Source organism: Atractosteus spatula, chromosome 18, assembly GCF_055471065.1.
Source record: "Atractosteus spatula isolate fAtrSpa1 chromosome 18, fAtrSpa1.hap1, whole genome shotgun sequence".
Classification (NCBI taxonomy): Eukaryota; Metazoa; Chordata; class Actinopteri; order Semionotiformes; family Lepisosteidae; genus Atractosteus; species Atractosteus spatula.
Genome location: NC_142723.1, coordinates 11,591,059 through 11,659,919, shown reverse-complemented (window position 1 = coordinate 11,659,919; position 68,861 = coordinate 11,591,059). Strand labels below are relative to the sequence as shown.

Below are 68,861 nucleotides of genomic sequence, written 5' to 3'. Positions count from 1 at the left end.
ACTTTCTGAGACACAGGCCACACACTCATAGCCCACTCAGTATTGATGGAACAGAAGTGGAAACAGTCACCAGCTTTAGGTTTTTGGGAATTCACATTTCTAATGACCTAACCTGGACTGTGAACACAAACATTATCTTGAAGGCTCAGCAGCGCCTCTGTTTCTTGAGGTGCCTTAAGCAATGGGGAATGCCAGTACCTGTGTTGGTGAACTTCTACCACTGCACCATCAAGAGCGTCCTCACCAACGGGATCACCGTGTGGTAAGGCAACACTGCAGAGAATGGTGAATTGGGCCCAGAAGATCATCGGCTGTGGTCTGACAGAGATTAAACAGCTCTATGAGGACTGCTGCCGTGGTAGAATTCTGGCCATCACAGAGGACAGTCACCACCCCAGGCATGAGCTCTTCACCCCACTGCCCTCAGGCAAGAGATACTGTACAAGAGCATATAGACACTTACCACCAAATTCTTCAATTGCTTCTACCCACGAGCAGTGCGATTGGCGAACACATTTGGCCATGCCCCTCGGACCACACCTACACCATCTACCTCATTGTAATTTTATTTATTACAGTCATCGTTTACATGTCTGCATTGTTTACATTCGAACTGTTTATTTGATTACTTGTACTTTGTGTGCTGTTTGTTTGCATATTGTCTTGATGCACTGTCTGCACTTTGTGTTTTACACTTTTTTTTAACAATCGAGAGACTTTCTGTAAGTAAGAATTCCATCGTACTTGTACATTTACCGGTTACATATGGCAATAAAGTTCAAGTTCAAGTTCAAATACAGTACGTTCCTATACATCAAAGCATAAATCACTGGCTGGGTGACTTTATAAAGTCTGTTTTGTAGATTTTTGGCAGCTTCTTTTTAGTTCTTCATATGGCCAGATCTGACAGCTTTCATCAAGTCACTGAAAAGTGTGAATCCATCTTGATCTGTTTCAAACTCTAGTTGGAAAAGTTGAGTTTTTCCATGACCTGAAGTATATGCCATGATGTGAGAGTGTTTAAGAAGATATCAGCTAATCAGTTTTCTAGCAAGTAATTCACAACTTTCCTAGGATTTTCATAAGATTTTGTGATGGAATGATGTCTTCGGGGCATGTACAGTAGTTCTCTTAGCACCCAAGCACTAATATTGTGGTCAATATGTGCATTCCTGTGCAAGAACCTGCATTCTCAGTGGCAGTGTTTGTGACCACTTTGTAATTGTAGTATGTTGTATGGTAGTATGCAGTATGCAATCCAAAAGGCACTTCTTAAAAAACCCTTGTCTTATTCAGACCAATGTTCTTGTGATTGTTACATTAGAGACTTCCCTTCATTTTGTGACTGGACGTGAGGAGACTTTGTGATTGTTTATAGGTCGTGCAGAAGTCCCTTGTTTGCCAGCTTATGTGTTTCAGCTCCACTCTGTGTTCAGTCTTAGGTGGTGTAGTGATTTTCACTAGCTTGTGATAAGTCCATTCTTTTTAGCATTGGTTTTCCCAGATGTGTACCATGACTCTTTTTTCCTTGAGAAAATAAAACTGCTCCTCATGTGAATGACATTAGGACAGCTCTTATATTTACTTCTGCTGTATTTCTCCAGGCTTTTGTGCAGTAAAGTTTCCCGTGGGTTGTTAGCAATATACTGTATATCAATGGACAAGTATAAAAATGATGCCAGATCCTTGTATCAAGATTCTACTGAAAATAAAGTGAGCAACCCTCTTTTGTTGGTAATATTTCTTGAGTTCTTGCAATTTTCACTTCAGCAAGGTTCTGTATTGAATTATTTAAAAGTATTTAAAAACCTATTCTCTAAAAAGTGTCGTGTTTACCTCAGTCCACACACGCACTCTGACTGCCTTTGCAATGCCTTAGTGAAAAATGCCTGGTTTGAGTTTAGAAATAGAACTAGAGGCCATCAGGCACCTCAATATGTAGATCTTGGATGTTGCATTGACTGAATTGACTGATTAATTAATTGATTAATATGTACTGTGAACAGTATGTGTAAGTGTAATATGTATTTTTGTTGTTTTTTGTAAGTGTAATATTTGTTTTATACTGTTTGCTGTTTTTTTTTAATCTGGGATACATAGGTGCATAACGTATGTCAAGAAAGTATTGAACTAAAATTCACTAGGAACAACAACACCCAAGAATAAAGTGTCCTGAAAGAAATATGGAGTGTTTGTTGAAAAGTTTGCTTAACCCGTTTGGTTGAGGGCTGACCTCATGGCCAGAGGACAAGGAGGCCAGGACCCCCATGCAAGGTGACCAAGGGGCAGCTGCAGAGGTGGAGATGGGGTGGAGGAGGAATGTAAAAGATTAATGTGAGGGAGAGAAGGGGGTCATGTACGGTTTTTATAGTGTTTTAGGAAAGGGAAACTCCCAAATGACATTGGGAATGATTGCTAAATACTGACTCCTGAGTCTGATTGAATGTGGTTGTTGTCTTCCCTCCCAAACTTTGGTTACAAACTCCATTAATGGCAATAAAGTATTGAGCTGAATTGATAGCATTCAGGATACTGCACAGCACACTGTGCAGAAAGAAATGGCCAAAATGTTATTTTGCACATTTCTGAAAGTCACTTTTTTGCTAGCAATTTCCATGCACTTAGATTCGCAGAAAAATGACTCATGAAAATTAAAAGAAAATAACATTTCATAGCTGTTATTTTCTGAGGATGGGGCAAAGTAATTTCTAAACCCACCAGAAATAGAGAGAAACATCTATGACTATCTTTGAACATACAGTTCAGAAATGGTGTTAGGAGCAGATAATATCTGGGGAAATTCCTGGCATGCTTATCTCTTGATATAAAAAGTCACACTTTGTGCACAGATGTCTGTTCAGTGACAGCGATGTCTGTAGCGGTGATATTTTAATGTGTGGGCCAAGGTAAATAAATGCACACACACAGCCTGAGAGTAAAAATAAGTGCCATTTATTCTGTAACGCAGGGAATAAACTCTAAACCACATGCCACAAACAAAATAAAAGTTTGAGCTCCTCTATGAGCTACTAAGTACACACACTTGGCAGGTAAGCTGCTTCCAAAACTCGCTCATCAAAAATACTACTTTTCCAGAGAATTCAGCCTCTTTCCGTGACTCCGTGAAAAACCCATGTCCAGAGGTCACAAAAGCTCCAGTATCCTTTAGTTGCTCATATTCTTTCTTCTCTCTCTCTTCCTCCTTCTGGTAAAATCACATATGATTTATTGGGCAATCATTTTGCTGGATCCTTTTTATATCCAAGCTCTAAAAAGTGGAACCTGAAAACACACACTGAGTAAAACTTTGCCCAGAAAAATATTGCCAAGAAAGCAAAAAATGTCAAATGTGTCAATAAAGAGGCACTCTCCCATATGTAACATTGATGCAATGCATCTTAATAATAATAATAATAATAATTGCTTACACTTATATAGCGACTTTCTGGACCCTCCACTCAAAGCGCTTTACAGGTAATGGGGTCTCCCCTCCACCACCACCAATGTGCAGCCCCACCTGGATGATGCAACGGCAGCCATAGTGCGCCAGAACGCTCACCACACATCAGCTATTAGTGGGGAGGAGAGCAAAGAGTAATGAAACCACTTCATAGATGGGGATTATTAGGAGGCCATGATTGGTAAGGGCCAATGGGAAATTTGGCCAGGACACCGGGGTTACACCCCTACTCTTTTCGAGAAACACCCTGGGATTTTTAATGACCACAGAGAGTCAGGACACAGTTTTACGTCTCATCCGAAGGACGGCGCCTGTTTTACAGTATAGTGTCCCCATCACTATACTGGGGCATTAGGACCCACGTGGACCACAGGGTGAGCGCCCCCTGCTGGCCCCACTAACACCTCTTCCAGCAGCAACCTTAGTTTTTCCCAGGAGGTCTCCCATACAGGTACTGACCAGGCTCACACCTGCTTAGCTTCAGTGGGTTGCCAGTTGTGAGTTGCAGGGTGATATAGCTGCTGGCCATATCTTGCTGGGATGGCCTGTTTACTCTGTATTCTTTCGGTGATATTGCTTCCCAAATTCAAAGCATTGAAATGATTCTGCTTTCTACTATTGTTAAAGGCACTGAGTAGATCTGAGTGCATCCTCATGTGTTGACAGTGGAGGAACTGTGTAAATCAACACCTCATACATTCTCAGCAAAAACTGAATGCTTTCTCATTTAATGCTGGTCAGTTCCAGAGTACTCATCGTCTTTGTAAAATGTACTTTGCCCATGTGCAAAAGACCAGTTAGCAAACTGACCACTTGGCACAGGATTTCCTGTTTCTAGCATTTGATTCCTTTGTAATGTCTCCTGATTAAAAAGCACTTTGCAGCAGCACATTGCGATGCGCTCTCCTTTAGCACTGTAAAAGAGGATCTTGGATGTGTGTTAGCTGAAACGTTTGCTTGTATTCTGTGGTGTTGATAACAGATAATTAATTGAGACCACAAAGATGTCAATTTTCTTATATTTTTCATTTCGGGAAAAACAATAACACAAATTTGCACTTTTCCATTGCACTTTGATTTGCAGATCACAGTAGAAATTTCGCACGCCCAAACACACCTGTGACAAGAAAGAAAAATAAATTAAAGCCAAGACAAATATTATGGTTTCATGTTGTCACAATAAATGGCTCTTAAACTTCTGCTGTTTTTAGCAAAAACAGAAACAATTGATTAATGTTCTTCCTAAATCCATCCTTCTTTAGCTTTTGATTCAGTTTTTAAATAAAAACTGAAATAAAATCCTGGAGATTAGATCCACAGAAGTCATGTAGGTTGTGCTGGTCATTATATAGTAAGTGCTTTTCTGCTGTGGACCAGAATTAGAGTCAGGTTGAAAGTGTCATCTCATTGCTAGTTTTGTGAGCTTGAATACTATTCTGGAGTGCAGTATATAGTCTTTATTTTTAAATTCTGCACACACCAGAGTAAACAAAACCATTGCTCACTGGAGCATTTGCCTGTAATCACCTTTAGCATTTCACTATTTAATTTTGTTGTCTTTGTTAGACAGAGCAGGTAGCAGATTCTCTTTCAAGTCTTTGCACGAATCAGGTTGCACCCTTTTTAAAAAACGTTGTTCATCTATTTTCACAGTTTAGATGATCTTGATAGGCTCCCTACACATAATTACAATCGTCCAGCGGTTGTTCTGATACTTCTGTTTTGAAAGCATTGTCATTTTCTAGTAGAAAAACAGTAAACACTAAACGTTCGACTTTAAATTCAGAATTTATAAGGTTGCTTTATCTTTCTCTTAAAATAGCCAAATGTGCTAGGTCTTAATCTAGTATTAAACTCAGAGGCCAATTTGAAATGTGCTTGTGTTGCACTGTAACTGCTAACACTCTTATCTTTTCTATATCATATCATGTTAAGGGGCTGTGATATGAAACGGCTCATCAACATAGTATTAAAACATTAACATTTTTACCTGTGTTTACATATTACGTATTGTACTTTACACTGAAAGTTTAAGTGTGGTGCGTCCTTCCTGGACACTCCCAAACCCTGTGGCACCAAAACAAGGTTGTTTACGAGCAGGAGAACTAATCTGAGTCAATCAGTTATCTGATGTGCTATATATTGCTCTGATCAGAGTCATAAAACTAGGACTCGCTGTACAAAAATGGCTCCTGTGTTCTGCTATTGATGTGCATGTGGCTGGTTAAGACTGGAAACTATTTTTCAGTTTGTAAGAAATAGGGTTTTCTAAGGGAATCATCTGGTGCAAAGATTGTGACTTTTTTCCTTCCATGAATAAGGTTGCAACTTATGTTTGCCTGTCCAATTTTGAATTCCCAGTCAGTAGCTCAACTATGTTCCTGATATACCTGGGCCAACTAGAGAAGTGCAAGTGCTTATGTGTCCAGGTGTCTATTTCCAGGATGGCCAGTAGAAAAACTGGCCTTGACAGTGAGTGAAGCAGAAGACAGATGCTGTATTCAATAAGAAGATGCATTTTTCTTTACTTGTAAATGCAATATTTATATGGGTGTAGTGTTTTACCACTTGACAATGAAGGGAAACTTTGTAAAGGAAGTGTGTGATCACAAGGCACACAGTACAGATGGCTGCTTAGCAGAAAAAGATGAAGCTCTGTTTGGCTCAGAGATCAGGCTCTCTGGTTCACTTCCCGGAGGTTAGCGGTGACCAAAGTTCCCCAGGTAGTGGTTTACAGTTGTAGAAAGCAGTATAGGAGAGCTAGGTGGGTCTGAGGCCTACCAAGTTATCCTTAACATCCTTTGCAATAGTGAGACCTTGGCTTGTGGGGCATCTGGAAGATTGCAGCAGTATCTGTCCTCAGTCCAGCATTATGTAGCAGGGACCTGAACTGCGCCGGGAACATGGAAGAAATGCCCTGTTGCATCGGTAAGTGTGACTGGTGAAGTGAAATACAACTACACTGCAGGCAATCCAATGCCTTCACACCACTCGTGAGTATAATATATCTCACTTACAGCTGCTGTGTAGGAGATCTGCATGGACAAACACTTGGGCAAAATTCATCCCATCACTTCATTAAAGAAACATTGGGCACAGTACAATTAACTCTGTAATAATGTTAGACTTATGATTAATATCAATCCCAACCAATCCAGTCTCATTCACATGCTTCATATCCATTTAATATGCAGTAAATCTGTGTGCAGGGTTCAACGATTAGTACCAGCTCAGTGAAACAGGACTCCTTGTGACATCACCAGACTTTAGACATTGTATTTCTTAGTAATTAAAAAACAAGCTTCAGAATGCCATAAAGCAAGCTAACAGCACAGGGTATTAATACTAATGATTATTAGAAAGTAAAGTGGAAAGCATTAATACTTTTTGTTTCACGATATAGAGCATGACACAATGATAAATTGTTTGAATCTAGCTAGCTATGGTTCGGCTTTTTACCCAGGAGGGCAGGGGTGGATTCATCACACGAGCATTGTTTCCTAAAAGGCTTGATCAACTGACACAGCAGCGTGTGAAGTGAATGCTCAGATGCTGATACAGATAATTGTAAAACTGATGCCTTTGCGTTTGAGATCTCAGAACCAACAGGCAACATTGGGCAGTATCTGTTTCACGTAAGCATAAATCCTGTTCTGCACAGCCAGATGTGTCCTAAATAAATATGGATTTATTCCAGCCCTTCCTCTGTTCTTGTCTGGAGATGGGATACCCATCCCTATCGTCTCAGTTAATTTTTCCCAATTCCGTAATGAAATCTACCATTATAGAATGTAATGTAATGAAAACCTACATTGCAAGCCAGGACATTTTCTCATGATAGAAATTGCTCAGACACAGTCTTGTTATTTAAATCATGTGCAATACACTTGGCTGTTTTAATATTGCTCATGTAACAAGGCTGTGGGTTCAAATCCCAAGAGAGATTCTGCTCAGATACTCTTGAGCAAGCCTCAGTCCTTTTTCCCCACATTGCTCCAGTACCCTGCTGTATAATTTGGTACACATGCTTTGGATAAACTATCAATTCAACATAATAAATACAATAAGTATGAGGTATATAATAATAATAATAATAATAATAAGACTGGTAGAACTGCCATCAAACGGGGAATATTCCAAGGCAACTCCTTGTCACCACTGCTATTTTGTGTGTCACTGATTCCACTGACTAATATTCTTAACAGCGATAACCTAGGATAAAGAGCACAGGGTCAGCCACCTGCTTTACATGGACGTTACATAGCTGTTCGCTAAAGATGATGGTCAGCTGGCTCAAGAGCCCAGCATAGTCAAGACATTTAGTGATGACATCCAGATAGAGTTTGAACTGGACAAGTGCTGCAAAGTGACCATCAAGAGAGGCAAACTTGACGCTGACCCGAACGCTAAATGACTAAATGATGAAGCCGAAATCCAGAATCTTGAACATGATAAGGTCTACAAGCACCTTGGTGTAGACCAAACCAATGGTATTCAACACGGCAAAATGAAAGAGAAAATCCAGAAAGAATAGAACCGCCGAGTCAGACTCATCCTTGGCACTGAGCTTAACTCGAAGAACAAGATGTAAGCGATTAACAGCTTAGCAGTACAGCTTTGGAACCATCGACAGGAGAGAGCAGGAAATCCAGGAGATGGATAGGAAGACCAGAAAATTGCTAACAAAGCATGGTCTCCTGCACCCAAAAGCCGATGTAGACCAAATATATATACCTAGGAACAGTGGTGGCCGAGGGCTCACTGGGCTGGAAACCGCATACAAGAGCGCAATTGTCGGCCTAAGCGAGTACATCAAGCAAGCTTTCGACAAATAGGCTCATAATAAGACATGAAGAAACGAAGAAGAAATACTCTCTGGTCAACATCGGCGAGGAAATCAAGAGCCGATACATCAAGCCTGAAATCAGCTCCCATACAACAACATCTAGTCGGGAGTTCATCAAGAGTAGAATGAAGGCTTCGCTCATCGAAGAGAAAATCAACAAACTCTTGTCAAAGCCACTCCACGGTCAGTTTTACATACAGACTTTTAACAATTATGTTGACAGAAAACTGACCTTTGGATAGGTACAAAGCTCTGGGCTACAAGGAGAGACAGAGAATCTTCTCACGGCAGCTCAAGATCAGGCACTGAACACTCGCTATCATCAGAGGAATATCCTCAAGATGGATGTGAATGGCAAATGCAGGTTGTGTCATCAACAAGAGGAGCATATCAGCCATATTGTTCCTGGATGCTCTAATCTAGCGCCAAAAGAATATACGCATCGACACAATAAAATAGCTAGCTACTTGCACTGGTCAATGCTTTAGGAGCTTGGCCTACCAGTGCCTAATCACTGGTACGATCACCAGCCTGAAAATGTTGTGGACACGGAGAACATCACCATCATGTTCATCATCATCATCATCACACCGATCATACCATTGGAGAAAACCGACCGGACATCATCCTGATCGGAGCAAGAAGCGATGTGTTCTCATCAATGTAGCTGTTTCAGATGACGCAAATGTCTGTCTTTTAAGGAGGTCGAAAAATGAAGCAAATACAAGGCCCTTGAGATTGAGATATCGCGCATGTGGAACACAAAGGCGCATGTGATCCCAGTCGTAGTCAGAGCTCTTGGAACTACGTAACTCGGATTTCAAAAGCACCTTGAGGAGCTGCCAGGCAAAGTGAGTGCGGCTCAGGTGCAGAAGATCGCTCTCCTCAGAATAGCCCACATACTCCGCAAAGTCCTGACCATTGGACAATAGCAGGATCTAAGGAATGCGGTGGATTCCTGGTCAATAGCAACCAGCAGAAAAGCTGAGATAAAAATTTTATAATAAAAATAATAATACAAAGATCACCCAAGTCCCATAAATTTCAGAATTCAAACAGCCTTCTTTTGTGCTCTTGTTTTATCAATCTTTATTTTACATTGTACACTCCAAAAGACATTGCATGTCTTTGCACTGGAAAACAATGTCAGAAAACCAGCTTGTAGAATTAAGACAGAATCCAGGCAAGTCCTTCAATCACAGTGTAGAGTGCCACGTTTGTAGGAGTCAGTTACAGTAGTATCAGTACCCAGTACAAGAAACAAATAAAATTAACACAAACACCAATGAACCTCAACATCACAAAGATAATGTCACTGAGGGTTTTCCCTTCTGTCTTTAAAAATACTCTTGCATCAGCTAAAGGTATATAAACATACAAGTCTTACTTGTACTTTAAGAATAAGGGCCAACTGTGTATTTCTAGGGTTGTGAACAGTACCACTGCCTACTGTTTATTTGTAAGGCTGCGAATAGTACCAGTGCCTACTGTATATTTACAGGGTTGTGGGTGTGACTACAGGATTTTCATCTTTATGTCTCACTCTTACAGGGCAAGAAGGGTCTGGATGGCACTGATCCTCAGCGCAGTCCAGTGTTTCATTCTCAGAGGTTCCCTGGGCTTTAGCCTGATGTTTCAGCTTGCTTCTCTGCCCTATTCATGGAAACCACAGCATTGCGTGTGCCGAGAGCTGACAGGCCCCTTTGTGTGACTGAATGCGAGAGAGATTAAAAGAGATGACATTTTGACCAGATTATGAGAAGAGGAAGGATGAGATACCAACATAACAGCATTGTGATATCATTGAAAAGTCTTAATGGCACTCTTATAACACAGATAAGAGACACAGGCTTGCAACAGATCAATGTGTAATATATAAAACAAGAAACGACAAAGGTCAATAACAATAGTTCTTAATCTAATAGGTTTGGTTTTATGTTGCAGTATAATACGGAGATGTATTAAATATCACAGAGATCATTCAAAAGCACCTGACTGGTTTGTCAGTTTGTTTCAATTGCTGATTGATCACCAGTGGTTAGTCCAGTCTACCTCTGGGTTAATCAGTGTAGAGTAAATAGATATTTATTGTACCATATTGGAGAAAAGACACAAATGAGTCCCTCCATTGTGTATAACACTGAAAATCAAACAAATCAATCAACCCAAGCAAGCTATACAGTTAAAAAAGTTACTTAATACTGTGTATAAAAAGCCTAAAAAGATACCAGTATGTGTTATTTAATACTGCGGTAATCTCTAAAAACATTGCATTCTGTCAGTAAGAATTTCTGATTAGCATGTGGGTTTTGTTAGTACAGTTCTTCTTGCCCATTAGGTTAAAAACAGCAGGTAGCTCAGCTCGGGGGAAATGGTTTCTACCTCTTTTCCACAGCAGAGGCATTGCAAAGTGTAGCAGTACATTACAAAGGTCTTGACAAATGGAAGCAGGCAGTAATGCAAATTAAAAGTGCAGTTTGAACCATAAGGGAAAAGATCTGACACCAACAACACTTGCACCTTATCTTCCTGCACGTAAATTATAACTGTAAAAAAAAGATTATGTCCATTATTGTCTCTTCTGGGCTCAGTCACATCCACAGATGTGTGTAAAGCAGAGGACAGGCTGCTGAGAGACAGCTCAATGCCTCCCTGTTCTGCAGAGATGTTCCAGGTCCATGGGCCCATGCTTCAGCTAGAGGAGCAGCCTTCCCCAGACGCTGTTGAAGTGTACGCAACCCACTGTTTCACATAGTTTGTGCAGTGCTCCTGGTCATTTAACACGGCAGAATTAATTTGGTCCTTGTCAGTAAAGTCCGACTGTACCGGGCTACTGCAGTCTGATTCTGCAAACCCGCTGTCAATGGTGTCCAAATCCAAGCCCACCCTTGGGTAGCCATCATCTTCGGATCTGTCGTTGGAAGCATACGAATCCAGGGAGAGGCTCTCCAGCTCATTGTCTCCTGCCTCCAGCGGCCACACTCTGGAGCCATAGAGGTTGTAGAGTCTGACCTGTGCTGGCAAGTTGGCCGAGCTCTCCTCGAGGCCCAGCCTCGGCTCCTGGCTCCTCCTGTAGCCCGCGGACACATGACCGCAAGAAATAACGTCGCACCTCCTGGTCGCCGAGCCCAGCAGCCCCTCCTGCTCAGGGCTGGAGGGCCCGTCCAGGCCGCAAGCGGGGTAGTCAAAGCAGTTGTGGCTTCCTTGGCAGCCCCTGTACGGGTCCTCACCCCCCAGGGTGTTGTCAGGGTAATCTTGCTCTTCCTCGCCCCACACTGTGACTGTGTCGATGGAGATGTGGCCTGTTGATTTGTCGGTCAGCTGGCCTGAGGCCCCGGGGAAGTACAGCTTGGAGCAGTCGCCGGTGGACACACTCACGAATGAGGTGTCGCCTTTGCCCCGGCCCCCTTTGCTGTCCTTGCTGCTGTCCTTGGCTTCCATTTTACACAGCTTCTCCAGGGAGCCCTGCTTGTCGCTCACGACAGCTACCACCGTGTCCTTCTCCAGGTCGAACACTGGGAGAGTGCTGATTGGGCCTACCCATTTCTGAGAGAAAACACACACAAGAGCACAGACATCAGGAATGAAACTGAATGCGGATGTTACTCTTCAACATTACGCACAGAAGCAGGTATTATAACAGGCAGTGTTATGTTAGCACTTGGGAACAAAACTGAGTTATTTTTTCAGCACACTGTTGTATTCACATTGCTTGGGGACTCATTGGCATTGTAGACAGGGCACAGGAAACAAACAGTGGAGTTCAAGAGTTAGATTTTTAAAACAATTATATGAGAATCATTAAACAGAATGATTAGGGTGATCAACGGCATTGCTGTAGGATGTGAAACTGTAGAAAATTGCTGATTTTGAAACCCTATCTTTGGGCATCTTGTGGGGATTCAGCAAATTTGTAACCACATGACTTACAAGTGTTCTTGATACCACTACTGCAAAACCTTCTCAGTTGCTGTCTTAACACACTTCTGTAAGTAACACTTGATCTGCCTGTTGAGCCTTGTTATCACAAGCAAATCTGCAACCTTTTAAGGCCATCTTAGAAAGTAGAGGAGGCCATTTGACCCATCTAGCGTGTTTGGTAGTTAGCAGTTCACTGGTCCAAGGATCTCATTCAGTTATTTCTCGAAAAAGGCCAGGGTATCAGCTTCAACAACATGGCTGGGATACTCCAACATCCCTTTTGGGTAAAGAAGTGCCTCTTGTTCTCAGCTTTAAAAACCTATTTATGTAGATATGATTATGCTAGATTATTCTAGAGCTCACTGGGTTGACTCTGTCAATGCCTCTGAATACTGTGAATCTGATAAAGTCCTTTCATCTCTTTGCAAGACTAAAAACTCTTTTAGTTTGTCAGGGTATGATATTCTTTTAAGCCTCTGAATGTATCTGGCTGCTCTTCTCTGAACTGAATCCAGAGCACAAATAAATCTTGTTATCATTACCATTAAATCTTAGAAATGATCATGAGGTTCAGCAGGCTCGTACTGATAACCTTTGAGTGGATGCATGAATGAGAGCTGCACAATAGTTTCACTACAAGGTGAAAGAGCTGCAACCGCATAAATGATTCCTGGTCACTTTCTTGTTCTACCTTTAATTTGTGAAGATTCGCACTTATACATTTTCTCAAAGGTGCTTTTATATCCCATAACGCATTTAGTAGCACTTTCTTCCATGTTGCTGAACTTGAGAACTACAGGCTTGTGTGTCTGCTCTGCCCAGCATTGTCATTGATGTCATTGTTGCTCAGGAGTTTCTTACTGGCAGTGCAGGCCACAGAGAGAATTATGTCTCCTGAGTCTTAATTAAATCCACTTAGTTGTAGATTTCCCAGTGTTACTCTTACCCATCTTGTCTTATATTCTCTTTAATGAGTATTTTCAGTCTTTCTATATACGTTTTTAAAAGCTACAGTACAGCATTTTCTGAATTAAAGTGCACCTAAAAATGACTTTACTCAGAACTTTGTAGCCTTGTGACTCAAAGGTGGGTGTGCTGGAAGAGCCTGCTTACACTTCCTTACTCTCCCCATGTGTGCTTACAGGGTTTGTAGCTGTGAACCAGAATGTGAAAAGCACAGACCTGGCAAGTCCACATTGGGTGAGTATATAAAAGATTTCTTTGTTTTTTTGGCTTCTCCAGGTGATTGTTCCACCAAAAAGCCTGCACCCCATGCTTCACCAAAGTTTGTTATGACATTAAATACCACAAGATAGCTGAGAGGTAAAAAGGAAATAATAGCACTGCAATTTCCCTCACGGGATCAATAAAGTATCTATCTAGATGATTACGAAACTTGGGAGCTTGTAAAAAGGGTAGTTTCATTACTTTACAGCAAGAGTGTATAATGACAAGCACTGCATTTTAATTTATAAAGAGCGACTGTTTAGTTTTCTTGCAGTAAATCCAAAATATGGAACAGATAAGAGGAGATATGTCAGAATTCAGTGTTGCTGTGTGGAAGCAACAGTGCAAATCTCCATGCAGCTGGTACCCAATGCAAGTCTGAATGTACCTCATTGGCATTGGTGAAGGATCTCAAGAACTGAGCACACATAAGATCATACCTCCAGTATCTTTTAGCCTCTATTTCATTATACTTTCAGTGTATTCAGCTTATTTTAATGCCTCTCACTCTTAAAGCACAGCTCTTTATTTATACTGTGCTTACTCTTATTCACTTTAGTGACGTGACGTGAAAGCCCTGAATGGACATGATTGTAAATACAATGTGAAAGCCTTGTGGTCATCGTAAGCTGTAATTACTAATCAGCCCCCGCCTAGTGTGCATGCACCTGAGCAGGCAGTGTGGCATGAAGAATGATGAGAGCTACTGACCGGATTTTGCATCAAAGCAAAAAAGCCTTTCATGATGGGCCAGAAAGAAATCAACATTGTATCACTGTGCTTCTGCCTTATTTTTAAACAGGGTGGTTCTTTCTCTGCCTCCAACATAAAAATACGCTCCAGTCATCCTGAGCAATACATGCATGTCTGTCTTCCCCTGTGTGTGCTTTGATAAGACCAAACAGTTCCCAAGGTCATCATAAGAATCCATATATTTAGATCTCTGTTTGTATTCGGGATTTGTTAAAGGGAACTCGGCCCTTCCCTGGAAAATTGTCAGGATGCATTTTTTCAAGGGAGTGGAGAAGGATTTCTCAAAAACCTCCCGAGTTCTTCAGTGAAGCCATTTTTTTTCTAAAGCTTGACATCCAGACATTTCCTTGTTATTAATTGCATCATGCTAACCTTTTTCAGTGTCTTCGGTACGAGCGGTGATGGCCACAGTTTTATTTTTTAGATCTGGATTAGCAATCCCATTTTATTTTCACAACACAGCTTGAAGAGGTGCTTTTCTGCACAGGTCTGAGCGAATCTTGCTTTTAATTATAATGTCCGCTTTTCTGTGAAGAGACTCCCATGCCATGTCATACGAAAAAACGAAAAACTCAGACCCTCCTCGCCAACTTTCTGCTGGGCCAGGCCAAACTCATCATCTAACAGACTCGGAAAAATAAGATCCCTGGTTCCGGGTCTGTGGACTTGGTGAAGATGTTTGAAGGGTTGGTGAAGAACAGGATATAGTTAGAATTTATGTTTTATAAATCTCATAACAACCTCTGAGCTTTTGAAAAACGTTGGTGTTTCGAAAACATCCTGTGCAAAATTGTGAACAATGAAAGACTGATATTCCAATTATATATTTTTTTTATTTTTAGGGTGGGGTTCTAGGAGGAAAATCTACACTTTGTATTTTGCTTTTCTGTCAATAAAGATTGATTGAACTCTCACATTAGAGAAAAAAAATCGTTTTTTTCTCACAGTTTTTGTAAACACAGTTTTGAGCCTTCCTGTTTTCTGCTTGATTTACAGAATTTTATAGTACTCACTCTATAAAGACTTTTACATTGTGACTCTTGTGCAATGACTACTCAAAAATAGACAAGGCTATCTGAATCTCTAAATGGAATTTAGAGGTGATATAATTCACATAACCTCAATTACAACAAGGTATGCATTTGTGAGCTCATTGTCAGCTTTACTACAGTCAGACTTTTGTCACTACAGTAGATGAAACTTCAGTGGGCTGTATCTGAGATATTTTAATACCGTTAAGCTCACATTTATGTTTTGCCACCAAAATAAAGTTGTTACTTTAAACCTCAGGTACTTGGTTAGCTTCCTTTGCACTACATTCGATAAAAAGAGCATTTCCGCCAAACACTAATCTTTAAATAAGATAAATGAAGACGAGATTGTGTTTTGACTAGTGTGAGATATGTGCAGTTGCTTTTACAAACAGCACTAAATAAAAAACACCGGAGCAGTCTCCAAATAGGTCACTGGGCAGGTACAGTTAGACAGGGACAACAAACAAGAAGCCACAATTAAATGAAAACATGGGAGGCCAGACTAGCCACCAGAAATAGAGGGTGTCTATCTGTGCATATTCCTTCCCAATGCTGCAGTTTAATCAAGGAATGAAACAATCAATAAAAAAATTAAATACTCTTCTCAACACTAATGTGTTATTGTGCGACTGACTACTTCTGAGTATTTTTCAATAGGTTTAGGCATTTTGCCTTTCAAAGGTGTATTCATTGCTTGTAGAGTAAAGGAAGAATACTGTACCAGCTATTTTGCCATCTGTGATTTAGTTTTAATGCTATTTTCATGAGCGATAAGAATCAGACACAATAAGTGGGTGTCTGCCTAGCAACGCCTACAGCTACCCATGAGCCCTGTGTCAAGATCTGGGGTAGATTAGATCAGCCATGCAGTCCAAAAAGATTTTAAAAAATACAAAACACAACAAAAACAAATCCTGTTTCATGCAGAACTCCTGCTTCCTGATCATTCACACCAATGAACTGCTGTGGGACCATTATAACCACCCTTAGGAAAAGTTTGTAGTTCATGTCTCCACCTGTAAGTTTTGAATGGAAATCACAGAGACCTCACATTCTGTTTGTTCTCTTTTGTCTTTTCATATAATAGACAAGGTGGAAGGTGGAGATGATAGGCTTGCGCTCAGCAGGGTTAAGAGATTCCTCTGACTAAGAATGCACTCAGTGTTGACCTGTTATGTGGACATCCTGAATACCATGCAGTCACCCAGAACAATATTTGTCACCTTAAAGATGACAGATTTCTAATTTCTGCCAACCCAGATTAAAGTCCAGATCTGCAACAGCTCACTGTGGCTGGACTTTTTTTAGATTAGAAAACAAAATCCAGCACTCTTTTAAACAAGGAGACGATAAAATAATTACAAGAGGTATACTAAAAGACCAGCAGCAGACGTCTGTGTGCATATAGTTCCAGATGTTACAGTTATGGCTTCTTGCACCTCACCTTGGTAAATTTGCCTAAATGTCTTAACTACTACTTGCTGGGATAGAGGTCTCAGTGCACCTGCTGCACTTAATAAGTTAATAAATAACATTCTTTCAAATATAGGATGGCCATAGGTACATCTGTGAGTGTAACACATATAATTAATCAAGTAAACTCAGGGACACCAGCACAAGTTGTGCCTTTTCTGTGTCGTTTATTTACACAGTGAAATGCTTCCCTCTTCTGGTTATTGTTGGTAAATATGCTTAATATGCTTTCCCTTTAAGCAGATGTGAGTGTGCAGCATAGTGCAATTGTGTGCGGTATAGTGCAATTGTCTGCGATTGACTTTTGTTGCACTGTGTGCTTTCAGAGCTGTTTAGTGAACATCTCGCTTCTACAGGAAGGACCGAATAACAAACCACAACGATCAACTCTGTATCTCTGCATGTAGATTTCTAACACACTGAGTACTTAAAACTAATTTTACGTGACCTTTGAAACAAAAACGCAGACTTAACAGTTCAACCCCAACAACACCGTGTTTGACCTTCCACCATTAATACAAAAGATTTTTTCTATTTATATGTAAAGGATTCTGTTATAAACAATTTTTATTTGTTCATTCCCTAAATTTGCAATGGGCAGTTCTTAGAATTATTAAACAGTTCTTAATAATTATAATAAAAAATATTATTAGTTATAATTTGTAATCATTTAGGCACATGAGCAAGTGCAGGAGAGACTCTTAGATTGTTACACTACAAAAAACAAATTGAAAAGAACGGCCTCCAGTTGCTTGTAACTTTTTCTATGTTCTAACAACAACAGATAGATCCACTTCTGTCGGTCTCTCATTTATAAGATACAAATTAAATGTGCAAGCTGAATGACCTCTTCTCATTTGAAACTCCTGCTATCATCTGACATCCTTATATCGTACCTAAATAATGATGCTATTTGGGCAAGCAACTTTGCTACATTCTTGGCTCAGGTTATGTTATTAATTCCTCAAAGTGATTCTCTTTTTAAAGAACAAGACAGTCCCAACCACTCCCCCCACCCCCCAGCAAGGTGAACAGCTACTCCATGTGATGTGTTCAAGGTTTGAAGATCAATTGTATCTATGGATCTGCTGGCCTATTTCCTGAACTGCAAAACAGTCCTTAGAAACACGTACAGTATTATTGATTCAGGCCATTCCAAGTCAATTCTACCTATGATTCAAAATAGCCTGAAAATATCACCTCTTGGTGACACTTTTAGTTTGTTAAAATGTCTGAATTCTGAAGTAGCATCTCCAGATTTTCTGTTTTTTAAAATGCACAGTTACTGCTGTCATATTACAACACAGCCATTTGTCTCATGCAATTTGAGGAAACTGGTAGCTTGTTTACTTCTGCTACTGCATTGTACAGCTGTAATAATAACTGTAATAATAATACCTTCCTGAATTTGTAATACTTGTAATGAAGAGAAAGAAGTCCTCCTTCTTTCTTAACTATGTAATTAAAAGTGACTTAACCTATTTAACTGATTCTATTTCGATCAGAAAAAGCTTTTTGAAAGAGGGTCCCCCTTGAACTTTTGGAATATTTCTCAAATTACCCTCCAGAACTGTAAACAGCTAAAAATAGTCCTCAAGAGCTAAACGTGTAACTGCTGGAGCTGTGGTACAGCTCATGGTATTTTCCGTGAAGTGTGAACTGCGCTTACAACAGGGCAAGTGTTTCATCAAGGCTCCTCCTATAATTTCCCCTCTTCCGTCCTCCGACTGTGTGAAACCCCCTCTGGGCTGACACTGACACAGGCAAGCTGCAGATGAGTGAGTCACACGCGCCAGAGATGGTGTGGTTCCTTTTCAACTCTTAATTTTTCTTACCTTAAAATCGCCGTCGTACTTAACGTAGAGGGGCTTGAAAAAGTCTTCAGGGCTGGGGATGTAAGAGTGCAGGTAGGGCTTCTTCTGCAGTCTGCGGAGAAACGAATGGGGAGAGACTGTTAGGACTGCATGCTCCTAAGGGTTTCTGGAGAAGACAGCCCTCAAGGTCTGTGGCCGACACTGTGTTGGAGACACTGGACAAGGGCCGCAGGGTAAACAAGCACTGGCCGTGGGCTGTAGGAAAACTTTGACTGTGGCCAGCTGAGTGGGTGACAGTCTCCCCACAGGAGAAACAAAAACACAGAGAAACAAGAAAACAACACTGACGTTCTTCTTAAAATGTTCCATTTCAGGAGGTTAGAGAGGGGAGGTGGTGGGGTTAAGATGTCTCCCCAGTCAGAGGTGTCTCAGAAGTAGGCGTGAGGAAACTGCTGAAAGGGATGGAAAAGCTACAGCACGTGGGCAGGCAGCAGGGACAGCACCCCTTCCCTGTCTCCCCTCTTTCCCTCACATTCTTCATCAGATAAGGGCAGAAGTGGGCAGAAAAGACTTCTGCTAGATTTTGAAAAAAAAAACTAAAAATAAACCAACCTTTCAACATCATTCTATCAGAAAAGACTGAGTGGCACTGCCAAACACTGTTTCCTTTTGTCTTCAACCTCGCATGCTTCTCTCATAGTGTTCCATCACATATTTCTGATAACAGTGATCACTCACAATCTAGTACCGTGAGATATTAAGTGAACTAGCTGGCTAAAGGTTTGGAACTGAGTCCAAAAACTTCCAGGAGTTAATAAACTCCTGCTTCCTTCCCTGGCTAAACTAAGGAATTTTGGTGTGGTGTACCTTGCAGTCTGTTATTAAACGGCATGTGACACAGAAGTTGTTTTGAAGTCTTTGTGCTTGTGATAAATAACCACAGGTCAGAAGAAATATTGAAAGAGCTATGGCCTGGGCATTCATCTCCGAAAGCCTGCTCTGCTTCAGCATAGAACATGCACCCACGTGTTATTGGGAATCTGAAACCTCTCACTATTGCACTCTGTCTTTTCATGTAACTGAGTGGTCTCTTTACCCCAGGGATGCCAGCCTTGATGCCTCTGTTTGCTCTGATTGCCTGTTTTTTCAAGCATGGAGCACAGAGGGCTAGCGTAAGGTCAGTGCAAATACGTCCACACCCACAGTGCAAGAAGCCATCAGATTCAGACTGCTGCCCATGCGCTCATCCTGACATCACCCAGCAATGAGCACACAAGCCTGTATCCTGCATCTCCTCCTCCGCATGATCAGCAGCTCTCAGGGCGAGCAGCTGGTGATAATGTTGGGTCACCTGCACTTTCATATAATCTCCCAGCTGTGGTACAGGACCAGTGTCTGATCTTGGAGTGTTTCAGTCAGTCTGTGGAGGGGGGTAGCTGTCACAGACAAATGTCATGCGGTAAACCAGTCACTTCAGGATCAGGGCCAGCAGCTTGGTCTGGCCCCATTTGCAAGAGGTTTCTCTTGTGATGCTTAAGGAGTGGTAAAGCACACTGACCTATGTACAAAATGCATGACTCATAGCCCCTGCGCTTACAATGTAAATGTGGAGAAGGGGCTTTGAACAGGATGCATGAAAGGTGCTGAGTAATAAAGGCTGCTGCACTGTGACAAATAAACCAGCCCAAGACAGTGCCAGCACTCTCCTGGGGTGCACTGTGCGAAGTGCATCGAAAATAAATGGCCACATCATACAAACTAAATATTGCACATCTAATTCAAGAAGAGAAATATCAATTTTCTCCTTGTTCAAAGAATTATTAGACATCAGCCTTGTTGCCACCAGCAGTAGAATCACATGGCAATCGTCGGGTTTGGTATTAATCTTCATATCACAAGATGTGTGGACAATTCTGGACATTTTGCTAAGATTTCTATCTTTACGGATTTTGCAACAATTGCAGAATGCATAAAAATGAAACAATGTCAAATGTCTCCTGACTCTTTTGAATGGGTAAATGATGTTGTTTCTAAAATAAGCCAGAACACTGTGCAGTGCACGTTTCCTGCGTTCACAGGCTTCTTGCTCTGCACCTAGCTTATTTTGTACATGTACAGAAATGACTTGCAAGGCTTGTGGTTTCTTGTCTGTAGGAGGTATTGCAAGGAAAAGGCGCTCATGATTAATCAAGCACAATTTCAGATATAATGGACCAGACAAACATGTTACTAATTTATAGGCATCCTAACCACATACCTTGTAGCTTTTGAATTGTGTATTAAACGTCTGTATAACCCCTCATAAATTAAGTTCTGTTCACAAAGAAAAACTGAAATTGCATCCAGCATGGATTAATACAACAGCTGTATTTGCTGCTATCATATTAAAAGGTGTCTTAATCTTCTCTAATTGTGTCAGTTTTTGAATATGTAAACCGACCGATGTACATATTCAAAATGCCAGTGTGTTTTCCACTGTAGGTCTGGCCTACGTCACTCGTTTCTTGGCTACTGTTGCCACACATCCTGAGACACAGTTCTGTCTCTGTTTCACACGGTGTTAAGACAATTTGTTTTAAATAGAAACCATGCTGGAAACAGACATGAAGATTTAACTCCACAAAAGTGGCCAAAGGCACCTGTGTCACTCCAAAGCAAAACCCACCAAAAGCTGAACGCTTGTGAAAACAGAACTGAAGACGCTGCTGGTGCCCCGATTATCTTCACCCCCACGACTCTCTGAGACTGCCTTGGTCGTTAAAGGTTGGAAAAGACAGACAAGCTTTTAAAGGCAAGCGTGTGGAGCTGCTCTTGCCGGTCAGCTTGACAGAAGTCGGGGGGCCTGAGAAGTTGAGGAGATATGAACAGGTACAGATGTAGGCCGAGAGACAAGAACATAGAGATCTTCCGAGAACCTCAATGAGCTGCAGCCTGCTCTTCAGGCAGATTGAATACTCATTGTAAGCATACAGGTCAAGCATTTTCAATTTCAGTTCAGGTTGCAATCCCAGCACCGTTTGACAAAAACTGAAATGCTTTTGATTTGCTTTTTCATTTAGCAGAAACAAGGATGACGGCAATAAGAATTACAGGACTTCGAAGTGAGTTCTGTTAATCCAAATGGATCAAAATGATATTTCAAGACTCTTAGTGTGCAGCGCTGCTTCTGTGCCATCTAATAATAACCATCAGACTCCTGCTCAAGCTCTCCAGACCCTTCTTTTTGAGCAGCAGCTCAGGGTGCACTCACTATTTTCCGATACTGATGCTATTTTCTCAGAGCCCATTTCCAAAAATATAAATCACTATTTCATTTTATAGATATCCTTCATTTCATCCTTCATTTCATACAGAATACGCTGATTTTTAAAGACAGATTTATTCAAGCAACTTATCAGAGTCAATCTTATTATACCAGAGTTGTTCTACTTGGGTTTTTTTTAAAGAATTTTGCTGACAGTGTATTTTCTCTTTTGCCCTTTTATGATACCCATGACATTCTGGCGTCATGCTTGATTAACACAGACAGATAACAATAGACAGATTAATGTGACACTTACATTTTCCCCACGTAGCACAGGAGCACAAAAGGTACCAGAATGAGTGACAGAAAACCATAAAACTTGTACTGGTCCACCTCTTCAGCTGTTTAGAAAAGAAAAATGGCAGCGATTAGTAACACTAAAGCATTTGCATTTAGAAAGACCAAATTCACTGCCCAGTATACACCTCCTTCTTGGTGAAAGTTAATAAGTCTCCTTTTCCAGATCTAAGAGTTACAATTAAATGTGAAACACTTATTTTAGCCTCTGTGAAACTCTGTTAATCATTGCACTCCTATGGCAGATAGGGAGAATGACTGAGTCAATGTGAAAAAAACCTTATGAAGGTCAAAATGTGATTCAGTATTAGGAGGAACAAACTTTCTTTGGATTGTTAGCCAGTGAGACACTTATCTTTTCTATAACAGAAGAGCTTTTTATAGTAAGAATAAGTGATGGATCAGTGCCAGTAATAGCCTTGCCTGAAGACTAACGAACTGTCGTCTCTGGCTTTAGATCAAAGAGCCTTACACTTTGTTTTCCATTCAACTGTGGGGCTCCATTCACTCCAGGAACCGGAGTATGTATGCGGTCGGACTTGGGCCCGAACCCTAGCAACATAATTCTTCCCCTTCTTCAAAACAGCATCCGGAATGGAGAGGTATCTCGTGTCGTCTGTGATGGGATAATTTCTCTGCTCCTGGGAAGAAATTATGGAATTTGAGACACAATACAGAAAACACATACACTTACAACACAAGCTCTAATTTTTGCCTCTCTTTTATCCTTTATATTTCTTCATAATATGTGAACATCGCTTGATATGAAGGTGTTTTGCACATTAGTACTCATCTCTTTAAACTTAGGGTTAGCACATTCACATTTTAGTGTGCCCATTCAGTGCAGCCAAGGTGTGACTGTGAAGCTACTGTCTGACATCCCTTAAGCTTTCTGGAGAAACTCCAGCTAGGGGCCCTTCCTTTGGATCAATGGAAGGGTGCATGCCTTGTAGTTCACAGTAACATCTGACAGCAGACTCCACAACACCTGATGCTGCACTGAATGCAAAGTCGCATCCTAAATGAGGTTGCAGTGGACTCATAATTTGTAAGTTTTAGAGCTTGACAACAAGGTCAGAGTTTGCAAAAATAATTGCAAGCATAAGGTCAGGTTTGTCTACAAATCCTCTGTTGCTTTGTCATCAGGAGTTGCTTTTTGTACAGAATAGAGGGACTTATGAAGAGACTCCTTAGAACCTAAGACAAAAGAACAGACAATTGCTTTCAAATGAGGGGATGCCTTTTATTCTTGCCCATGAGAAGATTAGCACCTTCATGATCCAAGGATCCCACTGTAGCAGGTTCACTGGTGTGGGAGTTTGTTCCAGACTCCCACAGCTCTTTGTTCATAGTGCCTGGGCTTCCAGTTTTCCACCCAAACTTGGTTAAACTACAATATCAATTTAACAGAGGTGCAATTCTTACTTGATGCAACTTCTTCTTTCACTTTAAGAGCAAATACAAAGTCCCGCTTTGTCTCACAGCATGACTTGTTTGCACTCCAAAGCTTCTGACTAACTTCCAATTCCCCAAAACAATTCCTACCTCTGGAGGTGCCTCTTTTTCCCCTATCTGCACTTCATATTGCAATTCGGAATTGAGGTAATAGTTTTCCTCTGGCGTGTACACCATTTCCCAGGAGAGGTTGTAGGCATTCTCGTTTCCCAGTAGCTGCACATTGAAGGGGGGCTGAGGTTTCACTGCAAAAACAAAAAGATCACAAAGATGTGAAACTGGCCTGGAAGTCCTCTGAAATCCTACCATAGTGTGGAGTGCAGAGAGTAACATGGGAAAAAGAAGCCCTGGTAAACTCTGTGCAGCCCAACCTCACACTTTGGGAAACTGCTAGTAATATTAACTAAGCACAAAAAAACAGAGTATAACTATGGGAAAGCTCTAAAAATACCTACCGTATGTAGATTTATAAGAAAAACGTTCATTAGGAATGATTTAAAAATCATCCTTCATTTATTTCAGATATCACCAGTTGTTTACTGGAACTGGTAAATAATCCTATCAACTGCAATAGATTCCCACTGGACTTATATGAATTGCTAACTGAAAACAAGAAGGTGACGTGACTTTCACAGAGTCACACGCCTCTGCAGTGGAGGGGGTACTGTTAACCACAGTGGCTGGTTTTTGTGACCAGTGATACCTTCTGTGTGAAACCAGAAAGGATTACATAGAAGACACCTGAGACAATGTGCAATGACATTTTTGAAGAGATGTTAAGTAACTCCACTCTTATAAAACATACTCTGGTACTGTGAAACATGGTAAAAACATGACAAAATGTTCATACAAATTGTGGGAAACCATGCTAAAGCTAAGTGAATTCATGGTATAAAATACACAAAATACCCCTCATAAGTTTAGAGTACTGCTCTCCACCTCCAGCAACAACTACCTTGTTGTTAACTGAGAGTAAGTTCCCTTAACTCAGCATAAAAACTACTTTGGGGCACAGACACAGAGTACAGAAGGAAAGACTAGGATTTGTAGAAAGATAACAGCATGGAAAAAAGGACTTATGACAAATTAGCTCATGAATGCAGGTCCCTTTTTTAAAAATATCTGGAATCTCCAACTATCTTCCACCAAACGTGGAGTCTCCAGTTGCTTACGACTGGACTTTATAGATACACCCTCAGTCCTGAACAGGAACATTAAGGACCTGAGGACTTGTCTCCTGAAGACTGAATCATGCAAAGCATTTGTTAAGTCTTATTAAGGCTTCAGAAGAACAAAGCGCAGGATTAACAGTTATTTTACACATTCCTCCTTAAAGAACAATTACATTAAAGCTTCAGGAAGGAATATTTAACACACCATAACTCCTGAGAGTCCACCAAGCCTTTCACTAACTTACCACTTGCTTTCAGGTACACTTGAGTGAAGTCAGTTGTGTCGTTATTGACCCAGACCTTGCAGCTGGAGAACATGCTCATGTCCAAAAAACCATCACCCACAGTCATGTCACACCAGTGCTGGGGTGCTTGCATCTCACACTGAGCACGAGAGATTTCCTCATCATCGGTCCTGCAGAGGCATGAAAGCAAGAGAAAAGACAATGTTATTATTAAATATTCGCTTAAAAACCACTTTAAACTTCCTCTCAAAAAGACACCTGCTGTAAGGAACTCTTTGAGCACAGTTCTCAGCGGTTACTGATGCACTTGAAAGGCCCAGCGTTCATAGCTGTATTCACTTCTGAGGGACGGTAATACAGATTCATGGATTTTGCTTCTATAAAGGACGTGAAGACAATATGTTAACACGACAGGGATAAAATAACCTTGGTCAAAGACGTTGGGCAGGCTTTTTGAGTGCTCCCCTACTTTGAGTTACCATTAAGCTGGATTTCTCTGAGAAATATCCTTTAAAGTTAAAATTAGTGAAATGTGTATTACAAAAAGTTAAGTATGAGAGAGAGTTGACCGTAGAAAGAAATATGAATAGGTCTTAATTATGATTATGGAACAACTCTTTTTCTATTTCCTATTTATTGAGTTACAATGAGCGATACTGCTACAAAAAATGATATAAACAGAGGGAATGTGAGGTAAAAATAAAAGCATGGCTTCACATTTTGCGGAAATTTTGTGGAAGCCAGCTCAAGTCTACATCTACGGTAATAACTGTCTGCTCTTATGTTCTCAGAGCGATATACGGTATTATATTAGGTCCTTCTGCCACTAGGGGGCAATATGCTCTGAATTCTGCCCACGACCACTACAGTAAAAGCTTCTCCACACTCAGGGGCAGGAAAACCACAGCTTGACTGGGTTCTCACTGTACACCAGGTGAATGAATTAACGTATTTTTGTTTTGACTGAGAACGTGATTAACATAACACTGATCCTGTTTCTGCAAAAACACACATGAAAATGCAACTAATAAACACAAGTACAGATAAAAGAGACCAGACTGTGTGGTCTGCTTCTTCCTGTAATTTAATATGCAGTTTGTTTCATATCCTTATATTGTAGTCTTCATACTGAAATGTTGTTCTTTGTTTAGTTACTTTTATAATTTGGCAGACAGCTTTACTCATAATGACTCACAATAGTAACACAATTGTATTATACAGTGCAGAACATAAAATAAAGTCATAGACAACTAAAAAAATACAGTGTAGTGAATTATCAGGAAGGCTGTCCTTACAAAATGCATGACTCTAGATGACTCTAATGCATCAAGTTAGTAAAGATAAAATACAGCACATGATCATTACAGACAAGGACAGTAAATTAGGTGCTGGATTCCAGTATATTCTTTTCAATATCAAGCAGGTAACCAAGCAAAGAAAACCTTCTTTGATCTAATCTAACCTTTTAGTGGGTGAGTTGTAGTGAAGTGCTGGTAATATCAGCTTTTACGTCATTCTGGCATTCTGATTGAGTGGGCACAAGATCATTTTATTCCAAATAAATTCCTCACCATGGAATATGTTATAATAAACTGAAGCTGAATGTCACTGTGGCACAGGCAGATCCAACACTGTTTCACTACACTCCTCTCTTTAATCTTTTGACATATTTTGTTTCTAAAGAAACGGGGAAAAAATGATCACACTTCACTTTTTAAAAATGTCATTCTAACCACTTGCCCTTTAAATTTCAGACGCATTACCTCTTTTATAAGATTGATGAGCTGCTGACATTTAATGGCAGGGAACAAGTCACGTACGGTGAAAAGGTTTCGACTGTTCTTTCGAGACGCATCAGAAACAGGCAAGTGTACTTACATACAAGCTGCCACCAAGACATAGGAGGAGGAAGTCAGAGCGTCTGAGCAGGAGCAGCTCAGAGAGTCAATGTAGTCGGTGAAGCAGGTCACATTGCAGGTGCATGTAGCTACAAGAGAAGAAAGAGACGTGTTTTGGATTTGACAAATTTGTCTTTTCCCATGTGGGAGTTACTGTATATAACACTCTTGTACAACAGTCAAAAAACGCTTTCTTAACCTGACAGTTGCTGCATGGTCAAGAAATCCAACACTATTATCAGGGATCCTGATTTCAACCTCTGAAAGGCTACTGTCAAACCTTTTACTCTAGTGGAAAATGTACTCTTGATTTTTTAAAAGGCAGTGCAAATGTCTGCCTCTGCAAATTTGATGAGTGGTAACGTACGAATTGGAAAGACAAGATGATGTTCTGTTATTTAAAAGTGCTGGACTTTTAGATGTGTGTTGTTGTTGTTTTAAACTGTGTTGTGGGTTTTCTCAAAATACTGTAGATAGCATATGCTTAAGAAAGTTTGTTTTTTTATGTATTACACCAGTCTTTTTTACCAACTGCGATTCTCATCAGAATATAGCCTACCCAAAAATCGAAAAGAAAAATGGTATATAATTATGTACAGAATTATAATCATACATATTCCCACCCCAATGAAAGCTGCAATAATTTCATACCAACCTGATAATTAATTAGAGGAGGCAACTTGGCTTATCTTGTTAATGTTTTGGTGTTTGTTTTACCTAACTGGAAAGTCCCAAAGTAAGTCTTGTCTCAGCTCAGTCATCAAGTGACCAAGAAAAAGTGTTGACAATGAGCATACTCTGCTGCTGGGCCACTTCCTCTTTTAGACAAAAAGGCCTCTCCTCTCGGAGTCACCTCATCCAGTGAGGTGAGAACCCCCAAGCTGGCACATAAGATGAACAGTGAATAGAGACTTGGCCCACGGGCCAGCAGACAGCCAGCACCCTGTCTGTGGGCTTGTGAGATGTGTGGGAAGGTTTTAAGTATAAGTATTGTTTGCATCCCCCCCTCTCCTAGTGCCAGTATGAGACTCAGGAACAGCTGCGTTCACAATGGCAGAGTCTTGCCACTATTAATATCTCCGAGTTAGTCATGAGCAGAAATACACAAGTCAGGAGGTCTTGACTAATAAATTTCCACATTTTGGAATCTTCCTTAGAAGACTTTATGCCTCCTCAGAATGTGAATGGCACATGTGGAAATCATGCTGTGCTGCAGTGAGCAGCTCAGATTCTGGGCTTTAAGAGCCACCAATGGTCTTTCCAGGTCTGTCTAGTTTTCTTCAAATGACCAAGTGTTCAAGCAGCTCAGACCAAGTTAACTAGACCAGTCCTGGCCATTTCCAGAGGACTCAAGCTGATCATGTTTTTAAGAGACAGAAATGAAGAATGAAGAATTGTGCTGCAAACATTATTTATTACATTATTTATTAACTTCTTTGGAAAAAAGACAACGTGGAAGACTAAATGGTTCAAATTGCTCTCCCCCAATCCACCCCTCTGCCTCTCCAGCTTCTGCTGAAGACTTCAGTGACTTTTCAGGCTTAGTTTAGTGTAGACCAACTGCAGACACCATTTGATCTAACACTTGTGGTTGCAACAGGAACCAGAATCTCTAAGCGCCTTTATAAGAAGATGCATTATGTATTGATTTCAGGTCATCACAAGCACAACCACATTTGTATTTAAACATGTAAACACCCAGCATCCTTATCTTTTAAAATTACTAGAATTTATGATGCCTCTCCCTTCAGTATGCTGTGAAAGGGTGGATTTTTTTAGAGATACTTTGTCTTATTTGCTCTGTGGGCTAATAAGTACCAATGACTGGTAATGTTTGCCAGGTGCACTGTTGCTTCAACAGCTGTATACAGAGTACAATAAATGCAAATGAAGGTAGGTGTGAGGAATGACTAATGTCAAGACTTGTCTTTTACAGGAAACCTGTGTTTAGTTCTCTTCTGGACAGGAGCATTTAAGGGTTTTAAGGTTATTTTGAAAGGCTCATAGCCATCCCAAGAAGACTCTCTAAATGACACTGGTGCAAAGGGATGAATGGACATTGTGAGAGCATCTACTGTAAATAACCTTCAAATGCACTGAAACAATAAATGACAGTGTGGCAGAAAGCTGCACAGAAAGTTTCCTTTGGATATAATTAATCAAAAATGGTTATAAAAGAGGGAGAAAACCTACTGTGTGGAACCAGACAAAAGAGAAACAAAATGGCGAGGACTTGTAAGGTGTCCATGACAGTGACGGGCCAGACCAAAGGTGCTTCTGGAAGCTATGAAGTCACTATAAATTCATTGAAGGTGCTGAGGGAACCTGCAGGATAGAGGAAACAAAAATACCTTTAATTGAAAGGGAACATTTTTTTTAATTATCGTATTCTTTAATGATGCATTGTCACACACAGGAGACTGCTGCTGCAGTTTCACTGAAAGCAGTTTTTTTCTTTGTCACTGTAGATCATTACTATAATTTACCCTGGCCATGTACAGACACTTGCGGAAAGAAGAGGTGTCTGATGATAATCCCACCTGTTGAGGGACCTTTGACCTTCAGTGAATGACCATACATCATACATGCCTGTGTCTTATTTTAATAAAATGTGAGGGGAACTGTTTATGGAAGATTAAAGTTGGGAAATACTGTTGAACATATCATCTGTCATCTTTTGTGTCAGAAAGGGATTTGCTGGGTTAATATTTTTTAATAGCACTTGCAAAAAGAGCAAAACCTTCTATGGCCTCTGAAAACATCAGTTGTCATCAGTGGCCCCAATACACCTGCACTGTTTTTACACATAAAGACACTCGCATGAACCTTGAAAAAGATTTTCAGGCAATTTATGACTGTGTAATAATAATTTACCCTGGACATGGCAAGGAATCCGATGCTTTTATGAGGTTTATTGCTTGCTGAAGTCCTCAGAACACAAGAGTATTCTTTCTAAAATCCGCCAAGAGCTCTTTCCTCTCACTTCCATTTCACTACCATTTTTTGCTGTCCTTAAAGCCCAGTTTGTGACAACAAAACTGTGGGAGGCCACAAGACCCATGGATTCACTTTTAATTCAGAGCCCGACAGCCAACTTTTGTGTTTTCATCTGCACCTTTGTTAAATCAGTTGAGGTCAGGATTTTATGCTTTACTAAAACCACTTGTTGTTTTTTTTCTTACAGATACTTTCACTTCAATACCCAACCCTGCTGCTTCTCTTTCTCTGTTTTTTACTAGATAAACAAGTGAAGGGATGACCTTAACTACAGCCACATTGATGGAAAAGAGGAAGTGCTCTTGTACAGTAGATTCCAGTGAAGGAAGCCATGCTTTCCACTTGCTCTTTTAATTAGCAATGAACTTTGCATTATACAGTACAGCAACATAATTTAGTTGATCATTAACTAATTGGACTGATTAAACTATTTCTTCCAGTTCTTCAGGCGTTGCTGCTTAAAATATACTTAGAATACCTGCAGACACACTGGTCCTCCAAGACCAGGACCGGACAGCACTGATCCACAGCGGTGGCTTAGATATGTGATTAATGAATCTCTCAGTGGTAGTTCTCGTTAATGTTTTTCTGCAGGGCACCGGTATGAAAGTTCCATCATGTAACTCTTTGATAATTTCTACGGCAGCAGACAAATACTTCTAAAGGTTTTCTAAATCAACAGGAAGGATAATGTTTTTGAAATAACAATAAGCAACTGTACCAACAAAGGTGCAATTTTGACATTTTAAAACTCTGAAAGCTCAATAAACCTCAAACATGTTTGCAAGCAAAAGCCATGTGCCAAAAACAAGGGAATTTTCCACTTTCCACTGGCATGTGTGATGAATATGAGCTTTGTGGGCTAATCTTCTTTCAGCTTTCTTTTCTCTAGCTGCTCAACATGAATAGATTAATTCAAGTCATTTCAGCATATTTAAGCATATATGACTAAATACTGTACCATATTGACACCATTTTGCATTTTGCTTTACATCTGTGATAACAGTTGACTCAGAAACTGTAGCTTTTTAACATTCATCCAGCAGCACAGTGTACAGTAGCTTTCTTTTCACCTGACCAATTAATGACATATCTAAACTTGTAATTAAATCTCCTATACTCCTTTTAAGATGATCACGAAGAAGGAGAGACCTAAAGAATCAATGAGATTGTATACCAGTGGGAGCCGAGCTGAGTACCACTGAGGATTGAAATAAATTAATAAACAAATAAATCACTCAGTTAATCAATCAGTCTATCAATCACCCAGTCCACCAAACAATCAATATTAACAGTATATTAACAAAATTAACAATATTACTAGGTTTAAACCAAAGTTCTTTGAAATGCCCTGCATTAGTTAACAGCTATCTATACCTATCTTAGAAAATTAAAAAATTTCCCAGTGAGTCAAAGCTCTACTGATTTTAGACAGTGTGTGTTTGAGAGCTGCTCCTGGAATTACTGTATTCTATACATCTGTTGATTAAGTCTAGTTGGAGTCCCTAATTTCCCTTTTATATCATTGTTAACTTAAAAGGGAACACATATACTCTCACACAACTATATATCTGATATACATACATATGCACATAACAACTTTGTACATGTAAACGAGGAAGAATTTAGTGTGGAGGATTCTCAGAAACATTTGAATCACTGTGTATTTTAAAGCATTTTTCTGACATCTTGTTGAATGGAGCTTTCAATGCTTTTATTCAGATGATTCAAAGGTTCGTTAAAAATTCTAGGGAACTGAAAAAGAAAGTATACATCTTCGGATCGTCTGATCCCTGGAGAGAACTCTTGCGTATAATGTACTGTTCACTCAGCATTAAAACGTCTGATACATTCCACATCACAACATAGAAAAGTGAATTTAATTGGTTATAAATAATATGTTCATGATGATATTGCAATATTCCCCGTTCTACTGGAATGATTTTATGTAATACAAATTTAAAATTTTAATGTCGGAAAATACCACATCCGTTTTGTATTTTCATTGAAACTATTGAACAACGTTAAGATGTCGCATACAATTTACTATGCAGTTAACTCTTTCTGCCTAGGAAATACAAATCAGATATTTCTTCATAGCTGATTTTAAAGAACAGATTCCCAGGTACTAACCCAGTAAAGAACCACTTTAAAAAAGCAATATTTTTGAATACCTCAAAATACATGCAGCACATTTTCTCCTTTTGTGCTTATGTTTGAGTTTTATTTCTGTAATTCTAAAATTGCTAAATATTAATTTTAAATAGCGGTAGAGACGAATATTTAAGATTAAGTTAGATTAAGGGAAACCCATTCTCCTTTAAAAAATGTTTGAAGACATACAGTACTTTTACAACAACCGTATATTAGCTACATAGCCCCCAAACGAGTGTTTACATAGATAAAACTATCAATAAGGGAATAAACTGCAAGTCACATGCGTGAGGTCGCAGTAGACAGAGGGAACAACAGCCGTACCGGTGTCGCTAATCGAATGAATAATCGAAACATTACTGTATTTTTAACTCTTTGCTGAGAGTTTTGTCAGTATCCCCACTTTTGAAAACCTACCAATGGATTTCAGAGCGCCTTGGTGGAGCTGAATAGTGAGGATGCCGCTCTTTTCTTTTTTTATCAAGTGTAAAGCAACATTGTTTCTTCAGAACCACACATTTTCTAAATTTAACAACAACATGCAAAGCATATTGTAAGTGGAAAACACCAGCTGAAGTGAAGAAAAAAAATACATACGTTATAGATTGGCGAAAATTTGTCAGCATTTACCTTCTCCTTTTCTTTGTTTGCGATAGAACAAAAATAATCCACACAAATTGTAGCTTTCAGTTCCTGACTTCAATTAAATTTTAAAAAAATCAGTTTCTTCAGCTGTCTTATCATCTCACACGCGCCCATTGACTTCTGCCGCGGATCGATCATTCCTTAGTTGATAAAGCCCCAACGCATGTAACTGCAACGTCATTTTGCTTTGACTGTATTAGGAGTGAGGATGTGGTTAAGAACCATACATACTGCTGTTCAGAATGATGCTCCCTCACCCACACACAGCTTCTGCTGAGCAAAATAAAGTCCCTCTTTCGTGTGTGTGTGTGAAATAAAGTGGGTGACTGGCTCTGAAAAGGTCAATTGTTAAAGGCTTGTGTTGCAGAAGGTAAGACTTTCAGGTCTGATCACCGTGCACAAAGTTTCAACCTTAGTGGGATCGCACAAACATGTTCTTGCTGCGTACAATACATGAAACCGAAGTTAACACATCGGAGATATGGATGTACATGAAGCAGTCTTCATAATGACGACTTCATAAAGTAGTTTACAAACCCCAGTGGAAATGCTGCGGGGGGTATCTACAACAAAAAAATCTTTTATTGATGTTACTGTTTTCAGTAAGCGTTTTTGTGAAAAAAAAAAAAGAAATGGCAGAATACATTTCAACTATTACTTTTTTCGTGTTTTTAATTAACTTAAAAAAACGGCATCAGAAATGTTAAAAAATTAAATGGTTTGCAGGGTAGTTTGGGGATCCTCAATGTAGAACAGTATTTCACCAGGGCTTCAATCTTCTTAGGCTGGAGAGGGGGTTTGTAAAATCACTTACAATTAAAAACCCCCGTTTAAACACACAATTTGCATTTGCATTGTTAGAGTAGTTAAACTAACGGTATCAAGTTAGTTAGCACTAGCTGACAGACAAGCGGTGGTCTGGTTCAATCAATAAATAATATTTGACTACACTGAGCTTTCATCAGTGACATCTCGCTGAAGACTGGATAATAGTGGCCAGAACGTTTAACACAAATAAGCACGGAAACTGCCCTGGTCAAAGTCACTAACGATCTTCTAATAGCTTCTGATTCTGGTTCTCTTTCTATACTCATCCTTCTTGATCTCAGTGCTGCTTTTGACACTGTTGACCATGAAATCCTACTTTATTGTCTTGAGACTGTGTTTGGAGTTTCTGACACTGTTCTCAAATGGTTCAAGTCTTACCTCACTGATCGCTGTCACTTTGTCTCTCTTAATGGGTATACACGTAGGTCTGAAATTGGTCTTGTTAAGTCTGGTGTTTCTCAGGGCTCAATACTGGGCCCCTTGCTCTTCAGCATTTACATGTTTCCACTTGGTCAGCTTTTAAGTTCACATGGCCTCAGCTATCATTTCTACGCTGATGATACTCAAATATACATCCATACCAAACCTGACACTGATGTGGCTGTCTCTGTTCTATCTAATTGCATCTCTGACATCAAAACTTGGATGACCCAAAATTTCCTTCTTCTTAACTGTGACAAGACTGAAGTCATGCTTTTTGGCACCCCCCATCAATTTCGTAAAGCCAATCCTGTAACCCTGTCTGTAGATGGTTCTGTACTTGAGCTTCAGTCTAAATTGAAAAACCTTGGAGTGATATTTGATTCTGGATTAACATTCGACCCACATGTGCAGCATATTGTCAAAACATATTTTTTTTACCTCAGTAATATCGCTTGACTACGCCCTATGCTATGACTAACTGTGGCTGAAAAGCTGATCAACACATTTGTGTTCTCTCGAATTGACTACTGTAATGCTCTACTTTCTGGGGTATCTAAATCTACTTTGAACAAACTGCAGTATGTCCAAAATTCAGCAGCCAGAATCCTGACCAGGTCTAGTGCAAGTGATCACATTACTCCTATCCTGGAGTCCTTGCATTGGCTTCCTGTCAAATTCCGTGTTGACTTTAAAATCCTCATGCTCACCTACAGTATAAGGCTCTGCATGGCTTGGCACCTCAATACCTGTCTGAACTATTATCGCCCTACTCCCCATCTCGCAACTTTCGCTCTTCAAATTCTGGTCTCCTTACTGTCCATCTACATTGTATGGGTGACAGGGCCTTCTCCTGTTATGCCCCCAAGCTCTGGAACTCTCTGCCCAAGGATTTAAGAGAGTCACCTTCTCTAAACTCATTCAAATAAATCCAGACTCAAAACCTTCTTCTTTAGAAAAGCCTTTACTTAACTGTTCCATTCTTCACCTCTCTGCTTTCCTTAGTACCACTATCCTCGGTCTCCTCTGTATATTGTAATTGTATTTTATCTTGTGTAGTCTTTTTATTTATTGTTGTTGACATTCTGTAAAGCGCTTTGAGAAGCCACCTTTAAAGGCACTATAAAAAACAAAGTTTATTATTTATTATAAATTCAGATTTTGCTTTCTTTTTATTTTGTCTGGAGGCCATAAACGCACAAATAAACTATAGAATTGAAGAAGATTGATTAATAAACCAAGTATGACCCTATTGCTTTTTAATGGTCAGTTAAGTTATGATTTACTCTTTTCAGAACATTGCTCTGACTCAGCAGTTTCACTGCAGCACGAGTGAACTTAACATTTTTCTGTAAGGACAGAGATTTCTTAGTTTTAGTTAAAAATATTATCCCTTCCTGTCTGTTCTGGTATAAAGTTGTTCAAATGGAATACTTCCTTCTGCTTCTAAGATAAATCACTGCTTGATAAATACATTATTGAGCGATTTGAATAATTAAATAACATTTATTAAACAAAATGAAGCAGACATTAACAATATTTACGTCACCTATTTCTGTGACCACTGTTCAAAGAAATTTTGCATGATTTTGATCATTTTACCTAAGAAATCTCATCCTGTTTTTGGGCACAAAAGAGGTCAGAGATAAACTAATCTTTCACGATTACTGAAAACTGTGCTGTCCCAAACACAAGACCTGCATTGGGATATACCAGTTTTATGACATTACTGTGGCTGATGTACATGAAAGGGAAATAAGTCATAATGCTAGTGTGTGGGATTGTACCAAGCTCTTCAAAAGCATCTTTCTGTTTGTCCTCAGAGCTAGTGGCGCAGCACTGGTAGATGTGCAACATTCATACTGATGCTTTGGTCTGTACCACTCGTCTGAATGGTAATATCACAGTATAGGCTTTTGTGTCAGTGATTCATAGGGCCTCATTGATGGCCATTCTGAACTGATGGCAGAGGTGTGTGGAAAACACACACCAATTTCCTGCGATGCAATGAACACAGGCAGCAGTATGGAGGTTGTAGATTCGAGTCTCCAGGAGTGGCCCTGCTGTTGTATGGTTGAGTAAATTCAAATTGCTCCACCAATAGCCAGCTGCAAATGGATATAAATATGCTTGAGATAAGATCATCAGCCAAAATGCACTAAGAAATTCGTGATGGACTGAATGATCTCCTCTTGTTTGTAACTGTCCCTATATTCTAACAATTTTGTCCATCTATTTTCTATACAATTCAGGGTTATGGGAGAGCCAGAGCTTATCCCTGCAAGCAATGGGCACAAGGCAAGGTACACCCTGGATGAGACACCAGTCCATCCTTGGGCAACACAGACATAAAAACAGAATTTTCCCAGAAGCCAGTTGACCTACCAGTATGTCTTTAGACTACGGGAGAAAACCAGAGCACCCAGAGGAAGCTCATGCAAACATGGGGAGAACATACAAATTCCATGCAGACAGTACCTCAGGTTAGAGTTCATCATTGCCCTATTCTCTAACCATAATCTTTAGCCAAATATTGCAAGCTAATGTCCAATTCCAATCTCTGTCTGAATTAAAATTTTAAGACAATTTAAAATGGTGCTCTGATACTGAATTTGAAACAAAGCTTTGAACGAAACATAAGCCTATTATTTGTACCACACGATGATCAATTGTTTTCCATAATAAGATAGTAGCTGAATAAATAAGTTCCAGTCCCACTTAAATGGTTGAAAGCACCATCAAAATCTCTTGATCGGAGAACAACATTGTTCATTCTTCCTGACTGTGTGCAATGCCTTGATCACTGCTATAACATATTTATGAAAACCATTTCTTTCATTATATTCTGCCACTCTTAGTATGAGGACAGTCCATTATGTTCTCCATTTACTTAGAAAACTGTAGAACTTTAGATGGGTGTCACATGTCGACATTGCAGAACTTGCAGATTAAGTGTGTTAGTTTCTTTAAACATGCAACAACCTTTCCCTAAATACTAAAAAATACACTTGCTTTAATCAGGATGTGCTAACCGCATCATGAAAACAAAATGTTTACGTACAGTAAATGTACATACTCATACCCCTAATTCATGTGATTGACATGAATATAGATACTGTAGATACTCTGGTTCTTATCACGAAGTAATGGAAAAAGATGAAGAAATCAAAGAGATACTGCTGTGACAGATACACTTAGTATAAACCAGACATGCTTTTGCAATTTGAAATGTGAAACAACCACATCAATAGTCAGATCAGTTTCTTATGTCCTAGCTTTGGCTGCAAAAAGGGATCGTTTTTTTTTTCTACTGCATTTTAAAAATTATTAAGTTTTCATGTGAGCATTTCTTTCACTTTATTTTGAGATACTTCCTGGAAAACAAATGGTAAACACAATAGCTATTTTTTTTTCCACTTGTCACAGAACCTTACATCAACCCTCAGGCACAGGAAAGAAATGTTTGCATCTACATTAAAACATACGCCACTTCAAATAAAAGACAAGCCACAAAAACCGCTCACATTTGCAAATGTACAGTAAAGACAAAGTCAAGTTCAGAGTTACTCAGCAATCCATGGCTGCACTCAATTTAGGTGATGTGACAGAACAGTCCATTATCTGGACCCCTGCCTTGTCAAATAACCTGCTGTCCCTAAAGAGCCAAACAAGTTCACCCACTGTCCTAGTCCTTCTGGAGTACCAAGACCTGTTCACCAACTGAACATCGATTGAGCCCACCTGAGAAATATGAATAAAGCTGCTTGTTAACCTCTGGTGAATAATTTACTCAAGTAATATGTTGCACTCCTCGAAATAAGCGTGACCTCTTACCTGAGTACTGAAATCACCCGTTAGGTTTGCCCATGGTAAACCACAGCTATGATTTTCTACTGTACAATATGATAAAGGATGGTGTAAAAGGGCTATCATTTCTGTGCTTTTTATATGTTCATATTCCAGTATAATTTGAGCTCAATTTATTGATATAAAGCAAATACATTAGATTTAACTGAAAAGTTTTGTTTTAATCAAGTATTCCAAAATATATTGGAACATAGCTGCATAGGTAGGCATGACTACCTCCAATGGTTTCCTCTTTCTCTGCAGTATAAAAGGAGGTAAAAAACAGATATCAGTTGTAGTGTGCGTCACCATAGTGTCTGAGAGCTCCTCAAAGGCTTTAGACAAGTGGTCATTGACCTCCATAAAATGGGGACTGGCTATGGAAGAATCTACAAAAAGCTAAATCTACTGTAGTGTACCTTTTACGAAATTTAAGAGTATTTGTATAGTGGCCACCCTGACAGGAAGACAACACATATGTATCTTGCAAAGGAACAAGTAATAGGTTTATTCCATGCTGAAAAAAAGAAGAAAGAGAACACAACATTTCGGCCATGGAGCCTTCTTCAGGTGTGAGAGAGACAGGGCAGTAGGCAAAGGTAAAGTAGCGGGAGAACAAAGGTTGGGAGGGAGGAGGAGTGAGAGGCGGGAGCAGGGGACAGAAAGAGAGGCCAATCAAGAGGTGTGAAGTCAGAATGGGTGCAGAGAGGTGTGAAATGAAACTTCCAATGAATGGAGAAAATTTAAAAGAACAGTAGTCTGTCGTTAAGGGAAGGGAGAAGGTGTGATCCTAGCTGCAGAATAATTTTAGTTTCGGTGGTCTTTCTGATGTATGAGTTCGGAAAACCGTCTGTGTACTCAAAGACAAAGACAAAGAGACAAAACCCAAAAAGAGGCAACTCAAACATGCCAAACATGATTTGAATGACAAGTGAAACAATGTCTTATGGTCAGATGAAATGCAAATTCAACATTTCAGACATGCTCATCTGGTCTATGTTTAGAACAATAAGATTATTATTTTCATGGTGAGAAAACACTCATGCCCACAGTGAAATATTGTGGTAGGTCTATTATGTTTTAGGGTTGTTTCACACAGATCAAAATGATGAACTCCAGCACTTACAGTACCAAGGCATTTTGGCCAGATGCCTGATTCTTTCTGCCAAGAAGTTCATGCTTAGCTGAAAATGGACATTCCAGCATAAAAATGATCTAAAGCATACAGTACATCTAAATTGACAAAAAAAAAATGGTAAACTGCAGTTTATGTAAATGTTCATAGATGGGTTATCTCAGTATACAGCAACTCCAGATAGCAGTTCACTAATGGAAATTAAAGGGTCTGCAAGAGAAAATGTTCATACATTTCATGTCTGAAGTGCCAGAGCCTTACAGCACACTACAGGAGGTGTCTAATCAAAGTAATCCCTGCCAGAGGAGTATTTACAAAATTCTAACTGCAGAGATGTAAATAAATACACTCAGATTTTCTAGACTTAAAATATTTATGACAAATATGACTTAGGCTGTGTCCCAATATCCAGGCTTGTGGTCTCTTTAACTTCATATATACGTTCCCATGAGGGTCTGCTAGAGTTAAGGGTGTTCTGTTTCTAAATTGTGTTTCACAGGGGTGCTCATAGGCAGCTCCAATGAGCACTTTAAGCATCCTTCTCAAGTTCTCGACCAGACCAGACCTGACTTTTGGCCTATTTTGCCACCAATGCCTTGCAAAATTGTGACTTTTCATATCAAAAAGGAATGAAGTTGCCATGGAGAAAATATTATGTAGTTTTACAGTTTTGAAACTCATAATATTTTATGTCAAGACAAGATCAAAACAAACAATTTCATTAGGCTGCTTTAGATTGTGTTGACATAAAGATATTATTTTGTTAACTACCCAATTTGGACTGATGAATATTTGTTTAGCTACAGTGTATTTTGTACATGGAAAGACGGAGTATTTAATAGTACTAAGCTTTCAATAATTAGAGAGAGATATTGCCAAGTTTACTTTATTTAGGCTGTGAGTCGTAACCACTGAGCCATGTCATGAAGAATATCCCAAGACCCTTTTTATAACAGTGCACCCTCAAATGGTCACGCAGCTTAAGTCAACACCTGTCTACAGTATGTCACAAAAGTGAGGTCCTGCAGGAAGAGCTTAGTGCCACTTTTGGGACATGGCATTACTCTGTGCAATACTACTAAGTTCACTGTTATGTACTGTTACTGTTATGTAATGCTATCACAGTTTTAGACTTATTTTAGCAGGAAACATAATCTAGTCCGTACATCTTTCTGGTTTTTGATGTTTATTGTTCCTAGCTCAAGGGTATGGGGAATAAATTTGGAGGGGAGTGTAAACACAAAAGTCCAAAGCTGTGAAGGACTTTGAGGACAGTGAAAAATGTTATTATTAGGAGAAATCTGAAATAGTTCATCGTTGAGTAGCCATAATATTTTAATTTGAATCTGTTAATGAATGTGGTTACTTGACGTTGAATGAAAGAATCTAATTAAAGCAAACAAATAAAGTACTATGATAAATAGGAATGTTGAATGACTTGGTTTCAAAAAGAATCATTTTGTCTCTGACTCTATGTACCACAAAAAACAAGTAACCAAGGTTAAGTAAAATTAGATGATCTCATTCTAACACTAACACATTATCATGGTCTTGGTGTTGACAATCAAAACCAAAACACAAAGGCATCTCTCCCTTAAGGTTCTCTGTTATTTGTTTCATATTTTGAAACCGCACTAGGATGTTTCTCACTGTTAGATACACTTGTGTTTTAACACCTTCGATGACACGGGTTAGTGAATTTCCCTTGTGTATTATAAGAAATGGGGTAATATTTAAGAACTGAGGAGCATAAAAAAGTAAGTTACAGAAAACAGGAGGCAATTTCTCCTCTCTTTCTAATTTTGTTGTTAAAAGGTCACTTGATGAAAGAATCTGATCCAGTCATTTTCAAAAAGAATCCAGGGAAATCAGTTTAACAACATTACAGGGCACCATGTTCGAGACATCACTGATTCTCACTGTCAAGAAATGCATCCTGATCTCACAATCTCACTGATAGTTTATTTGTTTATTAGTTTATAGATTGTTTGTTAATTTCAACTACTTTCCTTTTAGGTCTTAAATAATTGAATTTCCCTTCTTATAATTCATTCTATTTGGATATTCAGTCCCTTTAACTTTTTAGCAGAAATTCATTCTTGGTACCATTATAAAAATTGTATTTAAAACAAACTTATCTCCAACATCTCAGCATGATGAAGCACAACAAGTTTCTTTTTAGTGAACATCTTTGCTCTTTATCATTCAATGGAGAGCAGTCCTTATTATTTAGTAATGGTATTACCTAGTCACAACTTGTTGCCTTAAAGTGGATGAAAAAGATTAAATGGAAATGCTAAGAAAACAATAATCCTTTAATAATCCTGACAGTTATTAAGCACTTTTCTGGACACTCCTCTCTGCTTTACAGGTAATGGGGATTCCCTTCCTCCACCACCAATGGCAGCCAAATCGCGCCAGTATGTTCACCACACACCAGCATTAAGTGGGGAGGAGAACAGAGTGATTAAGCCAATTCATATATGGGGATAATTAGGAGGCCATGACTAATAAAAGTCAGGGGTAATTTGGCCAGGACACCAGGATTAACACCCTTACTCTTTTTGAGAAACACCCTGGGATTTTTGATGTCCACAGAGAGTCAGGACCTCGGTTTACATTTCATCCAATGAATGGCGTCTTTTTTACAGTCACGTGCACGTCACTATACAGGGTCATTAGGGCCCACACAGAGCACAAAGTGAGCACACCCTATTGGCCCACTAACACCAATTCCAGCAATAACCTAAGCTTTTCCAGGAGGTCTCCCATGTTGAGTTGAAGACTGATATATCCATAAAAAGGTGCAGACCAAAACCTTTAAACATATAAAATGTAATTTCAGGAACGCAATAAATATACAATTTAAAGGAAACGTTTTAATTTTTTTACTTATCTGCCAGATCAATTAAAAAATGGATTTACTGTCAACGGTTTAGGACCGATGAAGTAATAAACGTGCGCTAGTCGGACCAAAATACCTGCAACACACAGCCACGTCAACCATGTTGTAGGTTTTGTATATTTGCCGCAAAATCGAAATAATAAGAAATATAATTGTATGTAACATATATACAATGTTATACTTTCGGAGATTTTAAAAATTAAATAAACTGGAGGTTAGCTTATTTATACCGGATCCTGTATTCAGTAACTGGAACCAAAGAGACCGAGACATTGTTTCTCAGTACTCTTGCTTTAACGTGTTCAGGAAGTAGCTGTCAAAGACGTGGAAGCTGACAGATTTTTTAAAAATTAACATTTATTAAGGACTTCTCAAGAAAGTCAGGCTTATCTGTCACTTAATTCTGGCTGAAGCTGTTGCATTGATCGAACTTTACATAGTTGTTATGCTAATTTCGTTGTCTTGGATAATTTATTCCATTTTCGTCTCTAGACCTCTGATGGTACTACAGAATTCGCTGAAGCACTGAAACACTGACAAGGTAGTTCGAAATAAAATACCTACAGCCCATACAGTTTACAAACCGAAGAAAGCGGAAAGGCTTTTGTTCTGGTCTTGTGGAAATGTTTGAAATTGGGAGATCACATAATCTTTAAATTCTTATTTGCAGCCGTGTTGCTGAAAGCTGTTTTGGAAACATTCAATTTTCAGACTTAATTCCATTTTGAACTTGTGCTTAAAGTATCTACCTCTCCATTGTTTTTTGTCCGTGTGTTAATGGATGTACCTGCAGTTTCTATTTTTTAAGTGTTATCGTAGTAACGAAAAGTTAAATTTTGTGAGGCACTTACAGTTACTGAACCGGACTGGTATGGATATACTATGAGTGACGCACCTCGAATACAGAAGTATTTCCAGATGCGTCGTGTATAATTCCTTCTCTTTAGCCTATAGACAAGTGACCACAGTTTATTAACTGTTATTATTCAACACGATCAACAGTGTATTTTACTTTTTTATTGTTGAGCACTATGTAGAGCAGTGATCCTGTTTCTTGCAGAACCTACAGTAGTTATTGAGCTTTATTGAATTTCAAACTGAACTAATTTCTGAATTTGTCCTACAGAATTCTGCTGTATTCAACTTACAAACTTGATTTCCTGTACTTGTTTAAATGTAAACAGCTCTTAATGGGTTGCCAGTTAAAGATAAACAGACAGAGGTTGAATTCTTTCATAATACCAATCATTAATTCTGCATATTGTCAGTTGCTTAGTTTCCAGACACCTGCTCATTGAGAACAGTGTACGTGGTGTGTTATTAAGAGTTAATTCTGATGACATACCCAAATTACATTGTTCCAGGAAGCAGTATAATTAGGCCTATATACAATATTTATGTATAAATAGAAAATAAATTTTTCAAAAAGGTTTTGATGAGCTTCAGTAATTTAGAGTTAAATACCAGAAGAGAGGATAGCAAAGACGTTTTCTGCTCAGACATTGCTCTCAGTATGCTTTGCACCTTTGAGCTGTTTCATATCATGTCCCTTTTTTAATGATTTTGAAAATTACAGAAAACCCAAGCACTTCAGCAGCAGAGAGCATTGGGTAACGGAATGTGTTGTGAGCGGCATCCTTCTAAGGTGTAGCGTTTGAGAGCCAGCAGCAATGGACTTTTCGAAGTTTCTGGACGATGACTTTGACGTGAAGGAGTGGGTGAACGGGGCATTCCGGATGGTGCAGAAGGAGGCTCCCGGGAAGGCAGATGGGCATGCTGCCACGCTGGTGATGAAGCTTCAGCTCTTCATTCAGGAGGTCAACAACGCCATTGAAGGTAGTAGGCATTTAACAACAGCATTGACTTTGGTGCCACTCCAGCATGCACCCACTTGGTTTTTCTAGATCGGAGTTCTTCACTCCTCATGCTGGCCCTGAAGGTTTTGTAGTCAACAATGACAAAGCACAAAAAATGTTCACAAAACTGCAGTGGCAGTTCATGAAGAGTTAGCCTACTGTGGACGTGCTTTGCAAAATCTGCTAAACAAACTGAAAAATAGGAAGATTAAAATAACATTAAGTACAAATAGAAATTAGGTTCAGTTAAATTAGCTCACATTCAAATATGCCCATTATACTGTGTATTGTGAAAAAGGTTGTAAGAACTTCAAACTGGTGCTGGAAAGCTACAGAACCTCTTCTCTCTTATTACTCATTACACGGAGGTTCTTTCTCAATAAATTGATTCAATAATTGGCTTAAATTAGTCATGCTTAGTGTGATCCTTGGCAGGAAGCATTCAATTTGTAGGTTTGATACGACAGACCTGTCTGCAGTGGGCATCTGCAGCTTGTGAGGCACACCAGAGCTTGGAGGTGGGCTTTGGCCTTGTTCTAAGCATTGCTGTGAAAGGTTGTTTCCCCTGGGTCTGCACAGAGAGCAGCAACCAGGCCCTGCAGAACATGCCCAGGGTGCTGAGGGATGTCGAGGCTCTGAAGCAGGAGGCCTCCTTCCTGAAGGAGCAGATGGTCCTGGTGAAGGAAGACATAAGAAAATTTGAACAGGACACAGTCCAGTCCATGCAGGTACTGTACTACCGAGGAGTGAATCCCAATACTGATGATGTGTTCCTGTAGGTCCTAAAAGTTTTGTCAAAGAGGATTTTTAAATGACCTGGGGTCACTAAGTAAAATGAAATCACTAAATAAATGTTGGACCAATCGTTGTGTCATCTTTTGTCCATCAGAAATAGGCAAAAGGCCTAGAATCTTGTAAGACTTGTACTATGGGTAATTTTAAAATGGCACCTGATTTAAATCCGAAATAGCTGTTCTGTGCAAAAAACTAATTCACTTAAATAAGATCAGAGAGGGCATGAGGACCAGGACCCCCAATGTAAGATTGTTTAACCCCATGTAGGAAATTTTCCATTTACATTCATCAGTATACACAACACAATCATAGCCTTTTTAAAAGTGCCACTAGAAGTCTGCTGTTTGTATGATCTGTCTTTAACCACCTGTACTCCGACATTGATCTTGATTCATAGAAGTGTCTTAGACTCTAGAGTTGTTCCAGTGATTTGGTTGAGCTACAAGTGTGTATTTAATGTCAAGACACAATTACTTTATACTTGCTATACAGGTATGATTAACTTTGTAGATCCATCTTTACCACAAGGTTGCTAGTGAGTCCTTTTCTGTTCATAGGTTCTGTGGTTTCCTTCTAATTATGTAGCTAATTGGTCGGTTTTTTACCTCTCATTGCTAGTGGGTACATGTTAGTTATATTTTAAAACAATGTTTTAATTGGATCTTGTACTATTTGTGTAATAATACAGTGAATCCCTTTTTGTGGGTTAGTCCTGATACAGAAAAAAGAAAATCTTGCAATCTAAGGTCAACTGAAGTCACAGGGTGAACTCGGCTGTGACTGCTATTTTTGCAGGCACTCATGTTATCTTTTGACAAGTTACCGAAAATCTAGAACAGAGGAAATTTGAAAATGTGCATCAAAGCACAGCTGTGGTCAGGCCATATATAGAAACAGTGAGATCTTTGGTGTCATTGTGATCTGTATCCTGTTTAGCATGTGGATCAGTAAAGCTGATCCATTCAAATAATACTGCTAAAAGAGGTCTGAATGATCTCCCTTTTTCATTGATCATTATACTTAATTACATTGTTTTATTTAGATGTTGAAAGCCATTTGTGATCAATTCTACTGCCAGATTTTCACATTAGAATGAAACTACGAATGTTGCCTGAACCGCTGGATATGTCATTACCAATAGTCTTCTCAGGAACAGGCTATCTTTCAGAAATCTTGACTGAAATTGCTACTCTTCATTTTTTCCCAGAGCTTTTCATAGTAATATAGCCTGAACTTGCGGCTTTGTGGGTTTAGGTGCCTAAACCACTAGTATAGTTTTTCAAAGAATAGTATTTTCATAATATTGAAGAAAACAGTGCCAGTAAATTTCATTGAAAAGGTAAAAATAGAAAAGGCTCTAAATTCTGTGTAAAAATGCTAAATAACATTTTTCAGCTTGGAGGACTGAGAGGTTCGGCATCTGAGAGTTGGCATTCACCCTTTAGATAGTGTTAGAGGTAGTTGAGGATACTTCCACACCAAAAAGTAAAAATAATAAAATACACAACATATCGGCTGCAGAACATTTTCTCAGGTGTACATTAAAAATAAGAAAGAAGGAAAGAAATATTTACATGCATGCATCTTAGAGGGCAATCTAGAAAGCTTCGGTGGTTTGAGCAAGGTGCTGAGAGGGTTTGATCTCTGTCTGGTCCTAGAGAAGAAGGATGCTGGGCATGTAATAATGTAGTGACGTTGTTGGACATGCTTTCCAAAAATATAAAAAAAAACATTTTGTCTGTGTGAGTGCAGAATCTTTCTCTTTTCAGTAGGAGAAACTGAAAGTGGTATATCTCTGTGTCCAAGGTGCTGGTGGAGATCGATCAGGTGAAATCCCGGATGCAGCTGGCTGCAGAGGCTTTGCAGGAGGCTGACAAGTGGAGCACTCTGAGTGCGGACATTGAAGAGACCTTCAAGACACAGGTGAATGTCATCCAAGGGAGGTTGGGCGTGGGCATCTTGCAGCAGTCCTGAAAGCAAATGAAACATAACCAGTTTTCCCTGAAATTGAATTAAACCTAACAAACTTTCCACTTTACAGAAGTTTCCCAGAATAGGAAACTCACTTGTTTCACTTTATAATTGAGTATTCTGAGGCTGTCATGTGTAGATTGTCTGTTCAGATATATAAACTGTAATATATATAGAACTTTTAAATTTAAATAATATCATTTTGTGGTTGTCTGTGAGGTTAGAAAATTATTACTTTTTTGTCACGTCCTGTTTCAGGCTTTTTTATAGTCTAGCAGATGATTATAATTATATTTACCGTAAGAAAATGAAAAATTAATGAATGGGAAAAAGGTGTCAAAGGTGTTTTTGACCATTTCTTTATCACTTGATCCTGCCACGTTGCAGATTTTCAAAAAGTCCAAACATGAATCTCTGCCCTCGTTAAAGCACTCTGTTGGAAAGTGAGAGACCGTGTTTCTGCTTCCCCTGCAGGACTTGAGTGTTATTTCCTCCAAGCTGACCAGCATGACGAGCAGTCTGGCAATGCTTGCAGACACCCCTGATTACTCAGAGAAGTGTGTTCACTTAGAAGCGCTGAAAAACAGACTGGAGGCTTTAGCCAGCCCACAGATTGTTGCTACATTTAATTCACAGTCAACTGGTGAGTGGTTATGGAGCATCATGCTTTCTTGTCTTGGGGTCTGGAACCCCTTTCCTGTAGAGCTACAGTATAGGGGCTGCGAGTTTCATTGGCAGATACAGTGGTGTGAAAAAGTGTTTGCCCCCTTCCTGATTTCTTATTTTTTTGCATGTTTGTCACACTGAAATGTTTCAGATCATCAAACAAATTGAAATATTAGACAAAGATAACACAAGTAAACACAAAATGCAGTTTTTAAATGAAGGTTTTTATTATTAAGGGAAAAACAAAATCCAAACCTACATGGCCCTGTGTGAAAAAGTGATTGCCCCCCCTGTTAAAACATAAATCAACTGTGGTTTATCACATCTTTGGAAAGCTGAGTTCAATTTCTCTAGCCACACCCAGGCCTGATTACTGCCACACCTGTTGTCAATCAAGAAATCACTTAAATAGGACCTGCCTGACAAAGTGAAGTAGACCAAAAGATCCTCAAAAGTTAGACATCATGCTGCGATCCAAAGAAATTCAGGAACAAATGAGAAAAAGAGTAATTGAGATTTATCAGTCTGGAAAAGGTTATAAAGCCATTTCTAAAGCTTTGGGACTCCAGTGAACCACAGTGAGAGCCATTATCCACAAATGGCAAAAACATGGAACAGTGGTGAACCTTCCCAGGAGTGGCCGGCCGACCAAAATTACCCCAAGAGCTCAGCGACGACTCATCCAAGAGGTCAGAAAAAACCCCACAACAACATCCAAAGAACTGCAGGCTTCACTTGCCTCAGTTAAGGTCAGTGTTCATGACTCCACCATAAGAAAGAGACTGGGCAAAAATGGCCTGCATGGCAGAGTTCCAAGACGAAAACCACTGCTGAGCAAAAAGAACATAAAGGCTCGTCTCAGTTTTGCCAGAAAACATCTTGATGATCCCCAAGACTTTTGGGAAAATATTCTGTGGACTGACGAGACAAAAGTTGAACTTTTTGGAAGGTGTGTGTCCCATTACATCTGGCGTAAAAGTAACACGGCATTTCAGAAAAGGAACATCATACAGGTACCAGCAGTAAAATATGGTGGTGGTAGTGTGATGGTCTGGGGCTGTTTTGCTGCTTCAGGACCTGGAAGACTTGCTGTGGTAAATGGAACCATGAATTCTGCTGTCTACCAAAAAATCCTGAAGGAGAATGTCCGGCCATCTGTTCGTGACCTCAAGCTGAAGCGCACTTGGGTTCTGCAGTAGGACAATGATCCAAAACACACCAGCAAGTCCACCTCTGAATGGCTTAAGAAAAACAAAATGAAGACTTTGGAGTGGCCTAGTCAAAGTCCTGACCTGAATCCGATTGAGATGTTGTGGCATGACCTTAAAAAAGCGGTTAAGGCTTGAAAACCCTCCGATGTGGCTGAATTACAACAATTCTGCAAAGATGAGTGGGCCAAAATTCCTCCACAGTGCTGTAAAAGACTCATTGCCAGTTAATCGCAAACGCTTGATTGCAGTTGTTGCTGCTAAGGGTGGCCCAACCAGTTATTAGGTTTAGGGGGCAATCAGTTTTTCACACAGGGCCATGTAGGTTTGGATATTTTTTTTCCTTTAATAATAAAAACCTTCATTTAAAAACTGCATTTTGTGTTTACTTGTGTTATCTTTGTCTAATATTTCAATTTGTTTGATGATCTGAAACATTTCAGTGTGACAAACATGCAAAAAAATAAGAAATCAGGAAGGGGGCAAACACTTTTTCACACCACTGTAAATGCTGATTTAGCTCAGTCACACAGAGAACATTCTGACTTGTTCTGGACTCTGACTTGTTTTCTAATTTGGCACATTTAGGGTTTATCGTAATCCAGATGAGATCTCCTGCAGCATTTGAGAAGGGAGTATAAATATGAATGCATGTAAATGATAAAGGCCTAGTGATATAAATGACTTGCATAAATTATCCAATATGTTAATGGTGTGTATGGTTGTCGGACACCAGATTTCAAATCATTCCTGATCCATACAGCCCAATTGAGATTAAACACAACACTGCAAAACATGCCCCCTGGCACAAGGGCTCTTGAGAGTACTAGGAGAATGGTATTGCTGTAAGAGTCTCATTTAATAAGTCTCACAGAGACCTATTATGATCATTCACATGAGGAGTGCAGCAACTGGAAAAAAAACTGGTAGCAAAACAGATACATCACTGCGGCGCAATAATACTGAGCTGAAACTAGCAAACTTGAACATGCAAGAAGGTAGCTCAGGAGGGAAAAGGCTGAACTTGGTGATTCCAGGATATGACAAGGTCCAGCCACGGGTCATGTCACTAGCCCGCTGTGACCAGGAGTCCCCAAAGATCAGCAGGCAACTGACTCTGAGCCACCAATGGCAGGGTAGGGATTAGTGTGAAGGGGCTCTCTCAATTCAGGTGGGAATAGCAGAAAAAATGACAAACCTAAATTTCAAACTCAAGTTGTGTTGCCAATAAAATATAGTGACATTTTAAAATAAATAATATTTTCTTTTAAGTTGCTCTCTTTATATCTGATTAAGGCTACTGTAGAAAAAAATGAACATCTAGTAGTTAAAATGTTTTATGCATGAAATGTTTGGGATGGCACAAAACTAGTCCTTGGTCTCAAGTCATGAAAATGACAGATTGTTAAGATGGTGTAGCTAACAACATTTTGTATCTTAACTCACAAGAAGCTGGTGTAAAGATCACAGCACTGGGGAACAACCAGGAATTAACCCAGCAGGAGCATTCCGCCAAGCTGAAGCCTTTTGGGTTTGTTGATAGAGAAATCAGGAACAATATAGACATAGACAATATAGTCTATGGGTGGACTTTAAATGATTAGGGTAGAAACAGCATGAAGACATCAGTACATAGTGTTCTAGGGTTAAACTTCATTATGTGATGTTACTAGGTCTTACTGATCTGTATTTCTTGCTAGATCAAGCCAAACTGTTTGTGAAAGTCTTCACAGAGATTGACAGGATGCCCCAACTCCTCGCCTACTACTACAAGTGTCATAAGGTTAGCCAGCTTTACTTTTTATCGTTATGAAACTTATTTAATTTAGGTTCAGGTTAAAAGCAATGCTGTTGAGTTTTTCTTCTCTTCCAATCAATTCCATGCATTCTCTCTTCTTTAACTTCTCTTTAACTGCTTTTTGGACCTAATTTTATTGCTCAAAGAATTTCTATCAACTGTGTCACGTTTATTTGGTGCTAAAGGCTGTGGTAGTAGTGTAACGCCATATCATGTTCAGTCTCTGAATGGTCAGAATGAATGCTCAGAAAGTCAGAATGGTTTTTTGTAGGTCACAATATTTTGTAGTTTTTTGTTGGGTGTTTAGATCAATGTCTGGGACAAGTCTGCACCTGACAGGTTGATGTTACATTTCACTAAATATTTCAGTGAAGGTTCTTAATGCAATTTTATGAAAATACTGTAACAAGGTAACAAACAAGAGGATGCAGTTGGACCAATTGAGCTTGGTTGCCAGTAGTTAATCAATTAGGTAATGGGTAGCTTATCCTACTGTATGTACCCACCACCCTTTGTTAAACAAAAGTGCTGCCTATATTGCCAAGCAAATACACATTTGAGAAACACCCAGATCAATATCACGCTCTTAAATTATGTTTCAAAATGAAACTTCACACTTGGAACACCTATTAGGCTCTATACTTCAGACTTTGCAATACAAAATGTAACTTGTGTTTTTAACTATTACTGGGGATTCCCCAAGTGGAAGCATTCAATCAACAGAGCACCACTAGCGCTAGGTGGCCTGAGCTATCACAGTATCTTTTGCTTTTCACCTAGCAGCCATCCTAGTGACTTGCTGGTAATATGCAGTTATTGGTGAGAGTCTCACCTGCCCTCTGTGCGATGCCCAGATGCCGCTGGAGAGAAAAGTGCCGATGGACTGGCCGTCATCTCTCCTGTGCTAGTGCGAGGGTTGTCACAATGAGTTGAGCTCATTGGCGATTTTTAAATTGAACAAAGGTGAATTACATTAAGTCCACTTTAAATAAGAGGGAAAGGGTTTGGTTTGTCTTAGCGCGTTTTCTTCCCCGTGCTCCCCAGGGTCTGTTGGTGAGCTCCTGGCAGGACCTGTGTCAGAGCGAGATGACCCTCAGCAGGCAGCTGGCAGAGTTCTATGACACCCTCCTGTCTACCTGGCACTCCCAGCTGCAGTGGTGCAGCCAGGTATGGTGCCCATGCCAGCCGCTGGAAAATGAAATCTGAATGGAAGGCTTAATCCATTTAAATTCAGGTTTAAAGCCACATGAAATGTGACTGAAATGTTTGGTCATATTTTAGAAGATCTTCATAGTTTTCCTAGCATTCTTCCTTAGTTTTGTTTTTAGTTAGCAGAATCCTTTCTGTTTATGTCCATTATGTCATATAATGTTTCCAGTGCATTAAGCTACTTTAAAAAAGAAGACATGAATGCAAATTTGAGTCAGTTCTTTCATGACAGATAATTTTTTAGTTCATTATGAATGGTGTGTATGACTATCCTCAGAGTATCAATTACTTTGCTCCAAACAGATTTTTAGGAATCCCAGCGAGGTGGTGACAGTTCTGCTGATACAAACCCTGGGTGCCATGGTACCCTCAATCCCAGTGTGCCTCAGCACAACGATAGAGCGCACAGGGCAAGAGGAGAAGCTGGAGGTGCTGCTGGAACTGTACGAGACGGCTGCGCATTTTGGAAAGGGGCTGGAAGCTGCCATGTTGCCTCACCTTGGTAAATGTGATACCGTAATCCAAGTGCCAGAATACAGTTTAATATTTCAGATTTGCATCAAGGTCAGCATTGCAATTCTAGCCTAGCAGTGACACAGAGTTGGGGCTGCCAGTTTGCTTGGGAGACCTCCTCAAACAATCACAAGAAACCTCAGCACATGTGACACAAATCTTCTGAATCCACTCTTAAGTAGATACTAAACCTCAGCTGTTGAAGTTCCAGGATTGCAGGTTTCAGAAGCAGCTTGGTTAGAGAGATATAATTTGCATATGCAATGTCTTCATCTCTCCTGGTGGTTGCATTGGTTTTGCAGTTAGACAGGATAATGTTTAGTCTGTTTCCGACTTGGAGATTGAAAAAGAGGAAGAAATAACTGCGGATTCCAAATTAAAAAGGAAATACAAAAATACTTTTGTGTATCCCAATATTTCTGTTGCTCTTTTGCTTGGGAAAGTCATTTTCTGGGAGTATTCCTACAAGATCCTAAACTTTCTTGTGCCAGTCAAGTACAAGTTTTCAGATGACCATTGGCTACAGTCTTCTAACTAGACAAAACAAAAGCTCTGGAATACAATATAATAAAAGCAAGTGATCTGAATTCTAATTGCAAGATATTCTGTTTACACTTTATAAAGTTCTGGGATTTAAGTGAAATCCCAGAACTTTTTCTTCTGTGTTCACATATACTGTATACCCCGGGTAGAGAGCAATGAATTCTGTGCATTTGGGGCAATTCAGGCTGATGTTTATTCAGGTAAAGGATACTTTATGATGTGAACAGGTGTAAGTGGTACTTACCTTCTCACATAATGTGTGAGGTCCAGCAATCACATGATTAAGAAGTGCTTGTCACACAGAAAACACTCCCATTCGTTCTCCATTTTGTGTTTTTATAAGAATATTTATCTTTGTTGTCTAAGCCTGTGCTTTACAAGGTAAGATGATGTCTCTTGAAATAAGCAAAGGTTTTCAGTCCAAATTGTGAACTGCTGTTTTTGCCACCACAGGTGACCTGAACTTGGTGAAAGTGAGTGAGCTGGTCACAGCAGTGTATGGGCCATACAAGCAATACCAGCTGCAGTACGGTGAGCTGGAAGAGTCCAACCTGCTCATTCAGATTAGTGCTGTGCCCCTGGTAAGTCCTTTCTGATGATGATTTGAATTTAACATGTTAGAATGTAACATACAAGCAGGAATCTAGTCTGTTTCAGTTCACTGCAAGTATTTTTCTTGGAAGGTCGATGTTTCTGATTTATAGACAGGATTATAGATGTTGATTTTGTTGATGTTGTCAGCATAGATAAAAACAGATAAAGTGCAGAAAGTCTTTATTCTTGCGACTATAAAAGAGTTAAGTTGTTTTGGATGCAGAATACAAATACATATCATGACCCTGAACACATTTGCATGGTCAGGCCTCTGGTGTAAACACTACAGCTCTGTGTACATCTTGTCTGCAATAGGACTGGGAAATGAAAATGGAAAACTGTACCTTTTTGGCCTTTGCATTATACTTGCCCTTCAATGCCTATATTTGCCCATGTGAAGCTGTATTTTACTTTGTTATACTGAAGTTTGGCAACAGTTACTCCTTTATGTGGTTCTAGGTGAACTGACTGATTTCCATCTTCTTCCTCTGCTCAGGAGCGTGGGGAGGTGATAGATTGTGTGCAGGAACTGAGTCACTCTGTAAACAAGCTGTTTGGCTTGGCCAATGCGTCTGTGGACCGCTGCATCAAGTTAACTGATGGCTTAGGCGTATGCGGGCTGCTTCGGGCCTTGAGGGCTCTTTTTACCAAGTAAGAGACTGGCGGGTATGGTGGGACTCCACCATACAGAGCCCTTCCACAGAATTATCCTTGTGACGTTTGTATTACCGCAGAAGTGGTCGGCATTTAGTATAGTTTTAGTATATTTAGTACCACGAAGTACAGAAAGCAGCTCTAGTGGTGAAAGTGGCAGCTGTAATGGTTGCTGTGCACTGGTACCAGACAGCTAGATTCTAGGAAGAGCTTTACCTGGAAATTCTTTTATGCATGCAGCTTTGGCAAGCTCGATTTCCTATGACCCTTTTGTTGTAAATATCCATGAACAGGGCTGGCCATGGCTGCTCTTGCAGTGAGTGCAGTATGGTATTGGAGCTACGTTTGCCATCTTCCAAAGTATAAGGTGACAATTAAATGGAAATTCAGAAAATAGAAGGAATTTATAATCCGTTTAATCCTCTCACTGCCACTTTAATTTCCAGGCATGAAAATTAGAGGCTTGGTTTAGACTAGATTGTCCTGCAAACTGGCTTTATCTAATGCCCAGTACACATTTGTCACTTGCTTACAAAAGAGATGCTATGTTATGTTCAATTAGGAAGTGAGAGAATCTGTAAATTCAAGGGAAATGAGAACTGGAATTTGAAGTGGGTGGAAACTGACAGATTTAGTTAATTCCTCCCTGAAAACTAGATCCAATAATGCTGCAATATTTGTATTAACATGACAATATTCTCCTCCTCCAGATATGTTTCTGATTTTTCTACTACGCTGCAGTCTATTAGAAAGAAGTGCAAACTGGAAGATATACCAAATACTTCTCTGTTTCGGGAAGACTGGACGGCTTTTCAGAACTCAGTCAGGTATGTCTAGTTAAGAGTTGAAATGCAAGCATTGACCTGCTCTTTGGTTTCCATTCACAGATATGGATTGTGTTGTGAGGCATAAAGTAACACTCTATTGATGTACTGTGTTTATGTTTATTCTAAGTATATGAATGTTGCAGCGTGCACATTGTGGACCAGTATTCTCATTGTAATACATGGTCTGTAATTATCAATGAATTGTTGTACCAGTTAGATAAAAGGTATAATTAATTTTGAGACAGACCACTTCAAAAGGGAAATGTTGTAAGACCATTTGCAAGAATTTCAGTTTCTGCTTCCTCTACTGCTAAGAGTAACAAACCTTACCTTATGTTAAGGAAATAACAGGCCTGCTTGTTCTTATATTGCCTTCTCTTGAATTCCAGAATCATTGCAACATGCGGTGAATTACAGAGACAATGCGGGGCTTACGAGCAGCAGTTAGCGAACAGGTGAGTAGCAGTTTAACATTCAAATTCTTTTTGTATGTAAATGAATTCTTCTTATCTGCTTTTTCATGACACCGGTTGACTCATTTTGTTCTGCCTAAAAATAGTTTTTGTTCTACATAGAAAAAAATCTAAAATGCCAGTGATTGTTTAAAAAATACTGTGTTTCCTCTGGTTTCCCTCAACACATATGAAATGTGTCAGATCTTGTCTATCCAGTCTTTTCAACTCTATTCATTCAAATGTTCTGAAGGACTTTTATAACACACTGGTCTTGGGTGAGCGAACTAAGGCTGATACTGTGTATTGAGGCTCTGTGTGTGTGCAGGATCTTGTCCACTGCAGGGAAGCACTTGTCTGACTCCTACAGTCCCCGCACTCTTGCTGGAATACAGGAGGCCAGCTCTGCAGACAGGAAGAGCTCCACCAGAAACCCATGGCAAGAGTATAATTACTTACTGAAGGGCAGTGCGGCAGAGCATGCCAGCCTTATGGAGATGCTCTATAACCTAAAGGTAAGAGACCCCATTCTTTCCCAGCCATGGCATTTGTAATTGTCAGTTCAGTAGTTGTTTTTAATAGTTCATGACCCCAACACACAGAATAATCATTGAATTAGTGGGTTGCTACTTCAAACATTTATTGTACTTCGTGGTTCTTCGTAGAGTCAGATTTAGCCCTGCACAACAGATATAACTTACTATAGTAGCTCCCCTGACAAGGTTTTGGTCCATACCTGTCCTTTGCGGCTCTCTGTGCCTTGCTGTCACAGCTGCTCATGAAAGTGTTTCCTCGGCTGTTGCAGGAGAAAGGCACCGGTAACTCCAGCCTGCTGGCAGAGCCCCGCGCGGCTCTTGCCCGGCTCAACCAGCAGGCCCACCAGCTGGCTTTTGATGCCGTCTTCCTCCAGATCAAACACCAGCTCTCCCTCGTCCACAGGATGGAGGTAGGAGAACATTTCTGTTGTCTTGGACAGCAGCTTTCTAGGGAATGAATTGGATTTCTTTGAACTCAACCCGTTTATTTCCATAAGAGCTACGCGAATACCATGTGCGAATGATTGGCACACCGGCCCTTTGAGAACCTAATATCTCCTATGGTCAGCGATTTACTGTATGTTGCTCAGAAAATCAGGCTATTCTGACCCCTCAATTGTGAAAACTGTTCACAGAGGAACAAATACATATGATAGACTAGCAGATGGGACATAAGTCAAGTCTGGTCAAGTCTACACTATGACCAGACACAGCACAGGGCACATCATTGGTGGAAATGCTGGTAGTGGTATATCCTAACAATTCCCACTGGTGTGTCATATTGTCTGTGTGGTATACACTACATACAGTAGTCCCTTTTCTATTTGTATCAAAACCAACCGCTATATGACGCTCATTCTTCATGATTGTCAATTGGACAGCCCGTCTGAGTTTATCACATCCTGGCTATTTTTTCCTTGTCAACAGAGCTGGAGCTCTAGTGGCACAGGCGAGACGCTCACAGAAGACCTGCCGACGTTCAGCCTGTCCCCTCTGGAGTACATCACTAATGTGAGCGTGCCAGCGTTTGCACCAGTGCTTTATCACACTGGGGCTTGTTCAGGTCTTCCCCAAGGTGGACATTAGGATTGGGACAGAGAAAACGCACAGCCAAGGAATAGGAATGTGTCGTGCACTCTTGCTTCCTAATCTTTTGTTCTTGCTTGATGAATTGACATGAAACAGCCATTTATCTTTGTTGGTTAAAATAAGTTATACCGTGACAGTAGGTAGCTCATAATTCAAAAAGAATTGCTCTGCGTTTTAAGAAGTTCTATAAAAAACAGCAATGCTGTGTGCTGTATGGATATGGTATCCTTTTGAATATAGCCAATGTATCAAATTCAATGAATACTATATATACATCTGTTGTAAGCAGCTCTGCAGCAGGAGTACTTGAGACATACAGTAGCTCCACCTCTAGTGTCAGTAAATCTCTCTGGGTTAGATTGTCTCCTAAATTACTACTTATTACTTCTATTGATTTTCAGACAAAAAGGGGATTCAGTGTTAATATGTAGATTTATGTTCAGATTTGTAGTATTAGCAGTAAAAGGGGTGCCCTTTAAAAAAACACTTTTTTTTTTGTCTGTGACATAGGAAGCAAGCCACATGTAAATGCTGTAATCCACCAGATGGCAGTGTTTAAAATATTAAGCAGAGCTGGCTCAAGTTCTGGAGCTTGAGTCAATATTGTCTTGTAAGCCTTACAGCACATCCTGTCAGGATATATGTGGGGTGGCCAACCCTGAATAGCCACATTTGAGCTGGTCATCTTTAAATCATCATTTTGTAAAACCTTGGCACAGTTATTGATCATTTTAGACTGTTAATTTGGTTGGATTATTTCAGGAATGTACATTTTGTTTCTCTAAATGACTTGATTGCATGAATCACCTGCCTACGTACCTGTAGTTAAAAAGAAGTTGTTCCCATTATTTGGAAATTGATTACTCAAGGGTATCCTCTAGACCCTGCTGGATTGTGACTTTCCAGGGCCAGGGCTGGCCACTCATCTCATTAGATATGCAGAAGAGGTTGAAGGTAGAGTCTGTAGGGTTGAACACATTGTGAGATACAGTATATCCTTCAGGACCAAAACCCGCTGGTGTGCCTTTGTTCCACAGATTGGCCAGTACATTATGTCACTCCCACTGCATCTGGAGCCCTTTGTCACGCAGGAGGACCCGGCTCTGGAGCTCGCGCTGCACGCAGGGAAGCTGCCCTTCCCCCCTGAGCAAGGTAACGCCTTCAGCCCTGTGAGCTCAGCGTAGTGGACAGTGGGCTACCGGGGTCAGCAGCCCCCACTTTGGTCCTCTGTTCCCTCAGTGATCAGTGAGCCTCCAAGCTCTCTTCCTTCTAGTACTTAAACACCAAACCACCCAGCCCCACCCTATCGGATCTTGCATAGTTTGGTTAAATATCAGCTTAGAAGGGAGCTGAGTGGCTCAGCTGGTTATTGCATGGTGCTGATAATTCTGTGGTGTTGTCAGTGTCCTGTGCTAGCTTAATTCCCCAGCCAGGGAGGACACTGTTTTATACAAAAAGTTGCTTACACTTATATAGTGCTTTTCTGGACACTCCACTCAAAGAGCTTTACAGGTCATGGGGATCCCCTCTGCCACCACCAGTGTGCAGCCCCACCTGGATGACGTGACAGGCAGCATAAGTGCGCCCGTATACTCCCCACACACCAGCTCTCAGTGGGAAGGAGAACAGAGTGATGAAGCCAATTCAGACATGGGGATTATTAGGAGGCCATGAATGGTTAAGGACAATGAGAAATTTGGCCAGGATACTGGGGTAACATCCCTACTCTTTTTGAGAAACACCCTGGGATTTTTAATGACCACAGAGAGTCAGGACTTCGACTTTATGTCTCATCTGAAGGATGGCGCCTTTTTACAGTATTGTGTCACCATCACTATACTGGGGCATTAGGTCCCACTCAGACTGCAGGGTGAGTGCCCCCTACTGGCCCACTAACACCTCTTCCAGCAGCAACCTTAGTTTTTCCCAGGAGGTCTCCCATCCAGGTACTGACCAGGCTCACACTTGCTTAACTTCAGTGGGTTGCCAGTTGTGAGATGCAAGGTGATAAGGTTGCTGGTAATTTAATGGTGTTTTGAGGTGATTTTTAGTGTGACTGGCCTCAAGGGGAAAATAAACATGGATTTTAAAGGATCAGGTGACCATAACTAAACTGTAGCACACAGTACCTTCAGATAAGAGCTGTCTGGAAGGATTTGGAAAAACAACACAAATGTATAAATGAGAACTTAATAAAAAGTATCCAGGTATCTCTGTAAACTGCTGTGATGTCTCAGTAAACTAAGTCATTCCTATCTACTCTGAGTAGCTGATGACTTGCCCGAGCTGGATAACATCGCAGACTATTGGCTGGGTTCGATTGCCAGAGCAACGATGCAGACCTACTGTGATGCCATTCTCCAGATTCCTGAACTCACCCCTCACTCAGCCAAACAGCTTGCCACCGACATTGGTAAAAAAGAAAAATCCTTTTTTTCTTACTTTGGACAGCATTCACAAACCTTTTACTCCCAGGCTGTGTTACTGTGTATTAACTATTGAAAAGCACAATAGTAGCTTATATAGTAGGTTATATAGGTCTTTTAGCACTAGCACTAATTGAGGTCTGTGAGATTAAACTATACCACTTATGCTTTTTCAAAAGGATAAAGTGCTTGTAAAGTTAACACAATGAAAAACATAAGAGAATGCATTTCTTAATTGCAAACATGCAATAATGGTACAGCTACAAAATATTTAAAAAGTAGCTAGTTTTGCTGATCATTTTATGTGCTTTCAAAACTGATGGTAACTTTCACTGAAATTTCAGTATTTTACAGCACTGCAGGTGTTGTATTTTCTAATTTTAGTTGACCTCAATACTACAAAACCATGCCTACTTGATGGTGAGTTGATATAAAACAGAGAATGTTCTATATTTGAAATGTCACAGAATATGTGCTTTCATCTGATTTCATTTCATGTGTTCATGGGGATGTATCGCATAACTGTTGACAACCAGAAACCTGAGCCACTGTTCAGAGAAAGGGTGTGATCTGTATCTAGTGACTGAGAAAAAAAGAAACTGAACACTACATAATTGGGTTGATGTGCAACCCCTCTTAGGTTTTGCACAAAACTAGCAGATTGTGTCTAGAAAAATCATGTAGTGAGGGTGTACATGTACCTTACAAATAATTCTCTCAAGGCTTATGCAACTGCTGAAGTTTGTCTGTCATGCGCTGGTTAATCGTAGTGTTTTTTGTTGGGTTTTGCACGAATAGGGAAACTCATTACACTGCTGTCAGCAGAACTCATTTTGACTCATTAAAGGTGCAAATTAGAACATATGAGGAATTAATCTTCTGGGCACAGCAAGATGACATACAGTCATGCTTGAAAGTCTGTGAACCCTTCAAGGTGGTCATGTTTTAGATATTATATGAACCTGAACTCTTAATTAACATATAGAATGAATATCCTAAATAAATACTTCCCACACATAAAAAGATATTTGAACTCATAGATTATTAGACTGTGATATTTAACAAGTCACCAGATATTCTTTTGTGCAAAAGTAAATAATTTTCAGTCAGTCAATTCAGTCAATTTCAGTCAGTAACTTGTGGCACCTCCTTTAGCAGCAGTAACTTCACACAGTCGCCTCCTATTACCAATTATCAGTCTCTGACATCTTGCTGGAGGGATATTTCCTACTCCTCTTTGTAAAACTCCACCAGCTCTGTGAGGTTTGAAGGATGTCTTGCATGAACAGTCCTCTTCAGGTCCTGCCACAGCATTTCAATAGGATTGAGGTCAGGGCTTTGGCTTGGCCTTTCCACAACATAGAACCTCTTTTTCCTAAGCCATTCTTTAGTGGACTTACTTGAATGTTTAGGATCGTTATCTTGTTGAAACATCCACTTTGTGCCCAGATTGAGTTTTCGAACAGATGGCCTGACATTCTTCTCAAGAATTCCTTGATATTTGTCAGAATTCACAGTTCCCTCAATGATGTCAAGTTGCCTGGGATCAGAGTAAGAAAAACAGCCCTGTACAAGGACACTCCCACCACCATGCTTGACAGTAGGGATAAGGTTTTGTTGGTGGTAGGCTGTGTTGGCTCTTCGCCAAACATGAGCCCTGTTGTTGTACCCAAATACTTAAATTTTGGATTAATCTGTCTAGAGAACAGACTTCCGGAACTCTTCAGGCTTGTCCAGATGATCTCTGGCAAACGTCAGACTGGCAGCTTTGTTCTTTTTTGACAGAAGAGGCTTCTTCCTGGTGACCCTTCCATAGATGGCATTTCTGTTCAGCGTTCTTCTTATCGTTGATCTATGCACCACTACTTCAGAGGCAGCTACTGTAGGGAGGCTTCTAGATCTCTGGATCTTATTTTAGGATTACCCTTTACCTCTTTTATTATTCTCCTTGTGGCCCTGGGTGAAATTTTAGGACGATGTCCACCTTTTGGCAGGGTTGCCATTGTTTTAAATGCCCTCCACCTGTATACTGTTTGCCTAGCATTGGATTTATGGAGTCCGAATCTTTTCAAAATGGCTTTATAACCTTGTCCGGATTGATGAGCATCCACTACTTTTTCGTAGTTCGAGGCATGATGCTAGACTCATACTGTAGGAAGAGTAACTGACCCACTTTCTTGCAATTATTTTCTGTATGTTTGCTCCTCCCTAACACATCTTTTCAGATCTTCAATTTAATTGGTTATCTCAGTTAATTGGTTAACACTCTGTCATTGACCCACCTGATCCTGCTTTACCTTGATGTAAGTCATAGAACTAAGGGTTCACTTATTTTTGCACCTGCACAATTTCTGTATACTGTGTGTATTATTTTGCTGCATGGACAATTTCTTTAAAAACACTCAAATTGGTGAATAATTATACTTGAGCTTAAAAATCTTAAATTATGCAAACTTTCAAGCATGACTGAATGACTGTGTTTGTTGAGATTGGCAGCACTTCTGTTCACTCGATGTAAGCAGAGAACGTCCCTACCTGGATCAGCATTCTAAAAATGAAGGGAAACACACGCATTTAAAAGACGCCTTTAGCTTAAGTGCCTTACATAAAATAACTGTAACACAATTCAAATAATTATAACACAATTCTATGTAATTTGTATAATATATAACCACAGATTAATTACCCGTAAAGCTAAGCATATATCATAATATTTAAATAAGAGATAGATGAAAACTTAGATGTGAGTGCTTAAGACAGACTGTGGGTTTCAGGGAAGAAGGGACACAGGGGTCACAGCTGGGGTCTGTAAAAATGGGATTGATGAGCCTTGGAAAGCAGACAGCTCCCCCACACAGGTACTTGAGAAGAGAAGGAGAGGAGCAGCAGGAGAAGGGGGACAGAAGAAAAGGTGGCACAAGGTCGCACTAGGACAAGATGGCATTTTTCATGATAGGGTTTGTGTTGCTACTGGCACAAAGAGAGGGTGATTCTCACAAAATATTAGGAACTCCCAGACAAATGAACAGACTCTCTTGGGACAGGGATTGTATGGTTGATTTGAGGATCTTGAGACAGACTTTGACCATCTTTCCTGGCCTGAACAACCCTCAGGTCTCAGTTCTGTTGAAACCCAGAGGAGCTGGTAGACAGCACAGTTTGGACCCACACGGCATTATCCTCCTCTCAATTGCCAGTGAAGGTAACCCTGTTGGAAGAGGGGGGGTGGGATTGCGATACACATATTCTTGGACGTCTTGCAGAGATGAGGCCCATCCTCTTCAAACTGTTCTAGCTGCTCCCAGACGCCCGCCATTTTAGCCAGTCCAGGATCCTGTTATCCACATAGTCTTTATTATGTATCTTGTGTAGCACTTAGCACTGCTTTAGGTTTAGAGGTGTGTGAAAAGTGCTGTAGTTGTGCTGCTTTGCATATCAGTCTTCCTTAGGGGGTGCTTGTTTCTCTGTAGATTACCTGAGCAATGTGATGGACGCCCTGGGACTGCAGGCATCTCGCACGCTGCAGCAGATAGTGACCCTCCTGAAGGCCAAACCCGAGGACTTCAGACAGATGGCCAAACCCCTTCCCCGAAGACTGTCATCCACTGTCGCAGCCATGAGGAATCTGGATTACTGAACTATAGGAGCTCGGTGCTGCTTAGCAGCTGAAACCCCATAACATTTCCTGGGCCGTCACCTCCTTGCTGTGTACAGTTCTGCTCATATAAATTGTTCAAATCTTTTCTTTAAGAAGTAAAATAAAAGGGAAATATTTTAGTCCGTAGTGACTATCTTGTGGGAGACCATTTTTTACAATTCGTAGTTTCAAAATGCTAAATACTGTATTTCCTAAATCCCTACTTACTACTTAATCATTTGTAGTTAAAGGAATACTTTAACTGCAAACTGGGTAACTTATTTTTTTTAATGAAAGGACTGTTATTCATTTCATATCCATCTTACAGCACGTCAGCACTATAACATTACATTGTATTTCAGTGTTATAAAACTTGCATTTTAACTGATTTAACTTGCTTAAATGCTTTAATCAAATTAACTTTGGTACTTCTTGTTTTTGACAAACGTTCTACTTTCTTGAATTCAGATGTTTTGAAAAGCATTTTTCAAAGAACATAGGGTGTAAAATGGTGCTTGAGGTATTCACGTTATCGCCATTGTTTTAGCTTTGTATTGTGACTTGTTTGTGCTGCAGGTAACTAAGAGACACTTTGGAATGATAAATCAGAATATGAAGGACTTTCATTTCTCTCTGCTGATTGGATGACACTGCTGTCAGTGTGGCTCTGACATTGCAATTGGGGGAAACTAGAATTTAAATAAAGCACTCCTGGCAGGACTTATTTTGTGTTCTTGAACAGGAACTTGAATAACTGGTTCTCCAAAAACAACCGGCTACAAGGCCCTTAATCTAAATTTTTCATTCAAGCGTCAAGGAAAGGCATTAGAAAATGACTTGTCCTATGCTAAAAAACTTTAGAAACTCTAAAGGAAACTCTAACCCTAGCCCTAGCTGAGGCTTATTATACAATCTTAAATGTATTTTATGAGGCAGCAGTGTGGAGGACTGGTTAGGGCTCTAGGCTCAGAAATCCTGGCACTGCTGTTGCATCCTTCGGCAAGATATTTCAGTGACTGTTCCAGTAAAATATCCATCTGTACAAATGTGAGTTGCTTTAGATAAAAGTATCACTCACAGAAATTAATAATTAAGTTACTCTTAAAATGAGTTAGCAATTTGTTTCAATTGTAACATGATTAACCTAAAAGCACTTAAATTCCATCTTAATTGTATTTTTGCTGGTGTATTTCCATCTGAATTGTATTTCACTTGTATTTCAAGGTTAGAACTGTGGCAAGGTATACCTGGAGTTCACATGTACTAATGGAGCTGGTAATGCCTAATGCTGATCTAAGTTTTTGGTTAGAATAGAACCAAATTGACAATTGACTGCACTTGTCATTATGGTTGCATGTTTCAACATTCTTCATGCTTTCTTTGTCACTAGCATGGAGTGTCCTGGTTGCTTGTGTCAGATGAATGCCAACTGTTTGATATTCTGTGATGGAAACAGTCACGGAATTGAATTTGACTGCTGCAGGCTATGCTTGCAAACAGTCAGCTGACATGTCAGTGAAACCTGTCCTTTTCTGGTCACTGCAAAGGCTGTAGCTCCAGAAGCAGGGACCTGATGACAAAGTCATTTTTCTCCTTCAAAAGCCCTCCGTTTATATAGATTGACTGCGGATACGCGGTGCCCTTACAGCCAACATAAAAACATAATTCTGGTCCTTGAATAGAAAGCTTTCTGAGAACATTTTGTTCTCAAACCGCACGATGGGCAGCGAGACAAAAAAAAGGCAGCAATTCAATTTACAGCAGCCTTGATGCTGGAGTTGCTGACACTGCTGGCTCCTACTCAAGTACTGCTTAAGCCTAGGGCCTTTATGTAACCACTCTGTGATGTAACGCTGTCTGGGACCACTTTCCCCTGCTGCCCAGCTCACTGCTGATGCCATAGAGCGTTGGGCCCTGGGGGCGTGTATTCCACACATGAGAAGAGGCGGTGCATCAGCCAGTCTACAGCCACAGAGGAGGGGATGGAGGGGGAAGCTGAGGACCACAGACTGCTGTGCTAGCTCTCGCTCTCCAATTACGCTGGCCTCTTAAGGGAAAATGGTTTTGTCTCTAACCTTCCCTGGCTACTTTTTGGACTGGATTGATCCTTTCCTTGCTGGTGTGAGGGGAAAAACAGATTGCAGTTTTTTTTTGTACAATATTTCAAATGCTGAACGCCCTTGCTTCCTAAACATTTATTTTTATGTTTGCATCTTTAATTGTTTCTAGGCCAAAGTCCAGAGCAGAAGATATCCCAGCTGTGGCTCTTTGCATCCAATTGTGCAATTGTACTGTACACAATTTGTTAATAATTTAATTGATGATTAGCAAGATTCGGATTATTACAAGTAAGATGCTAGTTGTACTAAAGTCCTACAGTTGAGTGGATTGAGAAGGGTGTGTTAAGTAGCCCTGATCTAGACTATTTCATATTATTTTTCTCCCATTGAAAAAAAAAACAGCTTGTGAGCCTTCTAGGAAGTAGGACTTACACGTGATTATTGAGGAGTAATAAATCCTGTTTCAAATTAGAGGAAGCTGACTGTTGCAGCCTGCTATTATTCTTACACTGTTTCATGGGAAGGGAGGAACCCACTCATGTCATTAACTGATATGGAGAAATCTTATATTGTATATAGGGTTTAAATAATTACAAATTTATTAGTTTCAGGATGTTTAGGGTAACCATCCTGGGCTGTCTGGATAAAAATGTAAACACTTTACCGTAAACACAGGCAAAAGTTGTTTTAATATTGCAGGAGCATGAATATGTTGTTACATTTACACATTTTGTATATCTTAAAGCATTAAGGAAAATCAACAGAGTGATTTTTGAAATTGTGATGCGATAATGGGTGAAGGGGTTGTTAGCACATTAATAACCTGTCAAGAGAAGATTTTAATCATCACATCGGTTTTCCTTTAAAGTGAAGATTTGCATATATTGTAATCTTAAGTGTGAATATTACTAGAATATGTTGGTGTTGGTTTTTGTACCCCTTGGTGCTGATGATTTTTAATATTAGATATAATTATGTGAAGACAAGAAAATGCCAGAAAAGGTAGATTATCAAGCTGACTCTCTTGTTCTCAGTGCACAAAGGGCTGAGCTTTTCACAGCTTCTGATGAAGCAGATTCCCATGCTGAGTGTTCAAGTCACACCACCTCTTGCAATTGCAAGCACTGTAAAAAGATGAAGGGATTTTTAAAGGACTATTAAAATAAAGTCTGAAACATTTACCTCTTAAATTTGAAGTCAGTTATTATATCCAATGAGAGTTCCCAGCATCCCAAACCACCAATTAGAGCACCACCCAAAATAAGGACATTTACACGCTTACCATCTGCTTTCACAGAGACGGCCTGTCTCTCTGCTCAGAGGGCACTTTCCTGTTGACTGCAGTTGCTTTCACTGAGAAATGGGTTTCAAGACTGTTTTAGCTGGGAACCGTATGTTCCACTCATTTCCCAATATATGCAAGGATACATACAGCATTTTGTATTTTTAAATTTAGATTGGAAAAACATTTATGCACCTTAACTTTTACTAGAGGTGATTTTTATTTTAACACGAAAGGATCTACATAAAATGGTAACTGACTGCACAGAACACTGCTAATTAACAATAATTAACAAGTGTTCACTGTGTTAATAGATTTCAGTATTTCTGTGTTCTTCTAATAATAGCTTGAAGCAGTTTTTAGAAATTGTTCTGAAATGTCAAAGTGGTGTGAAGAGCAGTTAACTGAAACTCTGCAGATGGCTCAGTGTGTTTTCTGTAAATTGTTTTCTCACAAGCAACCATGGCTGAGTCAACCAAAGATTCACAACTGTTTCATGATGACATGGGAATAAGATAAAGTATCAAAAAGAGGGTGAGTTTAGGTTTGGTGGTATTGGGGCTTATCCTGGTATGAAACCGTAAGTCTGAATTTGCAGAAACATTTCCTTCTGTTGTCTGCCAGTATCTTACACTTCATCTAGTGTGCCTCCTCTGTTCTGTGTTGCCTTTCACTGACTTGGCAGCACAGCTGGCTTATTAATACTCCTAAGGAACTTCATTGTGCATTCTGTTTTTAGCACCTATGCTAAATGTCACCGCAGACAAATAAAACATTACAGAAGGAAAGCCGTGCTATCTTTTTGGAATGAGTCCACTGAATCCATTGACTTCTTAGAATGGCAAAGTCTTCCAGCAGATGCACTATGTTGGCCTTGTCTGAATGTCTGCAAATAGAAACTGCATTGTCATTCTGTCAATTATAACCAGCAAAAAACAAATACACTAGGCTTGGGTTGTAGCCTCACAATATACTCCATAGAATGCACAACAGACTGGAATTCTACTATAGTAAATAAATGGATCAGAAATTTCTGTATGTTGTCAGTCTTTAAAGCTGACGATTAATGATGCCACCCATAGACCATAGTTGGCCACTGTCTGTGATTTACACCATTAGAGTCCTTCCTCTATGCAGTTCTGAATGAGCAGTCCCTTGTCACTTGCTGCACCCTGAGATAATGATCATGGCCTGAGACAAAACCAAGACTCGAGGCAGCAGGTTTCCTGGAATGCCCCACAGTTTTTAATGGTCTTAGGGTTTTGTACAAATCAACCCATCCCGCCTTCACATTAGTTTAATTGAATGACTTTGTAGACTTGCACCCCTGAATGAATATGTCTTTCCTTAGGCTTCTGTAAACTTTATATCATTTGGGTTCTGTCAGCAGGCTTACAGGGAATAGACAGAGCTCCAGAGAGAAAATCAATAAGGACTGAATGGCATCAGGCTGGCAGAATCAGGAGTTTACATTCTTGGTTCTGTCAAGAGCTACAGTCCAGAATGTATCTTTAAATTATCAAAAGCTTTGAAACTGTGGAAGAGGGTTAACATAGACAAGTTAAAACATAAATGGACAGTTTTAACCCTTTTGCTCAGGTTTTTACGCTGTTGATAATTTAAGGAGACTCACATAACCTGCTCAGCTATGGTCACTGGTCCTCAAGGATCAGGAATTGGACATTACTTTAGGATTATGATCCAACCATATTCTCTTCATCAGGACCTGTCAGTCACCTCTTGCGATTCAAAACTACTCTGTCTTAATTGATTATAAGGGAATATTTATCACAGGGATCAGGTTGTGTGATGAAAAAAAGGAAAGCTCTCTTTTTTACTTTGATGTTATGAAATTCACAACACCAAAGTATTTTTAAACTAAAGAAATAAAAAATGTTTTTCTAACAATGAGCTCCTCCTCCTCTTGTAGAGATCCTGGGTTTCAGAATGATTTGTGTTTTTTTATTGACAGGAACTTACATTATGGAAGCCTTTGTCCAAGGCATGCTACAAAGGTAACTTGCAATATATAGTATATTGCAATGTATTATATGGACATTGAAAAACAATTGAAGATACTGAAAACCGAGTTTAATATTTCAGGAACAAAATAAAACACAATAAATAATTTATCATTACTTCAAACCAGGCATAAAGATGGGTAGCTGTTCAAATTAAAAGCATTTACATTACTGAATCACTAGAAGCATCACAGATAGTTTGATTAGAAAGGTACTACCACAAGTTCAGAAGTGTCATGAGTCTGTGTGGAAAAACCAGTCAGACTGGAACCAGAGGCTTGTAAATGCAGCTGTGCACCCTCTCCTGGTCATTAATTTCATTAATCCCTTTAATATTTGTCAGACCAATGTACTGCCAACGTAATTGTAGAATCTGGTAATTACAGATCCACCCTTCAGGGCTGTATTATATGTACAGATTGGTACACAGTCCATTATCTACTGGATTAGCATTTGTTTGAAGGACTAAACTACTATTAAACACAATACTCTCATCAGGTTTAAGTTTTTTGGAACTTTTCCAACTACAGGCTTAGAGCATACGCACACATGTCCACAAACAGTAGCAGGTCTTTACAAAAAGGGTTATGGGAGACTGGGAAAAAACTGCCCACCTAGGTTTTTGAAGCCATTTTCCCCAAACCACGCCAGAAGCAGCTGGAAAAAATCAAACTAGTGACAATGAAAAGACCAAAATAGCTGAATGGCCTCCTCTCCTTTGTCACTTACGCATATGGAGATGCCTAACATTTTGTTAAAAATATTTACAGTGACAAAAAAAAAACACTGGAAGAAGTCGTACAGTAGGGGCTAATGTGGAAAGGTCTAATTTAGTGTGAGCAAGATTCTCCAGTGCTGAACTTTTGGAGGAATTTCAGTTTCAGCAGCTGTGTAA

At 39.8% G+C, this 68,861-nt stretch overlaps 2 protein-coding genes across 3 annotated transcripts; one reads left to right on the top strand and one right to left on the bottom strand.

Moving 5' to 3' along the window:
- Positions 1-9,644: 9,644 nt before the first annotated feature.
- On the bottom strand, positions 9,645-32,792 carry il21r.1 (interleukin 21 receptor, tandem duplicate 1). 2 transcript variants are annotated; one of them, XM_088936747.1, is made up of 9 exons: positions 32,648-32,792; positions 29,093-29,224; positions 26,880-26,988; positions 25,002-25,171; positions 23,675-23,829; positions 22,602-22,770; positions 22,089-22,173; positions 18,550-18,640; positions 9,645-11,852 (listed from the first exon to the last, which is right to left on the bottom strand). In XM_088936747.1, the coding sequence occupies exons 2-9, from the start codon at positions 29,145-29,147 to the stop codon at positions 10,998-11,000; spliced, it is 1,689 nt and encodes a 562-aa protein (XP_088792873.1). In that variant the 5' UTR covers positions 29,148-29,224; positions 32,648-32,792; the 3' UTR covers positions 9,645-10,997. The 2 variants fall into 2 exon arrangements, with proteins under 2 accessions (XP_088792873.1, XP_088792874.1); XM_088936748.1 differs by having other exon boundaries at positions 32,681-32,792.
- Positions 32,793-42,112: 9,320 nt separating this feature from the next.
- On the top strand, positions 42,113-62,755 carry cog7 (component of oligomeric golgi complex 7). Its single transcript, XM_088936834.1, has 18 exons — positions 42,113-42,370; positions 43,406-43,665; positions 44,265-44,413; positions 46,287-46,403; positions 46,926-47,094; positions 50,026-50,108; positions 51,168-51,290; positions 51,636-51,834; positions 52,842-52,969; positions 53,479-53,633; positions 54,347-54,463; positions 54,853-54,918; positions 55,244-55,430; positions 55,721-55,861; positions 56,379-56,462; positions 57,578-57,692; positions 58,810-58,953; positions 62,437-62,755. Exons 2-18 carry the CDS (start codon positions 43,500-43,502, stop codon positions 62,601-62,603), a joined length of 2,310 nt encoding a protein of 769 aa, XP_088792960.1. The 5' UTR covers positions 42,113-42,370; positions 43,406-43,499; the 3' UTR covers positions 62,604-62,755.
- The last annotated feature ends 6,106 nt before the right edge of the window (positions 62,756-68,861 follow it).

What these genes read in the sequence shown, in the direction of transcription:
- il21r.1 (XM_088936747.1), bottom strand. Translation starts at nt 29,147, where the DNA reads ATGGACACCTTACAAGTCCTCGCCATTTTGTTTCTCTTTTGTCTGGTT. An exon ending in CTTTTGTCTGGTTCCACACA is followed by an intron (nt 26,989 to 29,092) that starts GTAGGTTTTCTC and finishes CTTCTCTTGTAG; the next exon opens with CTACATGCACCTGCAATGTG. An exon ending in AGTTGAATGGAAAACAAAGT is followed by an intron (nt 22,174 to 22,601) that starts GTAAGGCTCTTT and finishes TTTTCTAAACAG; the next exon opens with CTGAAGAGGTGGACCAGTAC.
- cog7 (XM_088936834.1), top strand. Translation starts at nt 43,500, where the DNA reads ATGGACTTTTCGAAGTTTCTGGACGATGACTTTGACGTGAAGGAGTGG. An exon ending in AGCTGCAGTGGTGCAGCCAG is followed by an intron (nt 51,291 to 51,635) that starts GTATGGTGCCCA and finishes TGCTCCAAACAG; the next exon opens with ATTTTTAGGAATCCCAGCGA. An exon ending in CCCTCGTCCACAGGATGGAG is followed by an intron (nt 55,862 to 56,378) that starts GTAGGAGAACAT and finishes CCTTGTCAACAG; the next exon opens with AGCTGGAGCTCTAGTGGCAC.